Source organism: Sciurus vulgaris (assembly GCF_902686455.1).
Source record: "Sciurus vulgaris genome assembly, chromosome: 6".
Classification (NCBI taxonomy): Eukaryota; Metazoa; Chordata; class Mammalia; order Rodentia; family Sciuridae; genus Sciurus; species Sciurus vulgaris.
In genome coordinates, this window is record NC_136466.1 from 75,782,466 (window position 1) to 75,854,554 (window position 72,089).

The 72,089-nt window shown below is 36.4% G+C and overlaps 2 pseudogenes across 2 annotated transcripts; one reads left to right on the top strand and one right to left on the bottom strand.

Moving 5' to 3' along the window:
• Positions 1-10,752: 10,752 nt before the first annotated feature.
• On the top strand, positions 10,753-35,963 carry LOC306663154 (heterogeneous nuclear ribonucleoprotein A1-like; annotated as a pseudogene). Its single transcript, XR_013766679.1, has 3 exons — positions 10,753-10,862; positions 19,497-19,616; positions 34,767-35,963. The product of XR_013766679.1 is annotated as a heterogeneous nuclear ribonucleoprotein A1-like (transcript).
• On the bottom strand, positions 17,207-18,517 carry LOC306664161 (ubiquitin-conjugating enzyme E2 D3-like; annotated as a pseudogene). Its single transcript has one exon. The product of its transcript is annotated as a ubiquitin-conjugating enzyme E2 D3-like (transcript).
• Positions 35,964-72,089: the final 36,126 nt, after the last annotated feature.

The window sequence follows — 72,089 nt, forward strand, 5'->3', positions numbered from 1 at the left end:
AAAAATGAACAAACAAACAAAAACACACAAAATTAACCAAGCTGTACATTTTTTAAAACATGCAATTTATCAGGAATCACTTATACCTCAAAAAGCTGTTTTCTAGTTGGACATGGTGGCATATCTGTAATCCCAGCGGCTCAGGAGGCTGAAGCAGGAGGATTGAGAGTTCAAAGCCAGCCTCGGCAATTTAGAGAGGCCCTAAGCAACTCAGTGAGACCCTGTCTCTAAATAAAGTATTTAAAGAGGACTGGGGATGTGGTTTAGTGGTTAAGTGCTCCTGGGCTTAATCCCAGATGCCAAAAAAAAAAAAAAAAAAAAAAAGATGTTTTCTAAAAGATTAAACGTGAATAAAATTCATTTAAGTATATGTAAACAGTTGACACTTGGTGAAAATTAGTCAACAATAATTTTAAACATTTTGATAGCATTTTACTCCACACTTTTAAAATTAAAGTGAAAATTCTTTATATAGTGACACACAAAGATACACGTATTTATCATGTATACCATGATGTTTTGAAGTGTACGTACATGTGGAATGACTGAATCTAGCTGATTAACAGGCGCTATATTTCACAGTCCTCCTTTTGGTAGTGAAAAGATTTAAAATGTATTCTCTCTGCATTTTTCTAGGATAGGTCATCATTAACCATATTCACCATGGTCTACAATGACCCTCGAACTTCCTCCCCCTACTTTTATATTCTCTGACCAACATTTCCTCAGAATCTCTGTCCCCACAGCTCCCTCGGCCTCTGGTCACCACCACTTTACTAAAATGTTTTAGAGATTAAATTTTTTTGAGAACAAAATTTTGAGACTCCACAGATGAGTGAGATAACACGGGTTTTCTGTGCCTGGCTTATTTCACTTAACATAATGTCCTCTGTGTTCATTCATGTCGTTGCAAATGACAGAATTTTCTTCGAAAAAAAAAAAAAGCTGAATAGTATTACATTTTGTACACACACACACGTGCGTGTGCGCACACACATGTATTTATGTGTATATACTTGATATTTCCTTTACCCATTCATTCATTGATGGGCACTTTGGTTGGCTCCATGTCTTGGCTATTGTGCATAATGATTTCTCAGACATACCTCTTTCATTTCTTTTGTGTATGTACCCAATAGTGAAATCTTTAGGCTATATGGTAGTTATAGTTTTAATCTCCTGAGGTACTTCTAGACTGTTTTCTGTAACTGCTAATGCAATAGTGTGCAAGTGTTTCTTTTTCTCTGCATCCTGGCTAACTCTTTTTTGTCATTATTATTATTATTTATTTATTCTTTTGTTTACATCTTTTTTTTTTTCTTTTTGCAGGGCTGGGTATTGAACCCAGTGCCTTGTGCATGCAAGGCAAACATCCTACCAACTTAACTACATCCCCAGCCCCAACATCCATTCTTGCTGGAGTGAGGTGATATCTCATTGTGCTTTTGATTTTCATTTCCCTGATTAGTGATGTTGAGCATCTTTTCATATCCCTGTTGGTCATTTGTATGTCTTCTCTGGAAAAAACATTTATTCAAATCTTTTACTCATTTTTAAAATTTGGTTATTTGTTCTCTTGCTATTGAGTTGTTTTGTTTTTTTAATATATTTTAGATATTAACAGATCATCTGGAGTATTGTTTTCACACATTTTCCTTCATTCTGTAGATTTTATCTTCACTCTATTGACGGTTTCCTTTGATGCACAGATGTTGTTTAATTCAATGTAATCCTATTTGTTTGTCTTTGTTTTGGTCTCCTGGGCTTTTGGGGTCATATTTTAAACCTCGTTGCCCGGAATGTTTACCCTATGTTTTGTCATGCTATCATGTCTTACATTTAAACCTTTAATCTTTTTAATTTGATTTTGAATATGATGTGAGGAAAAGGATCTAATTTCATTCTTCCACAGGTGCATATTCAGTTTTCCCCAAATTATTTATTGAACAGACTGTCTTTTACCCATTGTGAGTTTTTTGGCAACTTTGTCAAGAATCGGTCAGCTGTAAAGGTGTGGGTTTATTTCTGGGCTCTCTCTTGGGTTCCACTGGTGCAGGTGGACCAGCACGTGGCACCATGCCAGTTTGGCTACTGCTGTTTTGTGGACATTGTTTAACAGTTTCCCTCAAGGGTTCAGGTGTTGGAAGGTTGGTTGTCAGTGTGGCAGGGTTCAGAGGTGGAAGAGGGGGAGCCTCGAAAGAAGTCCTGAGGTCACTGTGGGAGCTTCCTTCTGAAGGGATTATGAGTTGGGGTGGAAGAAGAACTGTTTCCCATAACCAGATGAGTGATATTATTATCTGGGGATGATTAATGCAATATATGTTTACTATCATCTTCTTATTTCCATAAAGTATGCTCTTTGTGAAGTGTTTGGAGAATGAGCTACATAGAAAATGTGGCTAACTGCGAAGTTTTGCAGAATGGTATAAATTAACCTTTAGTTAATTTACTAACTTTCAACAACATAAAAGGTCATATTGTCTGTATAGAAAGTTTTTCTCTCTAATAATTTCCTTTAACAGTTTATGTTGATGAGGAAGAGATGTTCTAGTCTGTTTGAATTTTAGGCTAAAAATTCTCTTTTTGGGGAGATGGGTACCAGGGATTGAATCCAGGGGCACTTAATCACTGAGCCATGTCCTCAGCCCTTTTTTTATATTTTATTTATATTTGAGGGTCTTGCTACATTTCCGAGGTTTGCTTTGAACTCACAATCCTCCTGCCTCAGCATCTGGAGTTGCTGGGAATGCAGGTGTGCACCACTACAGCACCCAGCAAAATTCCATACTTGATAATATTAATTCGCATAGCATTCCAGCATGCCTTCCCACACACAGACATTTTTCAATTTAAAAGAACATGTGTCTGTACCAGAATTCATTTCTAATAAGCTATACTTAAGGAAATTTTTAGCTAAATGCTAAGGATCTGAGATGATAAAATTTCTTTCCTTTGCATACTCTTGGTTTCTTTCTTTTTTTTTTTTCTTTCTTTTTTTTAAATTAAATATGTTGGCACTTATTTTTCCCAGCTTTCAAAAGATCTAAGATAAAGAAAAGAGTGATTATTCCTAATTCTATCAGATAGCATAATGCAAGTACAAAGCACTGCTGCAGGTAGAGGCTATGACATGCTAGTACTTGCAAGAACATGCAATAGCAAAAAGTGCTAGTTGTGGCTCATATAGCAGGGGATGATAAATTCGAGTGACAAAATTAGCTTTCTCCAAGGTGACTCTAAATGAATTTTACTCATGGGAGAATTTAAAGTGTGTGAAAAACATACAAAAAGTTTAGCCAAAGAGTATCTTACCTCCTAATACCCTTATTTTACAATACTTGTGGTCCAAACTGCTGGTTTAGATGCATGGATGCACAAGACATAAGATTTTGCCTTCAAGCTACTGTGTAGATGAGAAGATAAAAGGTAAATGTGCAGAGCCAAATAAAAGTAAATTAAGAATACAAGCTGGATATGGTCGTGTACATCTGTAATCCCTAAGGCTAAGGCAGGATGATCTCAAGTTGAAGGCCAGCTTCAGCAATTTAGTGAGTCTCTAAGCAATGTAGTGAGAACCTATATCTCAAAATAAAAAGAGCAGGGGATGTACCTTAGTGGTAAAGTGCCCCTGGATTCAAGCCCCTATCAAATTAATTAGTTAATTAATTAATTAATATTGAATAAATGTTGGACAAAGGATGTAGCTTGGTAGTAGGATGCTTGGCTGGCATGCACAAGGGCCTGGGTTCAATTCCAAATACTGAAAAACCAAATATGTAGCAACAAATACCACCATTATGTACATCTATAAAGCACCAATAAAAATACATGGAATAAAGAATATAAGAAATGTACCAAGACAGCATATGATTGAATGGGACTTGAGTAGTTAAGATATTTATTGAGTAGGAGGAAGAATAATCATAAATTGGTCAAATAATCATTCATATTCAGCAGATACTGTTCATGATAAGAAACAGTCTTTACCACTTCCAAATTAGATCTAACACTGATGATGATAATTTATTATGTATGAAAAACAAATATTTCTGTCTGTTGAATGCCTGTTAGATGCTAAGTACTTTTCATATATGCACTCTAGTTATATGCATGCTTTCATCTCCAACTGGCAGGTCCAGTGGGCAATAGCTAGTAGGTCAAGGGTGCAACAATTCTTGGCAACCCAATTCTGAGTACAATCAAAATCATCATCGTGAGTTAACATAATCATTATCATTATCCTCAAGATAGGATATTATGGTAAAGACACTGACAAGTTAGGAAGATATTTAAAAAGATATCTATGCCAAGGATCATCTGTGTGACAAAAATGTGGAAAATCACTGTAGACTGCAGGAGTTCCAGAAAGTGTTACCAAAGAAAGGGAACACAATCTGGCCTTGCAGTCTTTAGATAAGCAGGCCAAATTAGGAAAGTCATTCCAGGCAAGGGAAACCTGTTGAGGAACTCTGTGGAAGCAGAAATGGCCATGTACCTATGGGGAAGTGCAGGTGATGGCCACTTTGTTTAGAGGAAAAGGCCTTTCTAAGGGCCTATGATGTCCTGTGCGATCTGGTCTTCATCACCTCTCTGACTTCATTTCCTCCCACTCTCCATCTCACTCATCCCCACACCAGCCACGCTTGCCTGTCTCGCTAATCATTGAACCTGCCAGATACTCATCAGCCTCAGGGTCTTGGCACTTACTGTTTCCTTTAGTACGAGTGGTTTTCTTCCATATGTTCAGGTGAATTGCTCCAATATGCCTTCCAAAGCTTTGCTCAGATGTTATCTATACTCAGTAAAGTCTGCTCTAATCACTCCTACAAGAATTATAGACTTCCTTGACACGCTATATTCTTCTTTAGTAGCATTTATTACCTACTGTAATACACTATATAATTTACTTTTTTGATTATTATCTCTCTTACAACTACATGAAAGCTCCATGGCATTAAGATGTCCATAAATTTTGTGTACTGCTGAATTCCAATATTCAGAAAACTGCCTGGAACATAGTAAATAAAGTATTAATTAGTATGTATTATTCAAGTAGACTAATAGTAGGATTTGAAACTATAAAAATAATTAATCTTGGATTCAATCCCAGCACCTACACACACACACACACACACACACACACACACACACAAAGGGGAGATATTTTATATTTAATTCAGGAAGACCCAGGAAAACAACAAAAGTATTTGACATACATAAAAGTATCTTTTAAGTGACACACATAAAAGTATCTTTTAAGGAAATTAAGCTGGTAGTGGTATATAGTTTAAATTTTTCAAGGGAAAATTATACCTGTGGCTTAAAAGTGAAGTGGTCTAGGTTTATGCAGGGAAGTGACATTGGAATTCCAAAGGGAAGATAGGGATGTATTTTTAAAAGGCATTTAAAAAGGAAGTTTGTGTCAGTCAGCTTTTTGTCACTATGACTAAAATATCTGACCAGAACAATTTAGAGGAAGAGAAGCTTATTTGGGGCTCACAGTTTCAAAGGCTCAGTCCACAGTCACCCGGCTGCATTGCTCTGGGACTGGGGTAAGGCAGAATATCTTGACAGAAAGGTGTGGTGGAGGAAAACTGCTCAGTTCAGGACTGCTGGGAAGCAAAGGGAAAGGAGGCCAGGAATGAGACATGATCCCCGAGGCATGCCCCCAGTGACCTACTTCCCTTAGCCACATCTGACCTGCCTACAGTTACTACCTAATAATCCAATCAAATTATCAACACAGCAAATGGATTAGTCCACCAATTAGGTCACAGTTCTCGTTATCTGATCATCTTGTGATGGATGGGACATTAATATTCAGAATGTGGAGAGGGGGCAGGAACAAGAAAAATTCTGATCCTTCGCCCCCTTATTCTTCATTTCCTTCCTTCTCTGCCCTGTTCTGTGCCATGGAAGGCCACTTGTGTGAACTGCCTTAACATGGCTCCCTTGCCGTATTGCTTCCAACTGGGTTCATCCAGCCAGAGGAACAACAGATTGGAAGGTAGTAGGAGATAAACGTGAGAGCATTTTTCCGCTTTCCTTCTTACTTGTACTGTATGCTCTGGTAATGATTATGTCTGTCTGCAATGATAGCTTCTGTGGGAGGGTCCTTCTGCACAGTTCAAGGTCTCATGGACTTTAGCCCTTTATCCTTAGGCTTTTAACTGCTCTGCACAACAGCAAGTCTTCGGATTGATCACTATCCTTTGCTTCTTCAACCTGCCCATACCTCTTACAGTAGTCCCTTCATTCTTAATTTGAATCATTTGGGGTAAACTATTTTTCTCCAAGAACTATGAGTGATACAGGAGGAAAGAAGTTAACATTGACTGCAGACTTTCAAACGTTAAAAACTGAAAAATATTAATGTCTCCCTTAAGAGAAATAGGAAAATTCAGAAAGAAAGAGGTTAATTTTGAGAAATAAAGAAAATTTTACTTTGAGAGAGGTGTCATTCCAAACAGCAAACTATCTAAGTGAAGTATTTACTAATCAGATATGAAGACTAGATAGATCAGAATTAGATTTGAAATTCATTCTAAAATCGATTTATTGAGCTTGTAAAGTGAGTCAAATCACACTTGGGTTTCATTGAATTCTGAGTATTACTGAGATCTTCTTTTTCCCCAGTACTGGGTTTTGAACCCGGGAGTCCACTGCCTCTGAACTACAGTCAGGCTTTGTTTTATTTTCTATTCAAGAAAGGGTCTCACTAAATTGCTGGATCTGGCCTTGAATTTGGCTGTTCCTGCCTCAGCAGCCTTAGTAAATCATATTACAGGCTTGTACCACTGCATCAACCACAACTGAGATCTTTTTTTTTTTTAGATATATTTTAGTTGTAGATGGATACAATACCTGTATTTTATTTATTTATTTTTATGTGGTGCTGAGGATTGAACCCAGGGCCTCACATGTGCTAGGCAAGAGCTCTACTGCTGAGTTACAACCCTAGCCCACAAATGAGATCTTGAAGTTAAAAATGACTGTTGTGAGAGGGAGTATAGACTGAGAAATACAGAGGATTCAGGACTGAAATCACATCTCATCATTTAGAAATGGAAAAGATAAAGTGGAGATAGGCTGAAGGCCAGATAAAGAACTGAAGGAACTTGGCAGGCAGAACATGAAGGGTGTCAAGAAAGATGAAGTAGAAATTCAAATATTTTTAGTTACTGTCAGGGTACACTCATGAGAAGAATACAGATAATAATCAGAATATAAATTAATTTAAAATAGGAATTGTGTCAAAGTTAAAAGTTATCACTTGTTTTATCTGGAAGACCTAGTTAAAAAGTATAGACTTACAGGAAAGAAATTTGAACACATCTACTGGAATCAGACAAAGATAATCTGACACATTTATCTCACAGTAGGAATGATATTGTGAGGGGGAGGTATATTACAATTTATAATTAAATTTCTCTCTTCTCCAGGCAAGGCTTAAAAGGTATTTGAAATCATGAGATTGGAATTGATTACCCAAGGAGAGGATTTAGGTTTAAAGGAAAAGAGGGCCCAAGACTGAGATGCCTGTGAGTGTGTTTCCCAACTTCCATTATATATTAAGTCCTGCCATTCAACAAGTATATATTAAACGATTTTAGGCTCTAAGAATAAGATTAGGAGGTCCCTGCTTTCATGTTGATTTTGTTATTGTCGGAGTTATTCATACAAATTAACTAAGAGAGAGAGGAGAGAGAGAGAGAGAGAATAGGAATGAATAGAGAATTGACCTGAGTCAGGAATGAGTTTGGAGTGTTGGATGAATAGAAAATAAGTCAGAAGATTAATCAGTGTGAATGAGAAGAATAGTAGAAGATAAAAGGCAAGTTTATATACGACTTACAGGCCAAGTAAAGCAGTTTATACTCTAAGTAAAAGGAGAAATCACTGGGGGATGTAAATGTGAGTGGACATTCTTTGTGCTATGTGGATTGCTGGATCTCAACTGTGGAACCATTTGGGAGGCCACTGCTATAGTGTGGGCGAAAGATAGTTGAGACTTGTCCTGGAATGGCAATACTGAGATGAAGAGAAGCAAATAGATTCAGGATATATTTAGGAGCTGGAGCCATGAGGGCTTATTGATGAATTAAATTGTGTGGTAGCAAGCCAGGAGGATTCCACTATTAATCACTGAATTCTTGAGAAAATTGGTGGATGTAATTGTGGTTACTAACATGGGAAAAAGTAGAGAAGAAATGTTTAAGGGCTCTGTTGGTAGGGATCTTTAGACACCTCTTGGTTTCCACAGTTTGCTAGAAGGACTCACAAAATTCATAAAAGCCCTTGTACTCATTGGGATGGTTTATTATAGTGAAAAGATATAGATTAAAGCCAGCAAAAGATAAAGGAAAATAGGGTGGGACCTAGGGGAAAAAAAGCATAAGCTCCCACCTGTCCCTTTGCTGTGTAGTCACATGGGCAGTGCTTAATTCTCTCAGCAAGGATACCTGATAACATGAACACAGTGTGCCCATCAGGGCAATTCTTCTGAGCCCTGTGTCCAGGGTTTTCACTGGATGTTCATTCACAAAGGCATGGAGCATCCATGTTGTTGGCCTTAGCTAGTCAGAGTCCAGTCTGCACAACCATCCAAATTCACACAGATATAGTCCTCCAGGCATACAAGGATACTGATATTAGGAAGAATATTCCAAAGACTCAGATCTTGCCTCCTAAGTATCAGTAAAAGGGCAGTCTGGAGGATCTCTGGAGTGTGTAGGGAGTGTGTAGGATTTGAGCAACTAGGGCTGGCTAAGTCAATCCTTTACTAAAGAAGGGGGAAATCAAGAGTTGTAGTTTGGCAATTTTAAGTTCCTATATATCAGTAATTAATCAACTGAAAGAGAAATAAAGGACACTACCCCATTCACAATCAACGTCCAAAAAAAAAAAAAAAAAAAAAAAAACCCTTGGGAATCAATCTAACAAAAGAGGTGAAAGACTGCTACAATGAAAACAACACAACACTAAAAAAATAAATTGAAGAAGATCTTAGAAGAGAAAAGACCTCCCAGGCTCCTGCAGGCAGAATTAATATTATCAAAATGGCCATACTACGAAAAGCATTATACAAATTTAATGCAATTCCTATTAAAATCCCAATGACATTTTGCATAGAACTAGAAAAAGCAATCATGAAATTCATTTGGAAAAATAAGAGACCCAGAAAAGCCAAAGCCATCCTTAGTAAGAAAAATGAAACAGGAGGCATCACAATACTGGACCTCAAACTATACTATAGAGCTATATAAAAACAGCATGGTATTGGCATCAGGATGCCTTTTTAATAACCCAATTAAAATGTTGGGGGAATAAAGACATGCTTATGGAAGTTTTTAGTGTATACATGATATTTAAAATCATGGGACTGGAAATGATTATCTAAGGAGAGGATCTAGGTTAAAAAGTAAAGAAGGCCCAGGATTAAGATAAAAGACTCTAATATTTAGAACATAGGGGGAGGAGAATATGAGAATAAAAGAGATAGAAGGGAAAGAGGGAGATAACAGCCACAGAAGTTAAGAGAAGAAGCATTTCAAGACAGGGGAAGTCAACTGCATTGAAAGTTCATGTGATGATTAAAGATGAAAGAGGGGAGATTGTGTGTGTTTGCAGTTGCGACTGATCTAGTGAGGAGTCAGATATTGCTGATACAAAGGGCAAAGACATAACTGTAGATATTGATTCCATGGAAAGCCAATAAAGGATAGAATCCTGAGCAAAGCTCTTGTATTGTGAAGGAGAAAAGCAGCAAATAGAGTTCACGGCCCAGACTTTGGAAAATGTCATGGGGACAAGTTAAAAGAACTGTTCCAAAATTGCTTGCAATCTTCCAAGGAGGTAACACCCTATTTTCGATTTATACATCTTTTTTGTTTTTCAATATAATTCTGTCAATTTAAGGAGGATGGTAAGAGAAGAGAAGAATGGTAGGAAAAATTAGAGAAATTCATGGGCTGAAGATCTCAGTGATGGGCAAGACCTGTTGGATTGGGGGTTAACAGACAAATCAAGTGCGAAGGACAGAAGGTGTAATTTTAAAGGGACTGCATTTATTATTTCAATGATAAAATAGCCACCTTTGATAATAAGGCCCAGGATGTGGTCATGGAAATAGGTGACTTAAATAGAGCTACAAAGAGAACCCTGGAGATAGAGAAGTCATTAAATCTAAAGAGCTGATCTATGGATCAGCTATGTGCCCCTCAGTGTCAAGGCAGAATCTGGAAGTGAGAAAAAGACCAAAACTTTAATGAATAAAGAGAAGTGAGAATAGTTTGGGTAAGTGACAGCAAAGACAAAGAATAAAAGATGGACTTTAAGAGGAAAGGAGAGGAATAATTGCCTAAAAGAGTTAGCATAGCACACCAGTCATCCTGGTGTCATCCCTGGGCTCTTGATGTACCTGACACATAGGGAAATGATTAAATTCAGGGAAGCCTCCTTACCTGGGTATAACCAAATTTCAGTCAATTGTAAGAATAGAGGAAAATAGTGAATAATATGGAAACAGATAAGTTTATTAATTTTTAAATAAGAGTTCCTAAACAATTGAGTTAGGAGAGCACTATGGGGTGTGGGCATCATGGGAATCATGTACAGAGGAAAGCAGAGGTACAGCAGTTGAAAAGACAGTCTGCCTCTGCTAGTCTTCTACTCACGGTCATCACTGAGATTATTGTATTGCGAATAAATCTACTAAATATTAATTGTATCCTTTGCTCAAAAATTTCAGTGCCTCCTCACTCAGGGGGAAGTCCAAACTGTTAACTCTTTAACAAGTAAAGAAGGAGGAAGAAGGAAAAAGAATTTTTGGATGTACTTGAAGGAATAATATAGGAAAGCAGGTGAGTTTTAGGAATATTTAGAACAAAAGAGAAAAGGAAGAAATATTGTATAAACATATTTATAGATTTCTGCTTTTATTTCTTGTGCTTTGGGAGTCATGTTAAGGAAGTCTGATCCTAAGCCAACAAGTTGAAGGTTTGGACCTACTTTTTCTTCTATAAGATGCAGGGTCTCTGGTCTGATTCCGAGGTCCTTGATCAATTTTGACTTGAATTTTGTGCAGAGTGAGAGATAGGGGTTTAGTTTCATTTTGCTTCTTATGGATTTCCAGTTTTCCCAGCACCATTTGTTGAAGAGGCTACCTTTTCTCTAGTGTATGGTTTTGGCTCCTTTGTCTAATATGACATAACTGTATTTATGTGGGTTTGTCTCTGTATCCTCTATTCTGTATCATTGGTCTACCTGTCTGTTTTGGTGCCCATACCATGCCATTTTTGTTACTATGGCTCTGTAGTATAATTTAAGTTCTGTTATTGTGATACCTCCTGCTTCACTCTTCCTGCTAAGGATTGCTTTGGTATTCTGGGTCACTTATTCTTCCAAATGAATTTCATGATTGCTTTCTCTATTTCTATGAGGTACATCTTTGGTATTTTAATTGGAATTACACTGAATCTATATAGCACTTTTGGTAGTATGGCCATTTTGATATTAATTCTGCCTATCCAAGAACGTGGGAAGTCTTTCTATCTTCTAAGGTTTTCTTTTATTTCTTTTTTTCTTTAGTGTTCTGTAGTTTTTGTTGTAAAGATCTTTCACCACTTTTGTTACAGTTATTCCCAAGTATTCAATAAATGAGATGAATTCAAACTAAAAAGCTTTTTCTCAGCAAAGGAAACAATCAACAATGTGAAGACAGAGCCTACAGAGTGGGAGAAAATCTTTACCACACACACTTCATATAGAACACTAATCTACAGAATTTATAAAGAACTCAAAAAACTTTACACCAAAAATACAAATAACCCAATCAACAAATGGGCTAAGGAATTGAGCACACACTTCACAGAAGAAAGTCTACAAGCAATCAACAGATATATGAAAAAATTTTCAATATCTCTAGTAATAAAAGAAATGCAAATCAAAACTACCCTAACATTTCATCTCACCCCAATTAGAATGTCTATTATCAAGAATACAAGCAACAATAGGTATTGGGGAGGATGTGGGGAAAAAGGTACACTTATACATTGCAGGTGCATCCACTCTGGAAAGCAGTATGGAGAGTCCTTAGAAAACTTGGAATGGAACCATTTGACCCAGCTATCCCACTCCTTGGCCTATACCCAAAGGACTTAAAATCAGCATACTACCAAGATGCAGCTACATCAATGTTTATAGCAGCTCAGTTTACAATAGCTAGATTGTGGAACCCACGGAGATGCCCTTCAATAGATAAATGGATAAAGAAACTGTGGTACATATACACAATGGATTATTACTCAGCCATAAAGAATGGCATTTGAAGGTAAATGGATGGAATTGGAGAATATCATGCTAAGTGAAATAAGCCAATCCCCAAAAACCAAGGCTGAATGATTTTTCTGATAAGTGGATGATGATACACAATGGGGGAGAGGGAGTAAGGGAAGAATGGAGGAAAGTTGGAGTGTGTAAAGGGAAATGAGAGGTGGGGAGGAAGCGGGGGGAGGAAAGATAATGGAATGAGACAAACATCATTACCCTATGTCCATGTATGATTATACAAACAGTGTAACTACTTCATGTACAACCTGAGAAATGAAAAGTTGTGCCCCATTTGTGTACAACAAATGAAAAAAATAAAATTAAAAATCATATATCTATAAATATAAGTAATTATAAATATATACATACCAGTTTAAATTTAATTATAAATTTATATTTACTAGGTATTATATATATGTAATATTTTTGAAAAGGAGTTGTATGTCATTTCTTTTTATCAACAATCAAGCTAAACCAGGGTTTTCTACCATCCCTCCTGTTCCTCTTGCTTTAAACACAAGGGAGTGGGAAAGAGAAAGTAATAGTGGAAACCACAGACTTTCGAATCACACAGACTGACCTCAGTTTGAACAATGCCTCTTCCATGCATTAACCTTGACCTTCAGCAAGTCAGGTTACTTCCCTGAACTATGTGTTTCTCTTTTAACAAATGAAGTTAGCAGCAGGTACTTCTAGGTTTCTTCAAATATTCTTGAGGAAACCTGAGACACATGGTAAATGTTCAGTGAATGCACATCCACCTTCTGTTTGGTTCCCTGAGCTTCTGATTCTTTTTCTGTCATGTCTTTATTTCTAGTTTTCTCCTTAGTTTCTGCTTCTTCCTGTCAAAATTCTGTATTCCCTTAGATTGTTCTTGTCCTCCTCTTTGATGGTTCATTTCCTTATTTTAGTACAACTATTAAACCTGTGGTGTGTGCATTGGCAATTCAGCTTTCTGATGGGCCTTTAAAACTTCTATTCTGCTTTTAGGATATTCGACTTGAATGTTAATCTCCTACTTAAATTTAAATGTATCCAAGAATTAATTTCCTTATGTCTGTCCCTCATGGAGCAGTGCATTCATTCATCCCAGTTCACAGCTGGGGAATCGGCCCTCATTCTCAGTCTAACTTCAGGCAGTGAGTTGTTTCCAATACACTGCATTTATTTTTCAAATGAGTCATCTCTCTCCCACCTCCAAATATTAAGTATTGAACGGATTCATTCTCTCTTTGTATAGCGTCAGACTTCAAACAAATCACTTTGGATCTCCGGATCTCAATTATCAAAGGAAAGGTTAGAGGCTATTCAAGTTCACAATGTGTGTAATCCTGTGGAGCCAAGGTTCATTTCACCTTTATTTAGAGGACACACAGCTGGCCAGTATCAGATTCAGGAAGAGAACCAGTATCTTTTGGCTCAGAGAACAGTGTGCTTTCTCCTATGCCCGTATTAATCTCAGGGGAGCAAAGCCACATGCTACTATGCCTCCTGTTATTTCTTATATACAGAACCAGACCAACTAAACTATTTTTTTCACTCCACTTTCTACCATACCAAGTATCTAGGAATAGAGAAGAAATAGTCTTTAGGCTACTGATCTGTATTATGGGCTCCAGGGATCTAAGAGGGAAGGTGGTAAAGAAAAACAGATGGCAATAAAAAGTCATAAGCTAAGGGATTCCAATATCTTCTTTGGAAAAGCAGGAGGGATTGTCCAAAGTAAAACCTAGAGCTCTGAGGAACTCAGCACTAATGAATAAAGATGTTGAAACACAAGCCTTTTAGTAGTATCAGCAAATTGACCTTTGCTGTCATATCTCTTGTTTACCTTATATACATATTACACAGGTCATAAATAAGTGCACGTCTGTATTTGTCACATGGGGAGATTCCATGTGGTTTTATTGCTTTTGGGGTGTGAATGTGAAACCAGGCTTGGAATGCTCTCACAAAACCATATGTTTGTGCTAACCGTTTTTAACATGAAAAATGAACAAGAGCCCTTGGGAAATCCCAGGAAAGGCAGGATGGGGGAAGGAAGTAGTAGATGACTCTTAACTCCTGGAAAGCTGATACTGTAGTCAACTCTTAGAGAGTGGTGGGTGGTGAAGGCAAACAGGAAAGCAGAGATGTATGAAACAGAAACTGTCACTTACAGGTTTCTGTTTTGAATCCAGCTTCTATTTGTTTCTTTCTCTTCTGGGAAGTAGATTTGCAGAGGGTTAGCCCTGAGGTCTCTCCTGTGAATGGTTTCAGTTTCACAGAGAACTGGTTGAAATCATGGGTTCTTCATTTGGACTGGGCACTGTTCCTCTGTAACAGGAGTCATATGTCCACTGATAACTAAGTGGTCCTGTTTTGTTCCCCACTGGTCAGAAGCAAGGTGCTATTCTTCAAGCCTCTGTATTTAAACAGGGTATTCAAGTGCCCTTCTCCTGTTTAAGGACTGGGCAGTTTCCAAGACTGCCAAACTATGGGTCAGATGGATGACATGAAGTGGTGCCAACTCTTGAATCCGTGTGGTCAATTCTTTCCCTTCTATTGTAAGAGCTATTTGAGACAAATGGTGTAGCTTCTCCTTTCCACCTCAAAGACTGCTGATTTTTCTTTTCTATTTTGCCTTTACTGGGTCCCAGAGCTTCTCCCCACTATTTGTTCCACTGTTTCCAATTTGTCTAATCTACAAGACAAGAATCACCAACTAGAATTTTTCTCAGTGACAGTGAACCAACATAAATAACTTCTTAGGTTTTATTATTCTAAAATTAGCTCATAGTTGTGATTTCTGTTTTTCTTCTGCAAAATGAAGCTAACCAATTCCTAGAGGCTAACTTTGGCCTGGGGAGGGCGATGCTACATAAAGGGGTGATTTGACTTTGGGGCAGTTGAGCTGGTTTGTCTGTGAGTCTAGTCTTTTGCCAAGCAAGGCAAATGGCATATAGACAGGAATATATTTCTTTGGTAAGTTTTGTTTCTTTATTGTGATTGAACAAAGAAAACAGTTTGTCCCACAAGGATCCTTCTCTCAGGCTAATGATCCAAGCCCCTCTTGGAAAGAAATTTTATGCTTGGACCCTTTATTCTTTGTTAAAAATTAGTGCATGTGAATTATACAGAACAATGGGCTTCACTGTGGCATAGTTGTATGTGCATGTAACATCCTTTGATCATATCCACCTCCATCATCCTCCTTTGACCTCCCACACCCTTCCTCTTCTTCATTTTTTTTTTCTTTTTATTCTTACTGAATATCTAAGTTTGTGCAGTCCAAAGGAACCATGAGAACTCACCTAAACCATATGTGAGTTATAAAGAAAAGAACAATCTGCATAGAGTGGGTTTATGCTACCTCATGGACTTGCTTCTGGTAGCTCCTGGAAGTGATGAACAAATTCTTTTAAAGGATCATGTAACACTGTATTTGCCATTTAGAAGTTGACTGCACAAACTTAGATATTCAGAAACTAAGCAAAGGTCCAAATGGCTTAGGTATTCTTCTACAGGACCCAGGGCACTGCAGCTGGTCATGACATAGACTAATATCCACAGACTTAATAGTAGGTGCAGCATGCATACACCTTAACTCACTTAGAAGAACACAAAAGTTGTGCCCTGCAACTTCGGAGCAGAATGAAAAAATCAATTTCAGAGGCATAGTCATCAGTAACAGAGGTTTCATCATCATGAAATTTTTTAAGCAGATGAGTCAGTTGGTTTAATGTGGAAACAAAACTTTCCTGTTTGCACTTTATGTGCCAATGTTCTTGACTCTGATCCATACATTACCCAAACACCATAAGTATGGGCTTCTGATAGACAATTTGCCAGATATTTAATCTTTTAAAAATATTATTGTTTAAAAATGGTTTTTTTTGCATGAACTAAATTAAAAATATTAATAGGAGATTAGTGTTCTCAAGCAAAGGTATTTTTCAGGCTCTTGAATAGACACTTATTCTAAGTTTAGAGTCCCTCTTAACTTAAGAGAAATCACATATACTGATAATCTTCATGCTAGTACCTTTAAGTAGCAATAAGAGATGTTGGCAGTCAGGTAAGCAGGAAAGCAAGAGGAATCAGATCTGAGATTTCCTTTATAGTTGATTTGGAAGCAGTTGCTCTTGGATAACAGATTGAAGTTATAAAAATTATACATTTTTCTGATATGTAAATTCACCTGAACATCTAGGATTAAATGAAAAGTCTATTCATAGCTTCCTTCAGCAAATTTTAACTCCATTCAACAGTGTTTAATGACCAATAGGGGTCCAGGCTTAATGGGGATGAAATGAGGAAAGATAAGAGGGCACTGTATTTTTGCAGTTATATGTATTGAGAACCATAGACTTCAGTAGATGCTACCTCTTTATCTTCTTATTTGCCCAGTTCATGCACAAAGCGGAAAAATTGAAAACACAGGACAAAGAAGATATGAAGACAGCTTCTAAATAAAACCACAGGGTCATAGTAGTTAACCAATTGATTAATTTCTAAAAAAAATAGTATCACATAACAGACATATTGTATTGCTGTGCTAGGTGCTATTATAGTTGTGGCTATAAGATGAATATAACATATAGTCCCTAATTTTAAAAAATTGCAGCTCAATTTTGTCTAGAAATAGAGTTAATATTCAGAAATATTTAGATACTATACAAACAATAATGCGAGAAATATCATAAGCCAATGATGTTGGTAATTTTGTCATTAAGTTGTTGGATGATCAAATGGGTTTATGGATGCCTGGACCACTTTGGGGAATCCTATGAAAAAAGTTTTAAGTCATAGCCTAATTTATCTCAGTGATTCCACCTGTATTGGTAGATACATTTTGATTGCTATGTATATTCCTTTTTTTTTTTTTTTTGGTTTATGCAACTTTATTGAAGAAAAATAAATCAATTACTAGCAGAGCTATTAGTTGATCACTCATCCATTGACAACTTGCATGATTTATTCAGTGCTATATTAAACAGTGTATTGGAAGATAGATTAACCAATAGCTCCAAGCCTCCTAACAATTTAAATGAAAATTACAAAATGTTTTGAGACTCTATTTTGCAATACAAAGGGTGTTTGACTTCCAATTTCCATTCTCTGTAAACAAGAACAGGTCATTCCTTTGTTGACATGCATAAAATACATCACATTTTCTGTTCTGCTGATGCTATAAATTCAAGACCAATTCTCCAGCCACATCAGTTATGAGCATAAAGTATATCATGCAACCTCAAATCTCTAACAGTGGAAGGTTTAAACAAAATGGATGCTTCTAGAATAATGCTGCTTCCTTTGATGTGACAACTGAGCATCCATCTCCCTCCCCGTCAGATGACTTCTTCAGCATGTTAGAGCAGTGAGGAATGGTTTAGTCTCATAACCAAGTTAGAGTGAAAAGATTGGCCACATAATACACATGCACCATTTTTTTAAAAAAATCTGAATCTTGGGCAACTGTTCTCTTGTAACTACTTTACAGTTTCTAAAAGCAGTTATTGTCCAAAGCTGGAAGAACTTAAGTCTTCTCAGATGAGCATGTGAATGAATGGAGGGAGGTAAACAAAAAATAAAATTAAAAAAGATGAGGTCTGATAGGGGAGCAGCCGGATAAGAAAATCAAAAAAGGAACAGTAATTTAAAGTTTATTCCAACTATAATGCAGGTTATTCTGACTTTAAGGTAGCATCACATGGCACACTTCTGAGTCCATTCTCAAGATATTCTGTTGTACTTATCTCTGTCTGTTTTATAGATCTGTGCAATCTCTGGCACTAAAGGGTCATCTGGGTTTGGATCACATAGCAGTGAACAAATGGATAAAAGAACTTTAGAAATAGTTAAAGCAGGAGACTATTGTGATCTTAGAATATCGAGACAAATGCTGCCATTACTGTTAATATTTGGATGATAAATTCTTGTTGTAAATGCAACCTTAGGTGGTTTGAAGGGGTAGTCTGTAGGAAAATGAATTGTCACAAAGAATATACCACCTTGATATGGGCTGTCATTAGGTCCCATAATTGTGGCTTGCCAATGAAACGTATCATCCCCAACTGGACCTGCAGAACATTGTGCTGGAGGGTCACGGGCCAAATCACTAAGTTCCTTATTAATCCGTTTCAGCGCCATAGTCTGCATTTTTCGTCTGGCTCCTCAATATCTCGGCGTGTGCTCAAAGGTCCGGCCAAAACTCTTGATTATCCAGGCGGCGGGGAAGGATCGTCTCTTCGTCAGACACCGGCTGTGCCAGACAGGTGCAGAGGGGTCAGGGCCTCCCTCAAGCTGCGGCCTCGGCCTCCTCTCCGCTGGGCAGCTGGTGCCTCCCCTCCGCCGGGCAGCTGGTGCCTCCCCAGGCCCTGCGGGGCTCACATGCATGACACAGCCACAAGAGGTCCGCTCTGACGGAACTACCGCCAGATGCCCTATGTTCTTTACTGGATGATACATAATTTAAAATAGACCATGTTAAAATATGTTTGTTTGGTTTAAACAGGGTTAAAACAGGGATCAAGTAGGAAGAAGATATAAACCTTTTCTTAGACTTAATTTCAAAAGCAAAGTGTGAACCCTATTCGGCTTTAACTAGATAAGGATTAGTACATTAAGCTTAGAATTGAGAAAACATTCTGATTTAGAGGAAAATGTTGAAGTTTAGCATTTTATAAGTATTTTCCAGAAAATCTGTCTATTTTTAATATGCTACCGAGTTAGTCAGTTATGACTTTAGCATTTTTGCATCCAGATTAGTGGTTGCTGAAGGTTGGAGAAAGTTTACAAAAGAAAATTTGGGGGGAAGATGAGTATTTTTACTATCTTCATCATAGTTTCATGGGCATGTATACATAATGTTAAAACTTATTAAAATGTGCACTTTTGATACATGTACAGTTAATGTTATAAAATGTGGTTTATTGTGTACCAATTATATCTCAATAAAGCAGTTTTTAAAATGTAAACAGGGCACTAATGTTTTTGAATATTACAGTATTTTAAAATGACAATAGGCTAACAGTAACTCCTAGGAGAAACCAAGGTTATTCGTCCCATTTTTTTAAGGCTAAGTGAAAGTGTCTCAAAGTTACATCACTGCCAAGGTTTCTTCTTGGTCACCAGGAAAAGCTACCAGTTTTGTCACAACCTCTTTTTGATTGATTTACCCACAGCAAAGAATGGTGTTTGACTTTGACCCTGGATTTCAGAAGATGTTGATAGAAATGAATCAGCCAAAGAAAGAATGTGATGAGTATGTTGCGGAAAAGAAGAAAGATAGGGGAAGTCCCAGGGTAAGTTTCCTGCCTTCACCTTACACATCTCCAAACTAAAAAAGATTGTAGGTGGTGGCATAAAAAATATTGTTTGATAGTTTTAAATGCATCATATAATGTGTTTAAATTCAGCCTCAGTGCCATTTTCTCAAATCAAGCATTTTTTCCATCAGAACCAGTGGTGATTGTATGTAGTCCCCAGACATTTCAGAAGCCCTAAACCCAGACTCTATTTCTCCATTCCAGGAAGTTGTGAGATGAATCATTTTCCTTCTGTACTGGCAGATTACTCTCTTTGCAGAATCTTAGCCTAACAGATCTCTCCTTAAGTCTCTCTCTGGAGTCCCTGACTTGCTTTCCAGCTAAACATTCTAAAGATTTATTTATGTTCAGTGCTTTGGGGAACATAGAAAACTGACATGTCTGCTAGATTTTGACATGTATGTGTAATTGAGCATTTATTTAAGTACTCATACAAATCATAGATTTTGGGATACCATGCCCATGGAAACAAATGCCTCAGGCAGTATTTGTGATCCAGAAATTATATAAGGAAAATTTTAACTTAAAATACTTCATTTGCATAATATAATTGTTTGATTGAAGTTTAAAGCATTACTATTCCTGAACAATTAATATGGATATGATGACCCTTTTGAATTTGTGGGGGAATGACTGGTAGGTAGACGTTAGATACCAGATCGCTTTTGGAGTTTTTGAAATGTACCCATTGCCTCCAACTTCTTATTGAAATTCGTGCATACACCTCTAGGCAGGATATGAAACATCAGCATTTCTCTACCTTTCTGGGATGACTGATTTTCATAAATCCATTACAAGTTATACAGTCAGAATGATTTTAAGACAGTCCATTAATGATTGAGAAGCATGATTAGATATGTTTCACAAAATTTTATATTTTTATTCTGTGCTTCTAAAATACTTCATCATTTTAGAAAAAGATATACAGAATTCAGATATTAGCAATAAAATATGAAGATTATACAAAGTTATAAAATGGACTTAACATGAGATATAAAAGCATTGAAATCCCAAAGGATCTACATACATTGGAACACTTAAAAGAAATAAACAAAGTCAAATTTAGAAGAAATAACTTAAATTTGTATTGCAAGTAAATAAATTTGCATGGCCTTAGAATGGAGGGATTATAAATAGCTATCAGAACTAATTAGACAATCCCCAGTACCACCAAAAAAAAAAAAAAAAAAAAATCATTCCTGAAAGACCTAATTAGATGTAGTCATAATCGAGACAGGATCAAAAGTATAATCCTCTGTTTAAATTAGCTATTTCAAATGAAATGTACAAAATGAGCCATTGCTGGAATCTTCTATAAAGTAATCCATTCTAAGAGATTATTTTAATATGTGGCTAATGATACTAAACTTTCTCCTACATTTAATCTCAGATAAAAGTTACACAATGTCCAAAGGCTTTTTTAAAAAAATGACCATAAGTAGTTCAATGGTAAACTTTAAGCCCATAGAATTTTGCAACAAAAAACATCTCTTAATGATTACTGTAAATATTTTGGAACTTTTGTTTGACATATTTTTGTGATGGAGCTGACTTTTATGCCTGGATAGCCTACCACATGATCATGCAGTTCTCACTTTTCTTATTAACCAAATGTAAGGAAGAAATGAAGAGGCCCATGGATTCTTCCAGTCAGTTCTGCCATTTTATTTTTGTTATGACTGTCTTCATTCGTTCTAACCTAACATTCACTCACACCACAAATATTTAACAAGTGCCAGTTAGTAAGTGAGGCACATTCTAGGATTTAAGACTGAAACCAAAATTGAAAGATAGTTTCCTCTAAGAAGTTCAAACTTTGTGAAAAAGACAGAAGCAAATTTAGAACAACATGAACTGCTGTGAAAGGGCCCTGGAAGGACAGAAAGAGAGAAAAAAAAAGAATTCATTTTGAAAAGTAGTGGGGATTGGAAGAATGGGTTAGTATTTCCAGAGAAAAGAACCAGGAAAAGGCACAGAGAAGAAGCCAGGGAGACTATGTGGAGAGTGGAGAAGAGTTTTGTGTCATCAAAGAGCAAGTTGTGAGGTGCACAGGCTTGGCTAGATGGGTCAGGTGGGATGGATCATATGTATACAGTGTAAAAGAGTTTGAAGATCTTTTGATGGCAAACTGGTATGATCTAGGGAAAAATATATCATATCAACCATATTAATCTAAGGGGAAACATACTCATATTTGAATTTTCAAAACTAAATCTGGAGAGGCAAGAAGGAGCTTATAGTTAGGAGACACTTGACTGAAGGAAACTGGATAGAAAATTGTTTGAACTGTTTAGGTGAAAGATGACAAGGAGCTGAATCAAGGCAATGGGAATGGGGATACAAAAGAGGATTAAGGATTATGGTTTTATGAGTCAACTTCCTAGAAATATATCAAGCATATAATAATTGGTTAAGCTGAGAATCAAAATTGCTTTCTCTGGTGGTTTCCTCAATGTGTTAACCAACTGAGTTCTTATTTAGAGCACTTGGCACTCTCCTCTATACAAGCAAACAAAACAATGCTAGTGCAGACTTCTAAACTGACTCTCAGTTCATTTTAACATTAATTCAACTGTTATTCCTATACTTTTGTGTTACTAGGGATTGAACACATGGCCTTGCACTTGTCAGGCAAGCACTGTACCATTGAGCTACATGCTCAGCCTTTTTGTTTTTTAAATTTTGAGTCAGGGCCCTGTTAAATTGCCAAGGTTAGCCTCAAACTTTCAATCCTCCTGCCTCAGCCTCCTGAGCAACTGGGCTTATAGGTGTGCATCACTGTACCCAGCAGAAAAACACTTTTCTTTCTTCATTTTTCTGTTTACTCTTGCAAACTATGTTTATTATTGTACAACTCTATGAAATCCAAGCTGTTGTTAAACCTGTGTTCAAGAGAAAGACTGGCACTATTAAAGGTTATTTGAAAATGACTGACTTCATACAAAGGGGGACTTTCAATGTGATGGAACTGATCTGTATAGTACTGTCTATATATTCTCAAACCCTCCAGAAGTATACTCCATAAAAATTAAGCTTTACAGTATGTAAATTTTTCAAGAAGCCAACCAATGACCTGAGGTAGTAGCTCAGTGGTAGAGTGCTTGCTTAGAACATGAAAGGAAGGTCTTGGGTTTGATCTCCAGCACCACAAAAAAATCAAATCAAAACAAAACAAAGGAATGAAAAAACAAAACAAAACAAAACAAAAATCAATGAGTATGTTAAAGAACTCAGGATTTGGGAGAATCCAGACTGTGACAAATTCATTTAACTGATCTATAAATGTATGATTTCAGTTCACTGCAAGGGTGGGGGAAGGGAGGAAGAAAGAGGTCAATCTAAAAAGCTTTGGAAAACAATATCAGAAAATGAACAACTGAAGACAGCAAGAATTATTTACAAATAGTACTCTAGTTGGTAAATTCATTTCTGACAGCAGTATTTATTAACAATTCAGAAACTACTTGTATATAAGAAAGGAACAAAGAAATATCTACATACAGCTATATAACTACAAGCACATATCCATATAAGTATTGATGTATGGGTTAGTATATATATTCATATTTCCTAAGACTGTTTATTAAGAGGGTCTAGAATGAGTAACACACTCCAGTAGCAACAAATACATGAAACATGCATATTTTTGTTTTTATGTAACATTCACCAATAAAAGAAACATGATCCCTTAGGGAAAAGTCTGAATCTAATCTGGGACAAAGAAAATATAAGATGATCTTGGAGCATTTTATACTGCCAGAAAGGAAGGCAGTACTAAAATAAAAAAAAAAAAAAAAAAAAAAAAAAAAAAAAAAAAAAAGAAAAAGAAAAAGAAAAAAATTAAAGAAGTTTAGGGGCATATCAAAAGTATACAGGAGGGGCTGGGGTTGTGGCCCAGTGGCAGAGTGCTTGCCTAGCATGTGTGAGGCACTCTGGGTTCAATTTTCAGCACCACATATAAATAAATAAAATAAAGGTCCATGGACAACTAAAAGAAATATTAAAAAAAAGAAGTATACAGGAGCCAGGTCTGTAATCCCAGCAGCTCAGGCGACTGAGGTGGGAGGATTGTGAGTTCAAAGCCAGCCCCAGCAAAAGCAAGGTGTTAAGCAACTCAGTGAGACCCTGTCTCTAAATAAAATACAAAATAGGGCTGGGGTGTGGCTCAGTGGTTGAGTGCCCCTAAGTTCAATCTAATTCTAATTTCTAATTCTCTTAATTATGAACTTTGATTCAACTATTATGTTATACATTTATTAGTTTTGCTCATAAGGCTAAGGAAACCTTATCAGAAAAATAAAAAAGTATTCTTTATTGATCTTTTTGTATATTTGATAAGTATTCTGAATAATGTTTCACAGGGATCAAGAATTTCTAAATGTTTCTGAAATTATTTTGACTGCAATATTATTATAGTCAGTATTAAAATAAATTCTGAAGTTCACTTATATTTAACCTCCAAATGTACCCAAAAAACCCACCTTGCTACTTCTTGTGCATTTGATATGCTATTTTAAAATACCCAAGAGTATGTGAGACATAATCTCTGAGATACTTTTTCTACAGGCAGTGAGGCAGGAAATAACATCACGATCCCATACAACTTCCAAAAGCCACTAAGTTTCTCAGAATACAGGAAATCCTATTTCCTCTTGTTTTGATAGATTTAGGTGTGGGAACATACCAATCACATGTTGCATATGAAATCTCATAAATTTAGGTGAACTGTGAGAAACAGGAGGAATTCTCTTCTATTGTCCTGTTCATGTGTGTTTGTGCCTATGCAACCCTAGAGATTTGTCAAAAACATTTTTGTCACAAATATGCATTCTGAAAACACGGAAACTTATTCTGGAGAACCATTTCTCACATGTGATGCACTTTATAAATGGTAGAGTATAAAACTTCCTTAGATGCTAACTGTGCTGTACTACTCCAGAGAGTAAAAAAATATAGAAGTATTTGGCTCAGTAACTACTCAGGAGCTTACAAGTGAAGACTAATGAGAATGACATATGACATGTAGGCCATAAATCTGATCCAATGCAAAAATAATCAGGTATTTATATTCAATACACAACCTACCATATACAAAAGACAACACACAATGTGAATTTATGTACACGCTCAAATGTCATTGATGAACAGTTTTTCACTGCCTTCTGCATGATAGAGGCAATACTAGGTTCTTTAGCGTTGAATAATTCTCCTTCTTTACCATTAAGATGTGAGAAAGACATGACCACAAAGGCTAGTCTCAGGGATTATGATTTGTTCTTCAGCGATCAAATTAAGCAAGAATGTACTGCCTATAAAGGATCCAGATCCAGTATACTTGATGGTATGGGTAGATTTACTACTACTAGTCAATTGTGAATTCAGCTCCACATTGCTCCTTTGTTCTTCATGAAGGCAGACTCGAGTTTAGCAGTCCGAGACATCTCATGGAATAAGGGTGTTCACTCATTCAGAGACATCCAGGACTTTGGATTCACTAATTTTTACACCTGTAACCTTGACTGAAGATTGGAGGAGAGGGGACAGGCACCAAGTCCTCAAAGATTAATATATCACAAAAGGATAAAATTTTGTTTTGTCCTTAAAATAAAATTGTCCTTATCTATTTAACCTATCTGTCTTAACTTCTGGAATTTGGATTTCTGTCTCTTTTTTAGTTGAAGTTTTATAATTATTGACATTTGCTGGTGTCTCATATAAACTAACCTTTTTGTATTTTATCTCTCATTGACCCATTAGATCCATTCATTTCAATATAATAGACTCAGTTATAACCTATCACAATCCACTTCTTGGTTTACAACATAGGCGTTATTCCTTTTTTTCTAACTTATTTATTTATTTATTTATTATGTGTGAGGTCCTGAGAACTGAACTTCAGGGCTTTGCACATGCTAAGCATGCACTGAGGCAAACCTCCACCTCATATCCAAATTTTTACAGCTCTCAGTGGTATATACAAACACTATTGCTTCTTTAAATTGGCATCATTACATATACTTTCCACCTAATAAAGCAAAGGATAAGGAATAGAGGAGAGTACTTTTACTTTCTAATCCAACTGATCTGACTACAATGAAGACTTTATACATATTAATAGAAGATTTCAAAGTTTATGAACAGGCCAAAATAAATTCTGGTGTTACCGTTAAATTACTGAGAGTGATTATTTTCAAACTTTGAAATGAGTTATAATGCAAACATCTAAAGTCAAATAATATTGTCTGTGAACTACATTGAGAATGTTTTTTAAAAAGCATTTGTCTTAAGTTTTTGGAGTAGATTGAGAATGTCACCTACTTATATTTCTGATTTTAAACTTGTACTCCTGTTTTCTATTTCTTATCAAAGCCTCCCATAATTCTGTGAGTTTTAGACCCCATGGTACCTGGAATCCACATATTCAAAGAAGATACCATCATCATTAGTAGTAGTAGTAGTTAATATTTAAGATTAAGTGCTAGACACTGTTCCACATATTTATTTTACCATTAATCTAATCTTTGTAATAACCTGGAAGATAGACACTAATATTATCTGTATTTAACAAAGGAGAAAACAAACACAGGGAGGCCAAGGTATAAGATCACACAGTAAGTGGCGGAACAGGGCTTTGACTACAGGCTGTCTGGCTTGAGAGTCCATCAACTTAAGGTCTACTGCTATGTATAGGACAGCTTTTAAGGAACTAGAAAACTTAGAAAGATTATATAAAATAAACATGTTCATGAAATGGAACCAAGAATAAATATTCCATAAAATAGATACCATAAAGTGCTTGCTAGGAGAGTTTGGAGTTAAATTTAGCTATGAGATTAAATTATATGCAAAGCACTATGATAAGATTTATCACTCAGAGTCTGTGGGAAAGCTGTAATTTTTTAGAAAAATTGCTTGAGGTAACTCTGAATAGTCAAGGTCTCAAATCCTACTCCACATAGCATAACTGCACATTCAAGACATAGGGTCACTATGAGCACCTAAAATACACTTAACTACTACTTAATATATTTCCTACAGCCATCTAGTTATAAAGTACAGCATATGACAAAATGATTGCATGACATAAATGAGATTATTATCCATGATTCAGTAACTGAAAAGTTTAGCAAGTTATTTAGTGAAAAAAAAATTGTCTTCCTTCATATTAAATTTTATTGAAAGGGGTAATAGTCCTTTGATGCAAAAGGAGAACTCTGATATGTGCATCAACTTTAGATGATCTAATAGTCATTTTAACCATAAATGATAGCTCAATTCATTAATTGAAGTTTCCTGATCTGTGTAATATTGAAAACTGCAAAGTTAATTTAATAGCAAATCATCTTCCATTGCCCACTGTGGGTTAGCTTCAGGCTTGTTGGTTTTTCCTGTATTCCAGTGTATCATAAATTGCTTTGCGTTCTCTAGTCAGGAGAGCATATAAAGCTTTCTTTCATGGACTTTTCTGTAATTCATTTTTGAGCATCTTCAACCACAATTCCCTTGATTTGGGGCAAATGAAACTCTTCTAGTAGTCACTCTCAACTCTTTCCTAGTCCCAAGTAGTCTGGTTTTCTTTCATCTGCCTCTTTAGGAGGGTCTATTAGGTCCCAGCTCTGTGCCTAACTCTAAACCTAATCCTAAAACCAAACTGAAACTCTCTTCTAGAACCTCATCTTACTCATGGGAAACACTCAGGTATTCTGTATAACAAATTGCACCATAATTTAGGGGCTTAAAGCAACTATTTTATTACATCTCAAGATTCTGTACATTAAAAATTCAAACAAGACTCAAATGGAAATTTCTTCTAGCATTGGTAGAATTTCACTCAGTAGTATTCAACTAAGGATGGACTTGTTTGGAGTGTCCAAGACTTAAGTGTGTAGTGCTTTGTTTGGGATTGTCTGAGCAGTTGACTCTTATCCAGACTAGATATCCATGTTCATCTAGCTTGGTCATCTCAAGGTAGTTAGACTTCATACCAGGCAGTTCATAACTCCCAGAAACATTTTCTAAAAGAAAGGATGTGGACCAAAAGTTGGCACTGAGTAATCCCAACTATAATTTATTGTCAAAGCAGTCATAGAGTGTGCTCAGATTCAGGGAAAAGAAATATAACTGTTAACTCTCCACGAAAGGACTATGGAAAATTTTGTGAACATATACAGCCACCAAAGAACCTTGGCCACAAAGAATTCTGCAAATACAAAGTAAACTCCATGTGATTCTTTCTGTTTTGCTGCCAGAGCTGTTAAAGGGTTTTCTTTCTGAGAGCCATGCCCCTGTATGCTGCATTTCCCATATATGGAGAATTCTCTGTATGATACCATAAAAACCCCCATCACAAAGCATAAGGTAAGTGGGTAAAACCCCACAATTACCTCTTGGAGATGGGGGTGGGAACTCACAGTAGGAAACAACTGTCTGATAAAATCTCTTCAATCTTCCCTCTCCTTCTCCAGTGTCTTGTGATATTCTTGATCTTGTTGAGGGTTCCAGGCGTTATGTAATGATTCTGACACATTTCCTTCTGAAATATTGCATGCAAAGACTTGTCTTTCACTGATTTTGGTGTGTGATCTACAGTGTATTGGCACCTTGATTGAAAATGAGGCGTTCTAACATCTTGTCACACCATTCAAAGGTTAGGGAAAGAAAATCCTATCAAAACTGGATATTTATAAAAATAAAAGGGGATGGGAAAAATGAAAATAAATAGAATACTTTGCATACATACCAAAAGATAGTAACAATAGGTTGCCTCTGGATGACTTGGTAAATGAGGGTCATAAATGGAATAGAGTCTTACTTTGTACTATATTCTCTTTTATGTTTTCTAATATCTTATGACTTACATGTATTTTCTGTCCCAAAATAAAATAGCTTTAAAGTTAAAAAAACTGAATATTCAAGTTTAGCTTTATTCTGTAGTTGTATTTCTCTCTCTAAGCAATCATTCGATAACAAGGCCAACTATTTGCTAAGACAACACATGTAATTAGATAATAAAAACATATTTGCACACCAAAGGTTACTCATTGTTTTGTTTTCAATATGAAGTTACTGAAAGTTTTGGAGCAGGGCCAATACATTCACTTCAACCACAGAGATATCTTATCTTTAAGGAACAATTGTTTTATAAGGAAAACCAGCATGCAATTATATTTTATGGCACTGAAAATTATTATCTGATTCATCCAGAAACCATTCACTAATCTTGGGCTTTGTAACCTTATGGTTTTTCTGCAGGATTTATGTGTAGGTATACAAATATTCATGGTTGAGGAAGAGAAGGGGGTTTTATTTCAAACAGTTGGTTGAATCATTAAAGAAACAGAGACTAAGTATCATCAAAGAAACAGAAAATTATTTGATAATACTACTCATAGGTTTCTTGAGAAGTATGCAACAGGATCTGAACAATATCTTGTAGAGAAGAGAACAATGTGCAAGGAGTGTATGCGAGAGATAGGGGATCTGAAGAGTTTACCTGTTAGATGGTTAACAATGCAGAAAGGGAATTTGCTGCAGGAGTGCCAAGAGAAATAAACCCTACAGTTCCTAGGGCACAGGGTTTGGAGGAAGTTGATTAGGTCACTGCTTGCTTGGCTGTAGTCAAAAAGCAATGTGGAAAGATTCTGTAGCCCCTGGGACAGTGTGGCAGTAGGAACTTGGCTATGCTTCAGCACTGAGAGGTGGGCCTCATCCTGGGCAGGCAACTGTTCTGTGAGATGTCAGAGTGGAGTTGTGGTGCCAGAGTGGGAGGGGGACCGGCTGACTGGAAAGGCCCACATGTGGTCTAGTCCAGCATGCTGAAGTCAGTCTATAGGTGTGCTCAGTCTTGGCTACAACAAAGAAGGCATAACTGAAAAGTCGATGAACAATGGAAAGAAACTCTATCTCTGAAGTCCTCAGAGAAATCATAGCTTATGGCTGAAAGTGATATTTCATAATCTGTTTAGGAGTGAGACCCCCTGGAGAGTACTCAAATATCCATGGTTGTCTGTTAAACTTTTTTTAAGTCTGTGGTCTTAGAAAACTAAAGCGTTTTTGCTAAATAAAGTATCCTGGTAGGGGAATCTGAGGCAAATAGAGAAAGCATTTCTCCTCTAGAATTTTGTGCACACATAGTGACTTCCTTCCAAAGTGCAAAGTATAAAATGGGGGTAAGAGAGTAACTTTACAGCAGAGGTACCTGGCAAAAACTACTTTGGTCAGGTGATGAAGGTCAGTATCAACAGTGATTAAATCATATCTCACTGACACGATGCCACGAAAAGGGCACATATCCTCTGTGGTTTTCCTCCCCAAACACATAATTGCAGTCTGATCCTGAGAAAAACAATAAAATAATTTTAATAGAGGGACAGGCTGTGAAATACCTGAGCAGTACTCCTCAAAATTGTCCAGGTCATCATAACAAATATGTACATATGTTGTAGCCTAAGGAGACAACTAAATATAGCAAGGTATGCTGGATGGGATCCTAGGACAGAAAGAGGATCCTAGGTAAACTAAGGAAAAATAAATACAGTATGGATTTTAGTTAATAATATATCAGCTATTAGCATTGGTTTATTAGTTATAACTAATGTACCATTCTAAAGAAAAATGTCAATAAGGGAAACTGGGTGAGGATTTATGGGATCTCTGTACTATCTTCAGATTTTTCTATAAAAGTATTCTAAAAAATAGTCAAATTAAAATGTGTATGTTTCATTTATAATACAAACATTAAATATTAGAGGACATCTAAATCATTAGCCTGCCTCTCACTTCCCTACACAATAAAGGGGACTGGTGAGTCCTTTTTTAAAATGTTCTTTGATAATTCCTTCTCCCCCTTCTCTTCTCCCTCTATCCTCACACAGGCCCTGAGTACTTTCTGAACTGCTATAACAACTTCCTTGTGATTAATCTCTGTGGCTCCAATCTCTTTTTCTTCCTGACCCTATGCCCAAGAGTTATTACATAATACTCGTGTGTGTGTGTGTGTGTGTGTGTGTGTGTGTGTGCACGTGTGTGTAAATTTTTTTATTTAAAAAGTTTCTGCAGACCTCACCATTGCTCTCTGTATAAGACACTCTCCTGGATATTTAATGCCTTTCAGGATCTGGCCCAAAAGTTCTTCTGAGCACATTTCTATCATTCTTTATATTAACCAATCAATGCACTAAATCAGTGGTTTTCAGTCTTTAAAATACTTTTATTGAATATGGTCTTGCTTTCCCCAAATCAAATAAAAACTCAAAGTCACAGATCAAAGACAATGTTGGAGGAGACTGTGGGATCAAGATAACCTCCTCTCAGCTCCCATTCCAAGATCTCTTGAATGTCATAGATTAACTGGTGGCCGGTAACTTGACTGCCGACTGTTCTTATGGCCCTGAGCACCCCTGCTGTCCACTGGACTGCTTTTGAGCCTACTTTCTTCTTGACGGACAGTACATCATTTTTCCTGTTGGTGGTGCAGCCTAAATTTCCCTTTCCCTGCTTCTGTCACCACTTGGTCCTGTTAAAATCATTCTCCTTGTCCAAATACCATCTCTTTAATGAGGGCTTCTCAGAGTGCCCATCAAGAATGGATCTCTTGCTGCCATGGGGTCTTAGTCTTTGATTTAGATTTCTGTCATGACATTTAAAGCATGCTGATCTGTTGGAATTATTTGATTTGACCTTTTCCTCCCAATTAGTTCATTAGTCTGTAAACCTTGAAGGGCAAAACTTGTGGTTTTCATGTCTGTGCATTTCCCATAGTAGCTAGGTGCTGCGTGCCCTTAGCAGGTTTGTGGCTAGTGATACCTGAATAGATAAGTGGGTTGATGAATGAATGCCTTGTATTTACTTTGGTTTGAGCTAATACTTTTGCTCTTAACCCATATTTCTCTTCTGACTCATAATAAGTTTGCTCCTTTCACACTTTCTTACTTCTTTTTGCACTTATGGAAGTCCGACAACTAAATTTTTAAATTTTCCAACTCACCACGATTTTGGGAGACCTCTGGGGGGAAAAAAAAAAGCATCTCAGTCATTGGACTGCATTTCCCCTCTCCTTATTCCAAAGCCGAGTGGAGTATCTGAGATATTTTAGGTATTCAATAGATGTTTGTTGAATTATTAAATACATAGGAATGATTAGGAAAAAATAGCAATTTTTGAGCCAAACATGATATGCACATAGGTGGTTTCTGTAGAGTAAAGCTACAGGAGCTTCACTGCTATCCACTAAAATATAGTGATTCTCAGAATGACCCATGGCAAACCACTTCAGACCTGGAGCTCCCTGCTTGCCTCTGTAGCTTAGCATCATTTCTGTGCAAGCCTCTTATTTACACAGTCATTTAGCTTGGTTTTCCTTTTGTATGCTGCTCTAGAAAATGAGTTAAAAATATTTGTTCTCAATGAAAATGTCAAAGAGATGCACAGAGTGTGACTTCACAGACCCTGCAATCCTCCACAGAGGGCCCTAAACATAGCCCACAGCGATCAAGTGATCAGAACAGTGCAGACCATAGCAGATGACTTGGTGAAAGAGTGTGCTTGCTTGGAGAATTTTTAACAGTGACAGATGAAAAATAGAGAAAAATCACTGGGTACAATAGCACACTCATGTAATCCCAGCAATTTGGGAGACTAAGGAAGGAGGATCATAAGTTCAAAGCCAGCCTCAGCAGATTAGCAAGGCACTTAGCAACTCAGTGAGACCCTGTCTTTAAATAGACTATTTAAAAAAACAGGGCTGGGGTTGTGGCTCAGTGGTTAAGTACTCCTGGGTTCAGTTCTTGGTACCAAAAAGAGAGAGAGAGAGAGAGAGAGAGAGAGAGAGAGAGAGAGAGAGAACTTAGTGAACTTAGTGGCTATTTTTGGCATAGATAACTAATCTTCAAATTGCATGGTTATAACCTGAATCTTGAAATATGTTCACCAATTTTTTTCTGACACAACTTGAAAGACAAATGCTCTATCACACACTTAAAAATACTATATTTTTGTTTATAAATATCTTCACTGTGAGAGATTCAAATATGAAAGTATAATAAACAAAACAAGCACATTTGCCCTCTCCCGCAATGTTTGCTGGTCCTCCTTTCAGTCTGTTTCATGTAGACATCTATGTTTTCTGATATTAAACACACATATTAAACTATGCGTGTGTATCAATTAGGGTTGAATTTCACTGTAAATATATTTAAAAAAATTGGCTTAACCAAATGAATATTTACCTCTATCAAACAATTGTTCCAAGACAGACAGGATAATCCATAAAGCCATGAGGGACCAAGGGGATTAACATCTAGAATATATAAAGAACTAAAAAAAAAAAAAAAAAAAGACAAGATACCAACTAATAAATGGGCAAAAGAATTAAAGATTGCATCTCACTCTAGTTAGAATGGAAATGATCAGAATGCAAATACTAATAAATGCTGGCAATGCTGTGAAGGGAAACACACTCATACATTGTTGGTGGAACAGAAACCACTCTAGAAAGTCATGTGGAGATTCCTCAAAAGATTCTGAATGGTACCACCATATAACCCAGCTATCCTACATCTCTACATTTATCCAACATAACTAAAATAAACTTACTATAGTGATACAGACACATCAGAGTTTATAAAAGTTATGGAATCCACCCAGGTGTTCATTGATAGATAAATGAATAAAGAATATGTGGTATATGTACACAATGGAGTTTTCCTCAGCCATAAAGAAAAATGAAATTATGGCATTTGCTGGTAAATTGATGAAACTAGAGTGCATCATGAAAAGTGAAATAAGCCACACTCAGAAATCCCAGTGTCAAATGTTTTCTCTTCTATTCAGAACATAGACCAAAATAAGGGGAAAAAATGGGGGTGGTAACCCTATGAAAATAGAAGGGAGATCAGTGAAGCAGAGGAAGGGGCCTGAGGAGAGGAGGAGGCAGGAAAGGAAGAAGGATAACAGTAGGATGAAGTTGACCACATTATTTTACGTACACATGTGAATATACCACAGTAAATTTCACCTTTATATATACCTATAAAGTACCAATTTTTAAAAATCTGTGAATAAACAGGAGGAAGGCCAGTAGAGTAGAGAAAGGGGAATGGGGGAGGATGGAAGGGAGGGAGAGAGAAAGTACTGGGGACTGAAGTGGAGCAAATCATATTCCAGGCATGTATGATTATGTCAAAATGAATCTCACTATCATATCTAACTATAATGTAGTGATAAAAGAATAAGAAAGTTTATCTTGGCAAAGATGGTATATCTATATGTAGTTCTAGTTTCTGCCGTTCATTGGAGTCAAACAGAACTCACCAACACACTTAGGGACTTCTGACCCACACAGGTATGGGTGTAGTTCATTTCCAGAGGCTCTGTGCCCTTCTCACATCCACAGGTGCTCAGTCGTTGATGCTGCTTCCCTTTTCATTCTCACTACTGTTATCAGCTTTTCTTCGTAGGTTTTTGTTTTGATAGTTTGGTGTGGAGAGTGAGCGAGCCACGTCATCACAAAAGCCAAGTCTGGAAATGTTCCTTGCCAAAAGGTTTGGATATGTGAACAGCCTTGACACTTGGCTCTGGCACCAACAGTTATCAGACATCCCAGTACAATGGGTTTTCTGGGTACAGCAGGATAGCCTCAAGATGTTCCTAACACTGTAACTTTTTAGTGCACAAAGAACCCTCTTGATAACTCACAGGCTTTGAACAATTTGCAGAACTTCTGTAGTTAAACTTTCTGATCATGAGACCCCACATAATAGACATGTTGAGCTTGTTCTGGGTCACTGTTTTTCCATCACAGGACGTGTCTCACCTGGTCCCAGCTTTATTTAAAATGTCTCTGTGTTTTACTTAATCTCCCTTCATCCCTCCTCATGATCTTTTGCTATTGCTGCTCAGGTTGCAGCAGTTTTTGTGGGTCTTTTTCCCCCCTTAAATTTTGCTCTTATTGTCTTTATTACTATTTAGTGAGGATGCCTAGGTGGTAATTTTTATTAGTATATAATCAGTAACTAATTTTATTAATATATAATCTGTAACTAACTGACAAGTGTGTTTCCTCCAATTAAGATATTATAGGATATGTTTCATTAGCTTACTCCTTTTCTGTCCATGGATGCTGCCCAGAAAGCATCATTAAAATCTTTCTGCCTACTGTCATCATGTCTAAATGAGTCCAAACAGCTGCAAAGGCTATTCTTCAGAGGGCTGAGCTTTGAAACAACTGATGGAGTCTGAGAAGCCATTTTGAGCAATGGGGAACACTCATGGACTATGTGTTGATGAGAGACCCAAACACCAAGTACTCCAGGGGCTTTGGGTTTGTCACATATGCCACTGTGGAGGAAGTGGATGCAGCCATGAATGCAGGACCACACAAGGTGGATGGAAGAGCTGTGGAACCAAAGAGAGCTGTGGAACCAAAGAGAGCTGTCTCAAGAGAAGATTCTCAAAGACCAGGGGCCCACTTAACTGTGAAAAAGTCTTTGTTGGTGGCATTAATGAAGACACTGAAGAACATCACCTATGAGATTAATTTGAACAGTGTGGGAAAATTGAAGTTGTTAAAATCATGATGGACCATGGCACTAGAAAGAAGAGGGGCTTTGCTTTTGTAACTTTTGATGACTATGACCATGACTCCGTGGATAAGACTGTCATTCAGAAATACCATACTATGAATGGCCACAACTGTGAAGTGGGGAAAGCCCTGTCAAAGCAAGAAATGGCTAGTGCTTTATCTAGCCAAAGAAGTTCAAGTGGTTCTGGAAACTTTGGTGGTAGTCATGGAGGTGCTTTGGTGGAAAAGACAATTTTGGTCATGGAGGAAACTTCAGTGGTCATGGTGGCTTTGGTGGCAACTGTGGTGGTGGTGGATATGATGGCAGCAGGATTGGCTATAATGGAATGGTAATAAAGGAAGCAATTTTGGAAGTAGTGGAAGTTATAGTGATTTTGGCAATTATAGACATCGGTCATCAAATTTTGGACCTATGAAGGGTGGAAACTTTGAAGGCAGAAGCTCTGGACGTTATTAACGGTGGAGGCCAATACTTTGCTAAATCATGAGACCAAGGTGGCTATGGTGGTTCCAGCAGTAGCAATAGCTATGGAGTGGCAGAAGGTTTTAATACTGCCAGGGAGGAATCTGTTGCTACAGGCCTATCATCTCAATTTTTTTAAAAAGAAACTTCCTGTCCAAGTTCATTGCTAAAAGGAACATTCTTGTGAGGACAACCTTTATCTGAGTCACTGTGCTTCATTTACAGTGCCATGTGGTTGATTTTTTAGCTGCTCTACAGCTCTACAATCATTCATTTTATGAGTGGGTTTTCTAATAAGTTGTGTTTTATTTTTAAAAAGAAATCATGAGATTGTTATGGAGCTAATATCATTTGTGTGTGTGTACTAAAACATGTCTCAATGTTGCTTTTGCCCCTACTCAACACATATAATTTACCCTTGCAACATTTGAAATGTGTGAGTATTAAAATGTTTGGAGATAATGTCATTCGAGTTTATAAATTGTTCTCAGGCATTTCTGTTTTGTTCAGAATTTCTGTGCTCAGAAATATTTACTATTTATACTGACTTCAAAATTTATTAAAAGAGTCAATATCTTATAAAGTTAGCAACATTCCTATAGATTGGGTCAAGAAAACAATTTATTCTGATGACCTCTATAGAACTTAAATTTTAATTTCTTTGTAAATATTACATTGGAAATTATTAGCCCATAGCCATTTCGCCTCTACGGTGATTGGGATTGAATGGGACTATCTCTCTACCACAGTTCGCTTGTTGTGTGAGGGAACTTTGTTATTTTATTATTCTCATGCCTTTTTTGAAGCCTTCCTTTTTGATAGATAAAAGAGACACATTGGCATAGTGTTTATTAACCCCTGTAGCTAATGTATTTATTATGATCTTTTATACTATATTTTCAAATTATAGGAAAAAAGACCCTTTTCATAACAAACCTAGAACTGAATGTAAGTCTTTATTTCATTATCTCTTATACATCCCTTATGTATGCAGCTGCTTACATAATTGCTGTTCTCTTACACTTGCCTGTGAGAATCATTATCACTATATTCTTTCAGCCTATGTCTTGAAACATTTTTTTTGTCCTATTTTCCATCCCTTGTATGGAAGCATTTTTTAAATCTTAGGCCCTTGCCTTCCTTTTCAGGACCTTTACTATACCCTGCTCTCTTCTCTTTCTGTTTTATGCAGAAAACTTCAAGTAGCCCTAAGTGAAACTGTTAGGTTGGGGAAAAAATTCAGGTGGTCATGTTCCAGACATGCCTTCTCATCCCCTTGTTGTATAACTGACTTAATTGTCCTTTTTGTGTCAGAATTCATTATCCCAGTCAGTAAATAATCCCTTCTTCACCCATTGGTTTACTCACCTGAGTAATCAGAACAGGTCTGGAGGCAAAAGCACTGCCTAGTTTAATAGAAAAAATATTAAGTTTCTTGGTGGAAACTTCACTTCCTTGGGAACTTAGACCTCTAAATCAGCAAAGTCTTAAGTTGTCCCATGGCAGAAAACCACTCCCATCTCTAATATTTAACTTCCAAGATTCTTAAATCCTAGTCATGGAAAAAAATAGAACAAAAATGGTCATCAGTTCAGAAAATATACCTTGTTTTTAGGATGTTACCGAAGCCCCTCAAAGAATTTCCTGCAAGCTAATATCATAATTGAACAGTAAAATGGTATTGCACTCTTATCTCAGGTGCCTGCTTTAGAGTGATAAGAAACATGATAAGACAAGTCAATTTCATGAGCATGAGTCAGCTGTCAGGCTCATGTTGCTAAGACTCATGTTCCACAGTTATAAGAAATTTGATGTGGAATAACATGACAATAAACAAGACATTATTCAAGACCATCAAAATAGTAATTTTTGCAAAAGAAATGTTATCAGGGCGGACAAATAATTTTTAGAAGAAATGCCTATTCCAGTGAGAGCAATGCTATCCCTCTGCCACATGTGACTGACTGATCCCCCTTGTGAATGGAACTGTATCAGTGGTTCACTGTTGATCTTTGCTGTTGGCAGATTAGGCATTCAGCAGCAGCCAGTGCCAAATAAACCTTAGTTAGCAGAGAATTATTTGACACTTCTTTATAACCATGCCTAAATGGCCAATTTATTCATAAGCCCATTTATTGAGGCCCAGAGAGCTAAGGGGAAAAGTTCATTGATATCCACAGAATGAATCACCTTGTACACCTTATTATTATGGTTTAGCTTTTCTCAGATGTCTATTTGATGAGCATTCATCTAGTATAAATATTTTTATGCTTTGTGCTTATTTGGAAAAATTCTTTCACATAGCATTCCCGCAGGTCTCCTTTTCATTATTCATTCAATCGTGATCCCTACAAATCTCTGATCTCCCAACCAAACCATTAGGCACTGCTCATGAATACCATGAAAGCACATCTGTAACCATCCTTCCTTTCATATAAAGTAAATAGACTAAACACTGGGAGGATTTTCCCTCAACACTCTCTTTCAGGGCCATCCACGAATGAGGTCATATGCCATAATAGTCCAGTTTCAGGAGATTCCAACATAATGTAGGACCATCTGTAAATCTTTCCTGAAATTTTTCTTTCTCAGATCATAGAGAACTACCCATTTACTTATAGGTAGGGAAATAGAGGAGACAAGTAGCAAGAGTAGCATCTGGAAATACATAGTACTGAGAACATAGTTTTGTTTCTCCATGTTCTCAAATGCATTTAGAAGCAAGAAAGCAAGCAACCTTACTGTGCTTCTTATTCCCATTAAAGTACCCTGTGATAACAATAATTCAGTTATCCAAAGTTGCAATTTATAAGTAAATGTAGGTAATAATTTAAGTCAGTCCCTTATCACAGCATACAGTGGACAACTAGTATTCCATTTGGTAATAGGATCATTAATGCCTTTCAATTCAGTTGGGAACAGCAATTTCCTTAATTTCTTTCCCTGTGTGGCTTCAAGAAAAGGTTGGTCAAAGGAGAATTTGTACAAAATTGGGAAGGCAGATGGTAAACAGCAGCATTGTTTTGAAGTTTATCAGATCTAGCAACCAAAAATGCCTGACTCCTCAAATTTCTTTGTCATTTATGTCATATGGCTCACAGAAATAGCATTTGAAAGTAGGGGAAATTTAGACCAATGAAAGTAAATACTATTTGTGTTAGGTAATAAGCTTATGAAAATAATTGCTCCAAAAATTACTACAGACAGGAAATATGTATCAATGAAACATTTTGCTAAATTTCAAATGAAAAAACCATCCTTACAAAAGAATCAGGACAAGCCTTATTAAAAATGGCCACCAGGAAGCACACCCATCCCTTGGGATTAGTTTGGCCCCAGATCATTGGTCTGAATGTTCATCAATCTGAAACATACTCCAAATTCTATATTATTAAGCATGTATATAACATCAGATTAAATCTTAATGGGGTACTTTTTAAGTAGTAACATATTGAGCTTTTGTTTAGACCTTTAAATTGTAGATGTAGTCACATAATTCATAAATTTCTTGATGTCATTAATTTAAGATGCCTGCCAATTTTTTCTTTATATGACTTGTGATACCATGTACCAAACTGAGATTTATGTCAGCTTAAATGAATAAATTTATGGCATGTTTTTATTGCCTAGATAGACATAGAATTAGTGAGGAGTTTTCCTCACATGTAGCAACAGGTTTTGGATTCTAATTATGTTCTTTGCATGGTAATAATCTGTTTGTTGACAGAACCATATTAATGGCCTAGAAGAACTAAAGATTTATGTCTTACAAAGAAATTTAACCTACTAATGATATATGACATCATCATATTGGCAAAATAACAGGAAAAAATTTCTCCAAGAAACTTTCTTCTGAAGGAAACTTTAAATAAATTCTAATGCTATTTTCAGTTTGACACTCTGACATCATTTGAACTTCTTTACAGAGCAATTTCCATCCTGTGTGAAGTTTGTTGTGAGATATTATTAATTAGTTTATCATTATTAAACAACATGTTGATATGGAAATAAGCTAGAAGCCAAACGCTGTCCCCACAGCGTTTGAAGAAAGTCTCTAATGATTCTGGGCCTACACAATTAAAGCATGCCATAAATTGCTGAGTGAATTGTTACAGTTGATTATGGCAAGTAAGGTCCCAGCACCCCCTCCTCTTTCGAGGTCAGAAATAAGATAGTTAGGATGGAAATTGTAGAACCTTGAATGTAGGTATAAATTATAATATCTTAAAATTATTTCATTTTAAGAATGTGGAAGAAGCTCAGATTCTAAAAGGAATTGCTGTCTACACAAATAAATTCGCTGTGTCTCCAAACTCTCCCACTTCTGTCAGCAACAACAATGCTCAACTCTCAGTGATTTCTTTCTTCTACCTCTCCTGTATTTAGTCAATCATGTTTGGCTATTTTTACCTCCACTCTTTCTCTTTCTTTTTCTACCCTATCCAAAGGTGTTAAAATGTCACACTTTGGATTTCATTCTTATTCTTGGACTTTTTGTCTTCCATTGCCCTCTTGTCCAATCTACCAAACGAATGAATCTTAAATGGTGTGTTTCATTTTCTTATCCTACTGTTTGAGTACCTCTGACTTGCCCGTAATATTCTACCTAGAATTTTGGTGTCTTCTCATACCCTCCATATTATGCCAAACTCTCCCTGAGCTCCTCACTATTTCTTATACTCAGTGAGCTTTGGATCTTGTACTAATTCTGTTCTCAAATTCAATCTCCACTTCTATACAACTAAGTCCATCTTCTAGAGCACAGCTCTAGCCTCATTTCTCATCTTTTCTGTTCTTCTAAGTCCCTATCGATCTTGTCTTTTTCTGAACCTACATCATTAGGATAATTTATAGTTAGAAAGTAATTTAAACAGAGTACTAACATTTACTAAATAAATAGTACCCAGATCCAAAACACAAGTAACTTATGATCTATATCTCTAAGTAAAACACCATTTCCATCATTTACAGATAAAGATTTTACAATTTAGATTTAATTCAGGTGGTCATGTTCCAGACATGCCTTCTCATCCCCTTGTTGTATAACTGACTTAATTGTCCTTTTTGTGTCAGAATTCATTATCCCAGTCAGTAAATAATCCCTTCTTCACCCATTGGTTTACTCACCTGAGTAATCAGAACAGGTCTGGAGGCAAAAGCACTGCCTAGTTTAATAGAAAAATATGAGTATGCAGAGTGGGATTGGTGTAATTTAGTCTCAACTTGTTCATATGAAATTCAAATATTGATTTCTTGTTATCTAAAATAATTCAACAAGCGTACCCTAAATTTTGCTTTTATTTTCTACAATGTGTTAAGTTCCTTTTATCATTCCTCCAAAACTGAAATAGCAGTCAAACAGCTTAAGAGAGTGAGGCATTTTAGAGGAATCAAGAAAACTTAGGATTTCTCAGACAAAATAGTGATCAATGTAATGAATGATCAGTGGTTATCTATGTACAGCACATACTCCATCTCAAAATTTGTCAGCACTTGTATTATGGTTCATATTTTTCTCAGCATTTGAATATTAAACTAAAAAATATTAAAATCTGCAAGACTCTTTATATACTTGACATTTAGAACTGTCTCTCAATGAGTTGGCCATAATCATCATAACAGCAGCTAATAGATATTGTGCACTCATCCATGCGCCATGCATTGTTTTACGTGCTTACTATTCTTACTGTTATTAACTCACGTAATCATTGTAATTGTCCTATGGTTTACTACTACCCCATTTTAAAGATGATGATATGGAGGACAAGAGTTGTTAAGTTTTTGCCTGTGGACACACAGCTATTAAAGGCATTCAAAGTCAGGCAGTGTTTAGTAAATGATTCAGTAGCTTCCATAACTCTAACTGAACTCAAACTTTTAAATTTAGTAACGATTGTCATGCGTTTTTAATTTTATTATGTTACTACTTTTCATAGTCTTTATCTCTTTTTTAAATTGATGTCAAATTATATGTTTATTTTATTTATTGTAGGCTTTTGATGAACTGTCAAACTATGCATTGTTAAAAGAACTCTTAATTCAGGTAAATCTCTTTTCTGGAAAGCATTTTTAGTAATAGAAGTGACTGTCTTCCTTTGGGCTTCTGTATGTGTGTGTGTGCGTGTGTTTGGTCCTAGGAATTGAATCCACAGCTGCTCTACTAACAGGATCCCTAGTCTTTTTGTTGTAAGTTTTTATTTTGAGACAGGATCTTGCTAAGTTGCCCAGGTTGGTGATGAACTTTTGATTCTCAGCCTCCTGAGTCACTAGGAGTCTTCCTATAGACATTTTATTAACTTAGCAACTGGAAACATTCATAATATGCCTTGTAAAAAGGAACTAACACGTATTTTTTTAAACTAGATTTTCTTTATCTCTTAATATTAGTTTTTGCTTTGTCTTATAAGGTAAAGTTGAATGCAGACATCTGTCTTCTTACATGGCAAATTGGATTGCCTAGTTGCTTAAATATGTTATGTATTTGTTTAAGGATGAAGCTGTATTTAATATTTAAAATTAGGTTGATTAAAGCAGAAGGAATCGAGGTACTGTTTATAAGGCTTTTAAGTTATCATGAAAAAACATAAGAATTTCTGAGACTGCATTTCACAGTTTATAAATGAAAATTATCAATTGAAATTACTTCATTTTCACGTCACTTTTAGAAATCAATTATGAGTCTCTAACTTCTCCTTGAAATGGTCTAAGTAACTAAAAGATTAATCAACTGTTTCAGTAAATTCCAGTCAGATTCAGTTCATGGTATTCAGAAAAAAATTCCAGATTACTTCTACACAATAATCAGGTAAACAAATGCATTTTAAACTCTTCTGTCAAGAAAGATTACAGTCAGTTTGGGCTCTGATTTATCTTCCTGTAAGGAACTGAATGGAATGTGAGCTATTTACTATGACTCACTTGGTAGGTTCATTTTTTGCTTTGTACACATTTGCCAAAATTAAATTGGAATCTAGCACTGATCTTTTAGTGTTATTTTCTATAATGTGTTATTTGAAGTTCCTTTTTCTCATTTCTCCCAAATGGGAGCTATAGCCAAATAGTCAAAGAGGGTGAGACACTTTAGAGGAATCAAGAAAAACTAGTATTTCTTGGCCTGAATTGTGATCAATGTAATAATTTATCAGTGGCTGACTATACAGCACCCACTGTCCCTCTCCCCTCTCAGAATTCATGAGTATTGTATAACAGTCATCTAGGCACTGACATTTTGATATGACCTCCAAATAAAAGTAGACAAAATAACAGGTGATAAATATAGAGCTATTTGTTCATACTACTCTTTATTTGAAAGGATAAAAGCAAAAACTAAAAATTATGAACTAAGTTTATTGTCTTCCATGTGTTTATTCATATTCTTATTCTTATTCAGTACTATACTCTTATCTCTCAACTTCAAATCCACCTATCTATTCTCTATTTTCCTCTAACAGAGTTGAGATTCTACAAACCATATTTCTCCTTCATTGACTTTTCTCTATTAGGCTCTGCAAAAGGGGCACTACAGGGCAGCCCAGAAGACCCTCTCTGGCAGTGTTGTAAAAGCAGAACTTCTCTTTTTTTTATTTTTATTTTTTAAATTTTGATCATTGTACACAAATGGGGTACAACTTTTGTTTCTCTGGTTGCACACGAAGTAGAGTCACACCTGTTGTGTAATCATACATGCACATAGGGTAATGATGTTTGTCTCATTCTATTATTTTCCTTCCCCCTTGCCTCCTCCCCACCCCTCATTTTCCTCTATACAATCCATCCTTCCTCCATTCTTGCCTCTCCCCCGGCCCCTGTTATGTATCATCATCCACTTATCAGAGAAATCATTCAGCCTTGGTTTTATTGGGATTAACTTATTTCACTTCGTATGATATTCTCTAACTCCATCCATTTACCTGAAAATGCCATAATTTTATTCTTCTTTATGAATGAATAATATTCTATTGTGTATATATACCACAGTTTCTTTATACATTCATCTACTGAAGGGCATCTAGGTTGGTTTCACAATCTAGCTACTGTGAATTGAGCTGCTGCAAACATTGATGTGGCTGTATCTCTGTAGGATGCTGATTTTAAGTCCTTTGGCTGTAGGCCAAGGAGTGGGATAGCTGGATCAAATGGTGGTTCCATTCCAAGTTTTCTGAGGAATCTCCATACTGCTTTCCAGAGTGGATACACCAATTTACAACCCAACCAGCAATGTATAAGTGTACCTTTTTTTCCCACATCCTCCCCAACACCTATTTTTGCTTGTATTCTTGATAATAGACATTCTATTTGAGGTGAGATGGAATCTTAGGGTGGTTTTGATTTGCATTTCTCTTATTACTAGAGATGGTGAACATTTTTTCATATATCTGTTGATTGCTTGTAGACCTTCTGTGAAGTGTCTGCTTATTTCCTTAGCCCATTTATTGACTGGGTTATTTGTATTCTTGGTGTAAAGTTTTTTGAGTTCTTTATAGATTCTGGAGATTAGTGCTCTATGTGAAGTGTGTGTGGTAAAGAATTTCTCCCACTCTGTAGGCCACATTGTGGATTGTTTCCTTTGCTGAGAAAAAGCTTTTTAGTTTGAGTCTATTGTTGAGGACCATCTTGGACAAGATGGTGCCTGGCAGCGAGCCAAAGGGCACTGACTACCAAAATAAGGAAGTACCCAAAAAAGCTGCTTGCTTACTAGTTCCTTGGAGACTTATGACGTGTTAACGCCAGGCTCTAGGATTGGCTATCTAATATCATGCCGCGCGTGGACAGCTCATGTCAGCTATGCTGACATTCCTCTACGTACTCTCCTGCATGAGAGAAAGCTTTGCTATAATTGGCTGATAAGCTAGGAGCCTGGGGGAGGAGAGAGGGAGAGGGTAGAAGAATGGAGATAGTGGCAGAACAAAGGAGGCAGGAAAACAGGGAGGACACAATAAATCTCGTCAACTAAAGATTGGTGGTGTCTCCTTTCTCCCCGCCGGTTCTGCTGGACGAACAGTCTATCACATTTATTGTTTCCTGCTTTTATTTCTTGTGCTTTGGGAATCATGTTAAGGAAGTCTGGTCCTAAGCTGACATTGTGAAGATTTGGACTTACTTTTTCTTCTGTTAGGTGCAGAGTTTCTGGTCTAATTTTGAGGTCCTTGATTCATTTTGAGTTGAATTTTGTGAAGGGTGAGAAATAGGGATTCAGTTTCATTTTGCTGCTTATGGATTTCCAGTTTTCCCAGCACCATTTGTTGAACAGGGTATCTTTTCTCCATTGTATGTTTTTGGCACCTTTGTCTAGCATGAGGTGACTTGTATTTATGTGATTTGTCTCTGTATCCTCTATTCTGTACCATTGGTCTACCTGTCTATTTTGATGCCAATACAATGCTGTTTTTGTTACTGTTGCTCTGTAGTATAGTTTAAGGTCTGGTATGTGATATCTCTTGCTTTGCTCTTCCTGCTAAGGATTACTTTAGCTATTCTGGGTCTCTTTCCAAATGAATTTCATGATTGCTTGCTCTATTTCTATGAGGTACATCATTGGGATTTTAGTTGAAATTGCATTGAATCTGTATAGCACTCTTGGTAGTATGGCCATTTTGACAGTAATAATTCTGCCTATCCAAGAATATGGGAGATCTTTCCATCTTCTAAGATTTTCTTAATTTCTTTCTTTAGTGTTCTGAGGTTCCCATTGAAGAGGTCTTCCACCACTTTTGTTAGATTGATTCCCAAGGTTTTTTTTTTGAGGCTATTGTGAATGGGGTAGAATGGGGTAGTTTTCCTAATTTCTCTTTCAGAGGATTCATCCCTTATTAATAAAAATGCATTAGATTTACATGTGTTGATTTTATATCCTGCTACTTTGCTGAATTCATTTATGTGTTCTGGAAGTTTTCTGGTGGAATTTTTGGATCCTCTAAATATAGAATCATGTCATCAGCAAATAGGGATAGCTTCAGTCCTTTTCCTATTTATATTCCTTTAATTTCAGTGGTCTGTCTGATTGCTCTGGCTAAAGTTTCAAGAATGATGTTGAATAGAAGTGGTGAAAGAGGGCATCCCTACCTTGTTTTGGTTTTTAGGGGGAATGCTTTCATTTATCCTCCATTTAGAATGATGATGGCAGTGGGCTTAGCATGGCTAGCCTTTACAATGTTGAAGTATGTTCCTATTATCCCTATTTTTTTCTAGTGTTTTGAGCATGAAGGGGTGCTGTATTTTTATCACATGATTTTTCTGCATCTATTGAAATAATCATATGATTTTTAACTTTAAGTCTGTTGATGTGGTGAACTACATTTAATGATTTCCAGATGATGAACCACCATGGTGCATTATCTTTTTAATATACATTTCTATGTGATTTGCTAGAATTTTTTAAAATAATTTTTGCATCTATTTTCATTAGGGATATTGGTCTGAGTTTTCTTTCCTTGATGTGTCTTTGTCTGGTTAGCATCAGGGTGATATTAGCTTCATAGAATGAGTTTAGAAGGGTTCCCTCCTTCTCTATTTCATGGAATACTTTGAGGATTATTGGAATGAGTTCTTTGAAGGTCTGGTAGAACTCAGATGAGAATCCACCTGGTACTGGACTTTTCTTGGTTGATAGGCTTTTGATGGCTTCTTCTATTTCATTGCTTGAAGTTGATTTGTTTAAATTGTGTATGTCCTCCAGATTCAGTTTTGGGTGGATCACAAGTCTCTAGAAATCTGTTGATGTCTTGGAGATATTCTATTTTGTTGGAGTATAGATTTTCAAAATAGCTTCTAATTATGTTTTGTATTTCAATAATGTCTGTCATGATATTTCCTTTTTCATCATGAATTTTAGTAATTTGAGTTTTCTCTCTCCTCTTCATTAGTGTGACTAAGAGTTAATCAATTTTGTTTACTTTTTCAAAGAACCAACTTTTTGTTTTGTCAATTTTTTGAATTGTTTCTTTTGTTTCAATTTCATTGATTTCAGCTCTGATTTTAATTATTTCCGGTCTTCTACCACTTTTGATGTTGATCTGTTCTTCTTTTCCTAGGGTTTTGAGCTGTAATGTTAGGTCATTTGTTTGTTGACTTTTTTTTCTTTTATTAAATGTGCTCCATGCAATGAATTTTCCTCTTAGTACTGCTTTCACAGCATCCCAGATATTTTGATTGTTGTATCATTGTTCTCATTTACCTCTAAGAATTTTTTTAATCACCTCCCTGATGACTTCTGCTATACCTGTATCATGCAATAGTGTATTATTTAGTCTCCAGATGTTGGAGTAGTTTCTATTTTTTATTTTATCATTGATTTCTAATTTCATTCTATTTTGATGTGATAAAATACAAGGTAGTACCTCTATTTTTTTGTATTTCCAAAGAGTAGATTTGTGGCATAGCATGTGTATTTTAGAGAACGATCCATGTGCTGCTGAGAAGAAAGTGTATTCATTCATTAATGGATGGAATATTATATATGTTTGTTAAGTCTAAACTATTGATTATGTTATTGAGTTCTATGGTTTCTTTGTTCAATTTTTAGTTTGGAAGGGTCTGTCCAACTGTGAGAGAGGTGTGTTAAAGTCATCTAGTGTTATTGTGTTGTGGTCTTTTTGGTTCCTGGAATTGAGAAGAATTTGTTTGATGTACATGGACACACCATTGTTTGGGTTATAAAAATTTATGATTGTTATATCTTGCTGATTTGTTTTTCTTAAGCATTATGAAATGTCCTTCTTTATCCTTTCTGACTATCTTTTGTTTGAAGTCTACTTTATCTGATATGAGAATGGAAATGCCTGCTCTTTTACTGAGTCTGTGTTCATGGTATGTTTTTTTCCCGTCCTTTCACCTTTAGTTTGTGGATGTCTTTTTCTATAAGATGAGTCTCTTGAAGGCAACATGTTGTTGGATCTTTCTTTTTAATCCAATCTGCCAGTCTATGTCTTTTGATTGATGAGTTTAGGCCATTGCATTCAGGGTTATTATTGACATATGACTTTTATTCCTGATCATTTTGAATTATTTTTAGTTTTTAACTTGACTTGGTTTGTCCTTTATTTGGCTATTCCTTTAGGGTCTTTTCTCCCTTTGCTGACTTACATTGTTGTTTTTCATTTCTTCCTCATGGAATATTTTTCTGAGACTGTTCTGTAGCACAGGATTTCTGTTTGTAAATTCTTTTAACTTCTGGTTATCACAGAAGGATTTTATTTCATCATCAAACCTGAAGGTTAGTTTTCCTGGGTATAAGATTCTTGGTTGGCATCAATGTTTTTCAGAACTTGAAATATGTTGTTCTGGGCCCTTCTAGCTTTTAGGTTTTGGGCTGAGAAATCTGCTTATATTCATGTTAGTTGCCCCCTATATGTAATCTGATGCTTTTCTCTCACAATCTTTAAAATTCTTTTTTTTTGTATGTTAGTTATTTTTATTATAATGTGCCTTGGCATGGATCTGTTGTAATTTTGTAACTTTGGTGTTCTGTAAGCCTCTTGTATTTGATTTTCCATTTCATTCATCAGTTTTGGGAAATTTCCTGATACTATTTCATTGAATAGATTATTCATTCCTTTGGTTTATTTCTGTGCCTTCCTCAATCCCAATAATTCTTAAATTTGGTCTTATCGTGATATCCCATAATTCTTGGAGGTTCCATTCATGATTTCTTACCATCTTCTCTGTTTGGTCAATTTTGTTTTCAAGATAAAAATCTTTGCCTTCATTGACTGAGGTTCTGTCTTCCAAGTGATCTAGCCTGTTTGTTATGCTTTCTATTGAGTTTTTAATTTGGTTTATTGTTTCCTTCATTTCAAGGATTTCTGTTTGTTTTCTTTTTCAGAATCTCTATCTCTTTATTGAAATGATCTTTTGCTTCCTGCATTTGCTCTTTTAACTGTTTATTGGAGTGATATTTCATTACCTGCATTTGCTCTCTTGTCTCATCATTTGCTTCTCGGATCACTTTAATTATGTACATTCTGAACTCCCTTTATGATATCTCTTCTGCCATGCTGTCATTGGGTTCTAGTGATATAACATTTAGGTTTGTTTGGGACACTTTCTTCCCTTGTTTTCTCATGTTGTTAATGTATCTTCCCCTCTAACATTGGGAATCTGAGGTATTTCAGTTTTCCCCCTATGAACTTATAGTGTCCCCGCAGGTTTTCAGTACCTCACCTTAAAGTGGGAGATCAATATTAGCAGCACAACATAAAAACAATATGCAGCCTTAACCCAAATAGTCCCTATTTAGATATTAGCAATATTGTCTTAATAAACAGAGATGATGAGTATGATTATTATCTACAGCATAAACAATAGGTTTGCAATAAGGACTACAATTTCTAATGGTAGGCAAAGAGGATGGGGAGGCATGTAGGTTTTAACATTAATGAGATAAGAAGTGAGTCTATAGAGGTACTAGGTTGTAGGAATAGTGAAAACAGAAATAAAAGATATTGGTTGTTAGCATGAGAAAAGGGAGAAAGAGTTTCCAAGGAAACAGATAGATAAGAGGAAAATAGAGAGGGTGAGAAAAATAATAATAAAAGAAAAGTAGGAATAATAGTAGGTATAATAGGAATAATCATAATACTACTAACTAAAAATATATACAATAACACTACGTTGTGCTGTTCAAACCTCCTAGTCTTCAGTAGCCTGATGCCTGAGAGGAACTTGATAATGTGGTGTCCCAAGAAGGGAGTTGCCCCCCTAGGGATGGTGGCCTCCAGGTCGGGAATAATCCATGCTAATGGGCAGAGGCGACCCCATGTGTTGGTAGATGGTTAGCTGTAGCGGGGGTGCTAGACCAGGGTGTGGGTGCTACACTTCGTGCTGGGCTGGGGCGTCACTGGAGACCACTGGTGCTGAACTGGGGTGTGTCTCTAGAGATGTGTGCAGGCACTGGGCAAGGTGAAAGCAGCATTTTTTTTTTTAACTTGGAGAGCAGTAGTTTCTTCCAGTAACCACTATTGATTGCAGTTTGCAGGGTTTTTTTTTTTTGTGTGTGTGTGTGTGTGTGTGTGTGTGTCCCTTCAGACTTCAACACGTTTTTCTGGACCGGAACTTTCTCAGAGGTTTTGGGTCTAAGCTCTACATGGCTTTTTCTCTGAGCTTCTAAAGCACAAGAACAAGATGAGAAGTGTTTCTCCTGAGAGACCTGAATCTCAGTTCCAGAGGTCCTTCTCAGCTCCCAAGGAACCTGTGCCAACTGAGAGGTGCTCCTTCCTCATGACTGCGCTGCTTAGTGCCAGCAGACTCACCCTGTAAACCTCCAAGTTGTAGTCACTCCAATTTCATTCCTCTCATTCTTCAAGACTTAGCTGTTGTGAATGATTCCTGAAGTTATTACATTTGTGACAACTCTGTGTTCCCTTTGCTTTTTTACTTCTCTAATATCTGGTTCATAATTTGCTATCCTTAATACTTTTTTAAAGTGAGAGAAGCTGTTTTCGTGTCTTGACCAAATTCTGATTGCCATAGAAACAACCTCCCCAGAAAAACCAAATTTGAAACCAGTGCTCTCAATTAGGGTAGAGGTTTATTGCTAAAGCAGATATATAGATATGTGTGTGTATATACACACATATACATAATATTTATATATGTAAAAGAAAAAACACTAATAATATGTCTATATAATATATACATATAATATGTGTATGTATACATATACACATATACACACAGAAGACACAACACTAATAAGCCTAGTCCTTCATTTATCAATAAATTAGAAAAACAACAATCATGAGTCATTTGGAAAAAATGTACAGCGCAAAATGTAAAATACAAAATGAATAGATTAACACTGGAGAAGGTAGGAATCTATTGGGAAACAGAAAAACTTTTAAAATAAATATACTTTGTACTCCATAAAAGATGTAGAAATATAGCTCAACCATTTTATTAAAATCTGTCATGAAAAGTAGAAACAAGAAAATAAAGCATTTTTTCCCTTTTATAATTATTTTATTATTTTATTTTTTATCTATTTTTTATTTCTACAGACTGCATTTTTATTCATTGTACACAAATGGGGTACAACTTTTCCTTTCTATGGTTGTGCACCATGTAGATTCATACCATTTGTGTAATCATCCATATACATAGGGTAATGATGTCTGTCTCATTCCACCGTTCTTTATAGCCCCCACCCCCTCCACCCTCTCATTTCCATCTCCGTAATTTAAAGTTCCTCTATTCTTCCCTCACTCCCTCACCACCCCCCACTCCCATTATATATCATCATTCACTTATCAGGGATAACATTCAGTCTTTGGTTTTTTGGGATTGGCTTATTTCACTTAGCATGATATTCTCCAACTCCATCCATTTATCTGCAAATGTCATGTTATTCTTCTTTATGGCTGAGTAATAATCTATTGTGTATATATACCACGGTTTCTTTATTCATTCATCTATTGAAGGGCATCTAGGTTGGTTCCACAGTCTATTATGAATTGAGCTGCTATAAACATTGATGTGGCTGCATTACTGTAGTATGCTAATTTTAAGTCCTTTGAATACAAACTGAAGAGTGGGATAATTTTCTGAGGAATTTCCACACTGCTTTCCAGAGTGGCTGCACCAATTTGCAACTCCACAAGCAATGGAAAAGTGTGCCTTTTTCCCCACATCCACGTCAGCATCTATTATTGTGTTCTTGATAATAGCCATTCTAATTGGAGTAAGGTGAAATCTTAGAGTTGTTTTAATTTGCATTTCTCTAATTACTAGAGATGTTGAACACTTTTTCATATATTTATTAATGGATTATATATCTTCTGGAAGAATAGGAGACCTCAAATAGCCAAAACAATCCTGAGCAGAAAGAGTTATGCAAGAGGTATCGCAATGCCAGACATTAAACTATACTACAGAGCAATAGTAACAAAAACGGCATGGTATTGGCACCAAATTAAACAGGTAGACCAGTGGTACAGAATAGAAGACAGAGACAAACCCACATAAATACAGTTATCTCATACTAGACAAAGAAGCCAAAAACACAACGGAGAAAAGATAGCCTGTTCAACAAATGGTGCTGGGAAAACTGGAAATCCAAATGCAGTAAAATGAAATTAAACCTCTATCTCTCATCCTGCACAAAACCCAACTCAAAACGGATCAAGGACTTAGGAATTAGACCAGAAACCCTGCACAAAATGGAAGACAAAGTAGGCCCGAATCTTCATCATGTTGGCTTAGGATCAGACTTCCTTAACAAGACTCCCAAAGCACAAGAAATCAAAGCAAGAATCAATAATGGGATAGATTCAAACTAAAAATATTTTTCTCAGAAAATGATGCAATCAATAATGTGAAAAGAGAGCCTAAAGAGTGGGAAAAATCTTTCCCACACACACTTCAGACAGAGCACTAATCTCCAAAATTTATAAAGAACTTACAAAACTTTACACCAAAAATACAAAAAACCCAATCAATAAATGGGCCAAGAAACTGGACAGACACTTTACAGAAGAAGACATACAAGTGATTAATAAATATATGAAAAAGAGTTCAACATCTCTAGTAATTAGAGAAAAGCAAATTAGAACAACTCTTTTAAGATTTCATCTTACTCCAATTAGAATGTCTATTATCAAGAACACAAACAATAATAGATTTTGGCGTGGATGTGGGGGAAAAGGCACACTTACATTTCTGGTGGAGTTGCAAATTGGTGCAGCCGCTGTGGAAAGCAGTGTGGAGATTCCTCGGAAAATTTGGAATGGACCCTGTTATCCCACTCTTCAGTTTATATCCAAAGGACTTAAAATAAAGCATTCTTGAGTAGAAAACTGTAGTAAGTGTAATTTTTAAAAGTAATTAGAATTCAGAATATGTCTACTTAGATTTTAGAAATTCATGAAATTTCAAAACACCAAAGATTTAAAAAACAAACAAACAAACAAACAAAAATCATCTTAAAGCTTTTCTGATCCTAAAACAAATAACTTACATCAGCATTCTGAGGAGAGAAAGGTCTTCAGGGAAGAGAGGAAAATGAAAATAGAATTTTCTACTTATCTCAAATATCAATAGATAAATAAAGTCTTTTCAGATGTGTAAGCAAATTCACAATGTTTTCTACAAAATTCCTATTTTTAAAATCATTTAAGGATTACTGAGGAACATGGAAAAGAAAAGTTTAAGAGAAAAAGAAATAAGAATCCAAAGAAAATCAGAACTAAAGTAGAAGTAAAAGCCAAAATCTAGAAAGTTAGCCATATGGAGCCTGAGGGGTCCATCCCAGTGTTATAAGGATCCAAGAAAGACATTTAAGAAAATGGACCCAATTACCCACATCTCATGAATAAGAAGTTGAAGGAACTTAGCAATTAGATGAAGTCATTAAGTTTTCTCAATACGAGAAATACAAAATATAGTGATAGCTGTACATGAGAGTCATCTTCCCAATATGGAACAAAATGAGGTATGGCCTGGTTTTGAGCATTTGATGACAAGATAGAATCACTTAACCTCAAGGATTGCAGCTTTCTTAGTGTTGTTGTTAAATGTGATCACATAGCTGCCTTGAAGTTATTGGTTTGTTTGGTTTAGAATCACTCTTGACAAGCATAGAAGATGTACCTATGGATACAGAATATAATATAAACTTTTTTAAAATATTAAAATGTGGATACAGAATATAATATAAACTTTTTTAAATATTAAAATGTGAAAGTAATGCTAGGTTTGGTGACAGTGTGGAATGCAAGCTGAGGATGAAACGAAGGGATGTTATGTAATTGTTATTCCTTTATACATTCTGTTTTGATGCTGTGACTAAAAGATCTGACCAGCACAATTATAGAGGAGGAAAAATGTATTTGAGGGCTCACAGTTTCAGGCGTCTTAGTCCGTAGGTCAACTCTATTTCTTGGGACTCAAGGTGAGGTTGAACATCATGGCGGGAGAAGGTGGTGGAGGGAAGCAGCTTACATCACAGTGATCAGGAAGCAGAGAGAGTTTCCATTTGCCAGATACAAATAGGTATATGCCAAAGCCACCCCTCCAATTCCTACCTCCTCCATCCACACCCTACCTGCCTCCAGTTACCAGTCAGTTAATTCTATCAGGGATTAATTTATTGATTAGGTTAAGACTCTGAAAACCCAATCATTTCTCCTCTAAACCTTCTTACATTGTCTCATATGTGAGCTTACATCCAAACCATAACACATTGTATATTTAAGAGCTACTCTAAAGCTGAAGAAATACACAGAGTTAATAATTATGCAGGATACCAATAAGATATTTGCTATTATTCTATGATTGGGGCAGAGACAGCCAGTCACCAACATTCATGTCTCTGCATCCTAAGAGCTACGTGGCAAGCTACTCATTAGCTTAGAACTCCTTTTCCTTGCTCCCATTTTCTACCCCTAAGTGTGGCTTCCACCAGAACTTCCACCACAACTTGTTGTGTGTTGCTTCCAGGCCAAGGTTTTTGAGATGTGAATGTGGCCTTTTCACACTACTTCCCCCTTCTACTAGCTAAAAGATGTGCAAGATTATAGAGCTGTAAGACAGAAGAGGCTTCCATAAATGGAAGGAAACAGCCTCAAATTTGAGTGAGTGCTATAAAAACAAAATATTAACCTCTAATTTACTATGCCAGTGAATAAAATATAAAAATAGAAGGTAAAATATTTCACAAGTTTTAATAGAGATAGTGTCAAAAATTGATAAATCAAATAACGGGGGCCTAAATACATGATGGGAAGGTTTGATGGCAATCACCAGAAAAAAAAAATAAAACTAAAAGAAGAAAAGATTAAAAGTAGACACCACTGGAAAGCAGGACTGAGGACTAAAAACATCACAGGAGAAAAAAAAGAGAATTTTTTATCTTAAATTTTGTGTCCAACTGCACTTTTGACATTTACATGATCTCAGACAAAATATTTGACCTCTTCCCTTTAGTTTCCTTTTGTATAATACGAAAAACTTAACAACGACTTCATAACACTCCAAAATGTCTTATGTTTTAGGCACATGGAAGATAAAATAAAACCAAATTAGAAAAGTATATATTTCAAAAATCTAAGCAGGGTAGTAATGCCCTATCTCATCTATAGTTCAGCTGTGCAAGAGCAGTGGGGTAGGCTGCAGGCAGACAAAGGAGATGTCTAGACATGGCATGGAAGACGGGATTTATTGGGGAAAGCCTACAAGAGATCTGTGACTGCTCCAACAAGACTTCAGTAGCAACAGGTTGACAGCACTTTCATTCCTCACTGTGCTTTGCCAGGCAAGACCTCCTTTCTCTCATCTTTTGTCCAGTAGCAGCCAGCTGGATGAGTGATGTGTCTTTTCCACAATGCTTTCGGTTCCATGCCCATCCCCACTGAGAGAAGGTTTATATGTTATACTGCAAAACCAGTGACATTATCGGCATTGGTTGCTTCATTTGCTTGTTTTACTAGCATCTCAAGAAGGAACAGTCCCGTATCCCACTGTACATGCAAGAAAATAGCATTCTCTGGACAACACTAACTTGCCCTTGTTTCCAGTGTGCGTATGAAAAAATCAGTGTTCTTCAAGATGATACGCATCTGGATTTTCTGCTCTCATTTTTCCTTAACTTTGAGTTTTAGTCAGCTTTTTCATATCTGTGAACAAAATACCTATTGAGAACAACGTAGAGGGTGGTGAGTTTATTCAGGGCTCATAACTTCAGAGGTCTCAATCCATGGATAGATGACTGATTCCATTGCTCAGGGCCCAAGATAGCATGTCACTGGGGAAGGGCCCACCAGAGGAAAGCTGGTCAACTCATTGTGGGATCGCCCACCTTGTCCAGCCATACCCACTTGCCTACAATTACCACCTAGTCTGTCCATTCAAACTATGATTGACTGATTAGATCATAGCTCTCACAATCCAGGCATTTCACCTCTGAATATTCTTCCATGAACACAGGCTTTTGTAGGGAATGCCTCATATCCAAACGATACCTCTTAGCTATGTTTTGGGTAACTGAAAGGGGTATTTAGGACAAGGTATTTTACTGGCCCACTTTGCTTTAGGGATTGTACATTCCCCGTATAATGAATTACATTTTTCAGTCCTATTATATACATGTTTATAAAACCATATGTATTAAATATAGTCATTAAAATTCATTTATATTCCTATACCACTATGTACTTTCATAATCATGCTCTATTTCCAAAAAATAAAACACTTTATGAATAAGTAGAAGAGGTGTTTTCATTCCTATTTTTACCAGAGAGAATTTAATCTTGAAGATGAGGCTTGGTTTTTGTCTAAAGTCATGTTTTAATTTACAACAGTAGAATCTAGATTGGAATCATAATGCTTTTTTAATTTAATTTTTTATTTTGTTCTAAATAGTTGTACATGAAAGTAGAATGCATTTATGCATTTTGATAAATCACACATAAATGGAGTATAATTTTTCATCTTTCTGATTGTACATATTGTAGGATCACATCGGTCATACAGTCAAACTTGTACATGAGGTAATAATGTCTGTTTCACTCTACTATTCTTCCTACCCACATACCCCTACCCATTTCTTAACTCCCCTCTCTCTAAAGTAACTCTATTCTCCCTAGTGCCTCCCAGCCCCTATTGTGAATTAACATCTGCATATCAGAGAAAACATTCAGCCTTTGGTTTTTTGGGTTTGGCTTATTTCACTTAGCATGATATTCTCCAACTCCATTCATTTACCAGTAAATGCCATAATTTCATTCTTCTTCACAGCTGAGTAATAATCCATCATATATACCTATCAGATTTTTTCATGAAGTTTATGCTTTATTATTATTTAGTAGCAGTAGTATGATTTTAACCTACAAATAAAATTCTTCATGGCTTTATAATGAGCCATGTCCTCAAACTGAAGACATGACAATGGATGAGACTTCCCAGGGAGAATTTATAAAATGAGAAAAAAGGAATGCCTAAGAAATGATCCTCAGGAAGGACAGCATTGAGGAAAGGCAGAACAATCCGCAAATTGATAAGAAATGGCTGACAAATTAGGAAGCAAAGCTGGAGAGTGAGTGCAATGTCACAGGAGTCAAAGGACAGGGACATCTCATTGAAAGTATTAAATGATCTAAGCGATTCATTTATGCTGAAAGTAAAATATTCAATTTAAAAAGAAAGAGTTAATTGGTATTTGGGGCAGGAGCAATGACAGTGGCATGGCAGAAGCCAAGGTGAACTAAAGAATTGAGTGATTTGCAGAAGTAGTTTGAAGAATCATTGTTGAGAAGAACTTTGTGAAAAAAGGAGAATGAAAGGGAAGCAGCTAAAAGAGAATCTTCAAGGGAAGATTTGTGTTTGTTTTATTTTAAGATGGTAAAAACATATTTAAAGGTTGATCAGAACAAATGGGCAAAAAGTAAAACATTGAAAGACACGGGAGATCTCAATAACACAATCAATAATTTAGACTTAACGGACATTTATAGAATATACCATCCAACCAAGAGCGAATACACTTTCTTCTCAGCAGCACATGGATCCTTCTCTAAAATAGACCATATATTATGCCACAAAGCTAATGTTAGCAAATACAAGAAGATAGAGACTCTACCTTGTATTCTATCAGATCATAATGGATTGAAGTTAGAAATAAATGAAAGAGTAAAACACAGAAACTATCACAACATCTGGAGATTAAACAATATGCTATTATATGATGAATGGATAACAGAAGATATTAGGAAGGAAATTAAAAAATTCTTAGAGGTAAATGAGAACAAAGAAACATCATATCAAAATCTCTGGGACACTATGAAAGCAGTACTTAGAGGGAAATTTATTTCATGGAGCGCATTTAATAAAAGAAGTAAAACTCAACAAATAAACGACCTACCACTACAGCTCAAAGCCCTAGAAAAAGAAGAACAGAACAGCACCAAAAGTAGTAGAAGACAGGAAATAGTTAAACTCAGAGTTGAAATCAATGAAATTGAAACAAAAGAAACAATACAAAAAATCGACAAAATAAATAGTTGGTTCTTCGAAAAAATAAACAAAATTGATAAACCTTTTAGCCACACTAACAAAGAGAAGACGAGAGAAAACCCAAATCACTAAAATTCGGAATGAACAAGGAAATATCACAAGAGACAGGATTGAAATACAAAACATAATTAGAAGCTATTTTGAAAATCTATACTCCAACAAAACTGAAAATTTCGAAGACATAAACAAGTTTCTAGAGACATATGAATTGCCTAAACTGAACGAGGAGGACATAAACAATTTAAATAGACCAATTTCAAGTACTGAAATAGAAGAAGTCATCAAAAGCCTACCAACAAAGAAAAGTCCGGGACCAGATGGGTTCTTAGCCGAGTTCTACAAAACCTTTAAAGAAGAGCTCATTCCAATACTTCTCAAAGTATTCCATAAAATAGAAGAGGAGGGAACCCTCCCAAACTCATTCTATGAAGCCAATATCACACTGATACCTAAACCAGACAGAGACTCATGAAGGAAAGAAAATTTCAGACCAATATCCTTAATGAACATCAACACAAAATTCTCAACAAAATTTTAGCAAATCGCATACAAAAACATATTAAAAACATAGTGCACCATGATCAAGTGTGTTTCATCCCAGGGATGCAAGGTTGGTTCAACATCAGGAAATCAATAAATGTCATTCACCATATCAATAGACTTAAAGTCAAGAATCACATGATTATTTCAATAGATGCAGAAAAAGCATCCAATAAAATACAGCACCCCTTCATGCTCAAAACACTAGAAAAAATAGGGATAGTATAGGGATAGTAGGAACATTCCTTAACATTGTAAAGGCCATTTATGCTAAGCCCATGGCTAATATCATTCTAAATGGTGAAAAACTGAAAGCATTCCCCCTAAAAACTGGAACAAGGCAGGGATGCCCTCTTTCGCCACTTCTATTCAACATCGTTCTTGAGACTCTAGCCAGAGCAATTAGACAAACCAAAGAAATTAAAGGTCTACGAATTGGAAAAGAAGAACTCAAACTATCCCTGTTCGCTGATGACATGATTATATATTTAGAGGAACCTGGAAATTCCACCAGAAAACTCTTAGAACTCATAAGTGAATTTAGTAAAGTTGCAGGTTACAAGATCAATTCTCATAAATCCAATGCATTTTTATACATAAGTGATGAATCTTCAGAAAGAGAAATTAGGAAAACTACCCCATTCACAATAAAATACTTGGGAATCAATCTCACAAAAGAGGTGAAAGACCTCTACAATGAGAACTATACAACACTAAAGAAAGAAATTAAAGAACACCTTAGAAGATGGAAAGATCTTCCATGTTCTTGGATAGGAAGAATTAATATTGTCAAAATGGCCATACTACCTAAAGTGCTATACAAATTCAATGCAATTCCAATTAAAATCCCAATTAAATACCTTATAGAAATAGAGCAAGCAATTATGAAATTCATCTGGAAGAATAAGAAACCCAGAATAGCTAAAGCAATCCTTAGCAGGAAGAGTGAAACAGGGGGTATTGCAATACCAGATCTTCAACTCTACTACAAAGCAATAGTAACAAAAACGGCATGGTATTGGTACCAAAATAGAAAGGTAGATCAATAGTACAGAATAGAGGACACGGACACAAACCCAAATAAATACAATTTTCTCATACTAGACAAAGGGGCCAAAAATATGCAATGGAGAAAAGATAACATCTTCAACAAATGGTGCTGGGAGAATTGGAAATCCATATGCAACAGAATGAAACTAAACCCATATCTCTAACCATGCACGAAACTAAACTCAAATTGGATTAAGGATCTCGGAATCAGACCAGAGACCCTGCAGATTATAAAAGAAAAAGTAGGTCCAGATCTTCAACATGTCGGCGTAGGACCAGACTTCCTCAACAGGACTCCCATAGCACAAGAAATAAAAGCAAGAATCAATAACTGGGATAGATTCAAACTAAAAAGCTTTCTCTCAGCAAAGGAAACTATCAGCAATGTGAAGAAAGAGCCTACAGAGTGGTAGAATATCTTTGCCAATCATACTTCAGATAGAGCACTAATCTCCAGAATCTATGAAGAACTCAAAAAACTCTACTCCAAGAATTCAAATAATCCAGTCGACAAATGGGCTAAGGAAATGAATAGACACTTCACAGAAGAAGATCTATAAGCAATCAACAAACATATGGAAAAATGTTCAACATCTCTAGTAAAAAGAGAAATGCAAATCAAAACCACCCTAAGATTCCATCTCACCCCAATTAGAATGGCGATTATCAAGAATATGAGCAACAATAGGTGTTGGCGAGGATGTGGGGAGAAAGGTACACTCATACATTGCTGGTGGGGCTGCAAATTAGTGCAGCCACTCTGGAAAGCAGTGTGGAGATTCCTTAGAAAACTTGGAATGGACCCTCCATTTGACCCAGCTATCCCACTCCTTGGCCTATACCCAAAGGACTTAAAATCAGCATACTACGGAGATACAGCCACATCAATGTTCATAGCTGCTCAATTCACAATAGCCAGACTGTGGAACCAACCTAGATGCCTTTCAATTGATGAGTGGATAAAGAAGCTGTGGTGTATATATACAATGGAATATTACTCAGCCATAAAGAATGATAAAATTATGGCATTTGCAGGCAAATGGATGAAATTGGAGAATATCATGCTAAGTGAGATAAGCCAATCTCAAAAAGCCAAAGGACGAATGATATCGCTAATAAGTGGATGATGACACATAATGGGGGGAGGGAAGGGTTAGTGTTAGGGTTAGAGTTAGGGTTAGGGATGGGGGCAAGTAAGGAGGAAGGAAGGACTGTATAGAGGGAAAAGAGTGGTGGGAGGGGTGGGGGGAAGGGAAAAAATAACAAAATGAATCAAACAACATTACTCTATGTAAATTTATGATTACACAAATGGTATGCCTTTACGCCATGTACAAACAGAGAAACAACATGTATCCCATTTGTTTAGAATAAAATAAAATAAAAAAAAGACACGGTCTTCCATGTTCTTGGATAGGAAGAATTAATATTGTCAAAATGGCCGTACTACCTAAAGTGCTATACAAATTCAATGCAATTCCAATTAAAATCCCAATGACGTACCTTACAGAAATAGAGCAAGCAATTATGAAATTCATCTGGAAGAATAAGAAACCCAGAATAGCTAAAGCAATCCTTAGCAGGAAGAGTGAAACAGGGGGTATTGCAATACCAGATCTTCAACTCTACTACAAAGCAATAGTAACAAAAACGGCATGGTATTGGTACCAAAATAGAAAGGTAGATCAATGGTACAGAATAGAGGACACGGACACAAACCCAAATAAATACAATTTTCTCATACTAGACAAAGGTGCCAAAAATATGCAATGGAGAAAAGATAGCCTCTTCAACAAATGGTGCTGGGAGAATTGGAAATCCATATGCAACAGAATGAAACTAAACCCATATCTCTCACCATGCACGAAACTAAACTCAAAATGGATTAAGGACCTCGGAGTCAGACCAGAGACCCTGCAGATTATAGAAGAAAAAGTAGGTCCAAATCTTCACCTTGTTGGTCTAGGACCAGACTTCCTTAACAGGACTCCCATAGCACAAGAAATAAAAGCTAGAATCAACCACTGGGATAGATTCAAACTAAAAAGCTTTCTCTCAGCAAAGGAAACTATCAGCAATACGAAGAAAGAGCCTACAGAGTGGGAGAATATCTTTGCCAATCATACTTCAGATAGAGCACTAATCTCCAGAATCTATAAAGAACTCAAAAAACTCTACTCCAAGAATTCAAATAATCCAGTCAACAAATGGGCTAAGGAAATGAATAGACACTTCACAGAAGAAGATCTACAAGCAATCAACAAACATATGGAAAAATGTTCAACATCTCTAGTAAAAAGAGAAATGCAAATCAAAACCACCCTAAGATTCCATCTCACCCCAATTAGAATGGCGATTATCAAGAATACGAGCAACAACAGGTGTTGGCGAGGATGTGGGGAGAAAGGTACACTCATACACTGCTGGTGGGGCTGCAAATTAGTGCAGCCACTCTGGAAAGCAGTGTGGAGATTCCTTAGAAAACTTGGAATGGACCCTCCATTTGACCCAGCTATCCCACTCCTTGGCCTATACCCAAAGGACTTAAAATCAGCATACTACGGAGATACAGCCACATCAATGTTCATAGCTGCTCAATTCACAATAGCCAGACTGTGGAACCAACCTAGATGCCCTTCAATTGATGAGTGGATAAAGAAACTGTGGTATATATATACAATGGAATATTACTCAGCCATAAAGAATGATAAAATTATGGCATTTGCAGGCAAATGGATGAAATTGGAGAATATCATGCTAAGTGAGATAAGCCAATCTCAAAAAGCCAAAGGACGAATGATATCACTAATAAGTGGAGGATGACACATAATGGGGGGGAGGGACGGGTTAGTGTTAGGGTTAGAGTTAGGGTTAGGGATGGGGGCAAGTATGGAGGAAGGAAGTACTGTATAGAGGGTAAAGAGGGGTGGGAGGGGTGGGGGGAAGGGAAAAAATAACAGAATGAATCAAACAACATTACTCTATGTAAATTTATGATTGCACAAATGGTATGCCTTTATGCCATGTGCAAACAGAGAAACAACATGTATCCCATTTGTTTACAATAAAAAAATAAAAAATAAAAAAAAAAAAAAAAGACACAGGAGAGAAAGGTAACCATCAGTTGATGGAGGTCTCAGAATGAGGGGCATCCATAATAGAACCATAGGAGTACAACTTATAGAATGGTGCTTTTTTCCACAAACAGGAGGGAAAAAGAAAGGACAGAATGGAGGAAAGGATATGGGTAAGGACTTCACATGAGATAACTTGTATTAATTTTGAAAAGGAACAGGGAGGTATAAGGGGGTTGAAGATTTGAACCAAATAAAAATAAAAATGATAACTGACTAGGGAGACCTACAGGTAGCATCAAGAACCTAGAATTTCCAGACAGCATGGTCTCTGTAAGTAGAAACCATGAATTTATAGTCAGTAAGTTATATAGTTGAGATTTTTCTCCAGAAGCAGTAAGCAAATAAGTAGTTCGTATAGGATCAAATTATTTTGTATGTTTTTATTAGTGTATTATAACTCTACATAATAGTGGGGTTCACTGTGGAACATTCACATGTATACATAGAATAATTCACTCTACTTATTCCTTGGTACTTCCCTTTTCCTCCCTGCCTCCTTCCCCCTGTTCCTCTTCTGCTACTTTCTGGACTTCCTTCTATATGTTTACAAGTATTTCTTCATTGGTGCATTATATTTATACATTAAAAATGGGATTAATTGGGGTATATGCAAACATGCAGGTAGCACAATTTGGTCCATTTTATTCCATAGTTCTTCCCCTATCCCTCTCTCTTCCCTCCCCTTGATCCCCTCCTTCTCCTCTACTGAATTCCCTTCTACCTTTGTAAGATCACCCTTTCTTTTTATTACTTTTTTACCTCTCTAGATTTCCCTGCCCGTATGATGGAAAACATTCAAACATTGCCTTTCTCAATCTGGATTATTTCACTTAGCAAAATCTTACACACACACACAAACTACCTTTGGACATATGAAATTGCACATGAAAACCAGGATAATTGGAAGGTTTTAAAAAATATCTCTATGCTTCCTGACACTAAAAGCTGAGACAGCTGCCTAAGAAGCAAGTTTGTTCATGTTAGTGTGCTTCAAGTTATCAAAATTTTATTTATATAATTATTATGAGTAATTGAACTAGAAACTAAAATCTACAATTATCAGACTCATTCTTCAAAAAGAAAATTAGTCTTTATAAGTGACAGATTTTTGCAAGTGCCCTATTAAAATACCGACAAAGCATTGTGCTTTGTAAATAGAAAAGTTGCTAAGGCCCCAGGGCACCGGAACTGACTGATTCCAGTCCTTAGTGCTTTAGATTTTTTTCAGATTTCTTTTGTATGCTAGATCTTTATTTTTAATGTGACTTAAAAAAAAAAAAAAAGCTGTTTTAAAAGTTGACACAGTATTTAACAGCATTTTAGCATTTTAAATACTTAAGTTTGCTTACTTGCTGCTTGAACCTCATTCTTCTTTTGGCTTCCAAGATAACAACCCCTGGATTTTCCTCTACCTGGTTATTGTTTCTTCTACCTCAGTTGGATTCTGCTCATCTTCCTACTCTCTGAATTTTGTTATTCCCCCCACGTTTGCTCCCTAGGTGAATTCATCTAATCTCTCATCTATAAATGCTGTCTGTGTGCTGTTTGCTCCCCAACTGAGGCCTTTGTCCTAGACTTTCTCTTGAGCACCAGGCATGTGTGTCCAGTTGTCTACCTGACATCTAAAACCCATCCAAACTTAATTTGTCTAATAGTGAGCTCCTGAATTATTCTTCCCACACCACTACCCTTCAATCTACTCTTATTGTGCATTTCCCCTTCTTGGTTATTGAATACTTTATGCTTCCATGTTACTCAGGCCAAAGATTCTTGGGATGTCTAGGACACTGTGCTTTAAACACCCTTATCCCATCTGTCAGCAAATTCTGTTAATTATGCCTATCAAAATAGATTTCTCATTCATCCACTTATCACCACATCCTCCTACCCAAGTACAAGCTATGTTCCTTTCAGTTTTTGCTGTTATGGACAAATCTACAGCTTGAAATTCTTGGCGAAAACCATCTATATATGTTGGTACTTCTCTGGATTAGATAACTGATAGGGTAAATATGCTTTGTTTAATTTAAATAAATGTGGCATGACTGTCCTTCACAATGTTTAAATATCAGTTTCCCAGTTGGGATATCAGGGGTATGTGAGAAAAGGACAATGTTGAAATGTCTTTCTTTGACTTCTCGAATGGTTAAAGGCAGCAAAGGGAGTAGTAGAATGTCAGGTTGGAAATGTGGGTAGGAGTACGAGGAATCTGATGTTATTGTCAGGTCAAAGATGGTTGCTCTTCAGTAGCTAGTTTGTGATATGGAAGATACAGTTGTGGTCAGAAATGAAGAAAGGACTTGTTCCCATGATGTCCCGATCACAGGTATTTCTAGGACCTACTTAAATGTGGGAGCTACTCATAGAGTCTATTTATTTTTTTAAGTATGTCAGATGTTGTAGGTTAAGATACTGCAGAAGTGATTCATACTTTATTAGACAAGCAAGTTTCACAGAAAAATTGCCAAAATTTTGCTATGTATATGATTTTAAACTACTTTTTTTTCATAAAGCAGGTTTTATTTAAAAGTAGTAACACAGACCTCTCCCGGGAGGGAGAAGGGGGCCATAGCTGGTATTCTGCTATCCCAAGAAGTGAGAGCAACCTGCCCATTTATAGATAAAGTTTCCTTTGTGCTTCTGCCCTCTCCCCACCATATCTTTTTCCTTTCTGCCTAGGTGACTAGGCCCAGGAGATGCCGGTGGAATGGCCAGGGGGTGAGCAGGTGGGCTAGAAGGGCCAAGGTGGAGCGCTAGGCAGGAAGGGAGCGGCTGGCTCTCTGTCTGCTCAGGAGCTGCTTCATTAACAGCCTTTTTAGGAAGGGTGGTATCCAAGGGCTCTGGAGACAGGAACATTCCATTCCAATCAATTTCCGAGGTGCAGTTTCCAACTTCCCAGGCTCAGATCAGCCTCCATTTTCTCCATTCGACCCGATCATCTGTTCTACTCTAACTGCCTGTTTTTAATTCTGGCTTCAACAACAACAAAAACCAACTATTTGCAAACCTCTTGAGAAAGCAGTTCAACTTGAGATATTCTTCCCTCTACCTCCTGTACTTAGGTGACTTTGCTTCCTCCACTCAGTCTAGACTAGAGGTTTGTTCTAAACTATTGACAGGAAATTTTTATTGATTTTAAACTATTGACAGGAAATTTTTTAGCTCATCATCAGTAAGAGGAAAAGAAATGTTAGATGTCATTAGTAGAGAATAAATCACTTAGCCAACAGAATAAATGTTGTGATCATAATCATTATCTTCCTGGAAGTAGATGTACAGTTCATTTGTTTTAATCACTATCAAACAGAATTAATGCTGCTCACCTATCCTACTCCTAAGGCATGTATAGTGTTGCAGCAGGCTTAATTTAAAAGATGATTATGTGTAGGAATATATCCTGAAAAGTACTGGTTGAGAAGTAAGAATATGTATTAAGGGAAATACATAGGGTGATATAGCACAGCCCATCCTGAGACCCAGTTACTAGCTTGGAAGTTTGGTTTGCCTTGGATGAACCAGTAAGAGGGAAACTACTGGCCAGAAGATTCATACCAGGACATCATGCCTCTCTTTGAACCAGTTGTTTTTGAGCAAATCTCTTCTTTGCTTCATATCACATATTTTCTTCATTTGTAAGATGAAGTGGTTGGACTTGATGTTCTAAATTATTTTTATCAGTTCCACAGTCTAAGGTTTAAATCCTGCAAAATAAATGTTTTTGGACCAGTCAGTGCTTTACCATGTTCAGCAGCAATTTCTCCATTACTATCCTTCCTTCTCTCTCAATTCAATAGTAAATATTAGCTAACAACAGGGGGGAAAAGACTCAAAAGATCTGAGTCAAAAAAAAGATTATTTTTAAGAAATTTAAACGCTGAAGAAGACCTAAAAATCTCATCCAAGATCCCAGGGTCCATAGGAGGACCCTGTGAACTGAGTTGAGGGTTGGGAAGTGTCTGAGACCTCAGCATTGGAGGTTTCCAGAGTCTGAGAAAACCCAGCAGACCTGACTCTCCCTCTGCTGGCTGTTTCATTATTTCATTTTTTGTGGCTTGTGATTGTAGGCAGGGTTTCTAAAGCATTTGGAAACTTATCAGGTGTTTATCTTTTATTTGCTGTATTAAATTGACTTTTCTTCTAAATAACACCTAAACAGCAATGTGGCTTCTCACTAGTTCCTTGGTCTATTTTTTATTAAAAATTTGGTCAGTTTAGCAGCAAGCAGGATGTCCATAATGAGGCATTTGGGAGAGGCTTAGGAACAATCTGATTCTTTCTGCTTGGGAATCAGGAAGGAATCTGACTTCTTAGAAGGAGTGCGGACTCAGGTGTGCTGCTACAAGCTAACCTGATCTGGTCTGGGCCCATGTGAAGCGCTCTGTCTGTGGGAGCAAAGGCTTTACTGCAGCACTGGGCAGCACTCAGGGTAGGATTCATCACGGTAATTCACTCTACTCCTTGCTTGCTAGAGGCTTTTGTGATGAGAACATTGGAGGGTGGAAAGCACCTGTAGGAAGATGATAGAGAGGCTGCCATGTTCTCCCTTTGGTGGGACTGATCTGTGATTCTGATGCGTTTGTTCCAGGTGGATTTGGGAGACACATTTCATTGTGTGAGTTTGGAAGTTATAGGAAAAACATCTTTTAGGTTTTTTTTTTTAATTAAAGAAATATTAATAGTGATGATTTGCTTATCTCTAACTGGACATTGGGCTACTCCATAAACATCATCCATATATTACACTTTCAGCACAATGGTCTTACAATCAGGAGACAGCCATACCCCATGGTAGTAGAGAACTGGAAGAAAACTAGGTATCTTTGTTTGTGGGGGAGATGGTAAAGTATTATGTGGTGGGAACACTCCATGGGAGAAAAAATTTAAGTACATAGATAATATTATAGGGAGAATAGAGAAACAAAATTCTAACAAATATATATATATATATATATATATATATATATATATATATATATACAGAGAGAATGAGATTATAGCATAGTGCCATTTGTGTAAAATGAACTTGGTAATTATGAACACTACATCCAAAGACATGCATATTGAACATATGCATATCAAGCATGTTAGAGTAGATGCCTACAGGGAGAAGTGCCTTCCTGGAGAGTGGAATTAAAAGTGACAAACACTAGTAAGAGTAGAAGTGTTGTATAGAATAACAATGGTTTACAGTGAATTGAGGGATATAGTTAATTCAACTCTGAAAGTTCACAAAATATTTAAAATTCTGTAGGTCATTATTAGAATAGTACATATGAAAATATGTGAGGGGCAGCTAAAAATTAAACCAAGACAATAAAAGTAGTGAAAATAAAGAGAAGTTAATTAGAGAGAATACAGTGATATATTAGGCAAACAAGGGCTAATGCTGGTTCTTAGGTAAGACTATCAACTCTGACTTTATGTGGACCAAGAATATTTTAAGAAGAAAAAAAGACACAAATTAGTAGTAATAGATACAAAAACAACATACAATACAGATTTGGCAGATTTTACAAAATAGAGAATAATATAAAAACATTCTACATTTGCTCTTCCTCCATCCCAGTTCCTGTGTCCCAAATGAGCATCAGCACAGATTTCTCTGAAGTCTTTGATTTTTAGAGAATTGGGCTAAAGCAAAGAGTAAAATGGACTCTTGGAGGGAATATAAATGTATGCACTTGTTTTTTGTTTGAATATTGTTTACATCTTCTGAAGTGTAAGTAACAAAGTATGTAGAATTAACAAGGTTGAGTGATAAGTGCACAGGTGTTAACCTATTTTCTTATTGAAGGATTTGCAAAGATGCCTAAGTGTAATTTTTTTTTTTCTTTTGTGGTGCTGGGTATTCAACCAGGACCTCTCGCATGCAAGGCAAGTGCTCTAACACAGTCACATCCTATCTTTAAATGTAAATTTTTTAAAAGTTAGCTTCTCCATACTGGGAATCGTTCTTTTTAAATTGATTATACATTAGCTCAATTCCTTCCCTGTGTTTATGTCCTCTGAAATTTCCTTTCCCCATAGAGACAATTCTTGGGTTCTACATACTTAATCCTCTTATTTAATCTTTTTTTTCTGCGTCAAATTTCTTCTGGTGACTCTATTTGGAAGAATCACTGTTGCAAATTGGGGAGATAGATGCAACACTGCTTTGCTGTGCCACCTGGATCTCCCATTAGGACTAAAAGACTTTTCTTCATGCTTTCTGGAATCTTGTTGAATGACAACTTGCAGCCTGAATCCCTGTTGGTGAATTGACTCTGCTAAAGTGACTTGGCATTGCTCAAACTCAAGCTCCCTTCTGCAAGTACCCCGTATTAAGTGGGTTGTTAACATAATAATGACTGTGGCCACATCAATGGTGGGAGTATAAAGACTTGGCCCCATACCATAATTCATACAGTCCCCTGGGACAGTTGACTTAGCTGCCTGTGAGGTCAACTGGGGCATTATGGTGATTGAATCAAAACCCAGCTCTTCCCTTGCCGTATTCTGCTTCATTCCTCAATTCCTATAAACCTAGATCCCCAAGAACATTCCTTAATAAACTTTCTCCTTGCTAACCTATATCACACATCCAGACTCAAAGAAGACAAAAGGTAGTGTCAGAAAGAAACATATTGGAATGCAATGTGCTCATTTTAATCCTTGCACTACCTGAGGCTTAATAAACATTCCATACAAATTTTGGAGGGAATATATGTAAGTTGTTATTAACTATAGCAATGCTGATGTTGAAGATAATGATGATGATTACTATTGCTATTAAAATTAGGTAGTATCACGGAATATAGTAAGAAATTCTCCCCGCCTTTCTTTTGCCCCCTTATTCTTCCTCCTCTCTTCCCCTATTCCTTCCTTCTTCTTCTTCTTTTTTTTTTTTTTTTTCCCTAACTGAAACCCTATGTAGGACTCTAAACTTAATCCAAAGTTCAACTTCAGAGATTGATCATCCCTCAGAACACAGTATGAAAACCATCCACCTGGAGGTGCTCTCAGGTCAGGGCCAGGTAACTCCTGAAGAACAACCTGTTCATGACATAGTGCTACGTTTTGTACCAGACATTAAAAGCAGGGAGCTTCTGATGGATTTCTCTTAGCTACCACCCGAGAAAGTAAATACGTATCTCAACTGGTGATGCAAATCTATTAAGATGTCTCTAAGCATTTCAATGCATTCCTTAGTTCACCATTATAAAGCTTCTTTTTGGAGAGGAAAATAGAAATTGCTGCTTTACTATATCACTAATATTGCTTTTTTTTAGTTAACTGCTTTTCACAATACACTCTGAACAGAGTAGTAGTTAGCTTTCTCTCTTTGTTTTTCATTTTAAAATCTTGAAAATATTCATAGATTGCAGTTCTTTCTTTTCCTTATAAGATTTAAGAATTATTTGTTAAGTGTCTACCTTAAACCAGCTTCTTTACCTCTGTTACTTAGCATTAAAACTGCTCTTTTAGCCCATTTAAGAAATGAAGGAAATATGATACAGAGAGATCAAGTAACTTTCCCAAGATCACAAAGCTAGAGGAAAAAAAAAAAAGAATTTTAAATCATATCTTTTAATATCATGTTTTATACTGCCTATTCCTCTGTCCTTCAAAAATGATTTACTTTGACCTAAATAATGACAAAAAATGGCTTACATTTTCAAATAAAATCTTAGCCATGCCAGATTATTATGACTAAATTATGGTTGTAAGTCTAAATCCTGTTTTGTTTTCTCTTTTTTTTTTTAACCACTTCCCATTTGAAAGACTGTGATACGTTACTAAAAAGCTTTTCAAAAAAGCATGTTTGATGACATTTTGTCTCTTACAATCACTATTTCTACATCAGCTACTGTGTAGTTTAATGCATGTAAACTTGGGAGGTTCGTGTATGTACATGATGTGTGAGAGGTGCCAAGTGATTCTAATAGATTGCTCAATTTCCCAGGTGTGATCATGAGCTGGTAGGCATGGCAGGATCACAGACCATCTTTTCTCTTATATGACATGACCTTTAAGTGGGAAAATGCTTATGAAAATCACTGTAGCCAGACCTGCCAGAATAACTGGAATTAAAAATAACTCTCACATTCATAAGTAACTCTGAAACTGGGGGATATACACATTCCCCTATGTTCTACTGTCTGGAAAATAAATGTTTCCAGACAGTGCAGTTTTGTGAGAGAAGAGCAAAAAATAGGGTGAGCTTGAGGACATGTCAATAGAAACTTGTGGAACAGAAAAGCAAAAAGGAAACAACTAGGCTGAAAAATAAAAACCCAGAATATTCAAGTGCTTTGGGACATTTATAAAACTCATGATAATTCATAGAAGGAATAACGGGAAGAGAAAACATGAATATAAGAAATATTTGAAGCAGTAGTGACTAAAATTTCCCAAGTTAATGTCAGACACCAAACTCCAGATCCAGGAAATTGAACGGCAAACAGGATAAATGCCAAAAAACCACACGTAGCCATGTTATAGTCAACTGCAGAAAATGAAAGATTTTTAAAAATCCTGGAAGTTTCTAGAGGAGAGAAAAACTTAGAAGAGCTGAGATTCAAGTCACACCCAACTTGTCCTATATTATCCTTGAAAGGTGTGCAATAAGGACTCTTTCAGAGAGACAATAACTGAGGGAATTTGTTGCTAAAAATATGCCTTGCAGGAAGTGTTAAAAGAAATTCTTTAGAAGAAAGGAAAATGATAAGGGTCAGAAATGTGGATCTACATATATAAAAGAAGTGCTTCGGAGAAGGAATAAGTGGAGGAAAAATGAAAAATTTTGTTTTTCTTATCCTTAATTGGTCTAAAACATGAAAATTTATTCAAAATAATAACAGCAACATGTATTCTAATATATATGCTATGTATAAGGATGTATATGTGTGGTAGTCAGCTTTCTGACATTATGACCAAATACCAGAGGAAAGCAGCATAAAACAAGGGGAGGTTTATTTTTGTTTCAGTCCATGGTTGCTTAGTCCTGGTACATTTGAACCTGTGGTGAGGCAGAACATCATTGCTGGGAGCATGTGGTTAAGGAACCTGCTTATGTCATTGCAGCTAGGAAGCAAAGAGAGAGAAGACCTAGAGTTCTAACAGCCCCTTCAAGAGCATGCCCCTAATAACCTAACTTCCTTTCACTAGGCCCCAACTCCTAAAGATCTTACCACCTTCCAATAGCACCACAGGCTTATAACAGGCCCTTGGTGGACATTCAAGGTTCAACACATATGTATGCTTTCTGTAAAACTGAAATAAATGACAGGAATGATACATTGATGGGAGGGAAGAATGAGTGTTATTTTGGTATTATAAGATACCTGCACTACTTTTGAATTGGAAGAGTTATTTGAAAGTAAACCTGAAGCAGTTGTAAATCTTAGTACATACTCTAGAGCAACTGGTTATGGCTTGGATCTGGAATATCACCCCAAACCTCATGTGTCGTAAGCATGATCCCCAATGCAGCAAGAGTTCAAGGTGCGACTTTCAGCTAATGATTGCATCCTGAGTGCTTTGATCACATTAGTGGATGGATTAATTCACTGATAGCTGGATGAACTCCTGGAAGGTGGGACCTACTTGGACAAAGTAAGTCATGTGGGGAAAGGGGGTGTGCCCTGGAAGGGCTTATCTTCTCCTTAGAGTTCTTTTAACAAATAATAAAAGTAGGTTTA